Source organism: Nicotiana attenuata, chromosome 9 (assembly GCF_001879085.1).
Source record: "Nicotiana attenuata strain UT chromosome 9, NIATTr2, whole genome shotgun sequence".
Classification (NCBI taxonomy): domain Eukaryota; kingdom Viridiplantae; phylum Streptophyta; class Magnoliopsida; order Solanales; family Solanaceae; genus Nicotiana; species Nicotiana attenuata.
This window is the reverse complement of record NC_031997.1, coordinates 24,963,202-25,035,290: the sequence shown is the minus strand read 5'-3', so window position 1 is coordinate 25,035,290 and position 72,089 is coordinate 24,963,202. Positions and strand designations below refer to the sequence as shown.

The 72,089-nt window shown below is 41.1% G+C and overlaps 4 protein-coding genes across 4 annotated transcripts in view; 3 read left to right on the top strand and 1 right to left on the bottom strand.

The window, feature by feature from the left end:
* LOC109232595 overlaps positions 1 to 776 on the top strand; it is a 17,638-nt gene extending 16,862 nt beyond the window's left edge. Inside the window, exons 10-11 of the mRNA XM_019398357.1 lie at positions 30 to 83; positions 178 to 776. Of these exons, the coding sequence (XP_019253902.1) occupies positions 30 to 83; positions 178 to 776 (653 nt within the window). The remainder of the gene's footprint in view (positions 1 to 29; positions 84 to 177) is intronic.
* On the top strand, positions 18,549 to 19,932 carry LOC109232594. Its single transcript, XM_019398355.1, has 4 exons — positions 18,549 to 18,668; positions 18,741 to 18,839; positions 19,165 to 19,239; positions 19,483 to 19,932. The coding sequence occupies exons 1-4, from the start codon at positions 18,549 to 18,551 to the stop codon at positions 19,930 to 19,932; spliced, it is 744 nt and encodes a 247-aa protein (XP_019253900.1).
* Positions 45,107 to 46,206, top strand: LOC109232593 (coiled-coil domain-containing protein 93-like). Its single transcript, XM_019398354.1, has 2 exons — positions 45,107 to 45,630; positions 46,189 to 46,206. Exons 1-2 carry the CDS (start codon positions 45,166 to 45,168, stop codon positions 46,204 to 46,206), a joined length of 483 nt encoding a protein of 160 aa, XP_019253899.1. The 5' UTR covers positions 45,107 to 45,165.
* On the bottom strand, positions 46,905 to 53,773 carry LOC109232592. The gene is made up of 3 exons (XM_019398353.1): positions 53,429 to 53,773; positions 53,121 to 53,204; positions 46,905 to 46,946 (listed from the first exon to the last, which is right to left on the bottom strand). Exons 1-3 carry the CDS (start codon positions 53,771 to 53,773, stop codon positions 46,905 to 46,907), a joined length of 471 nt encoding a protein of 156 aa, XP_019253898.1.

Below are 72,089 nucleotides of genomic sequence, written 5' to 3'. Positions count from 1 at the left end.
GGATTGATGACTTGTTCGACCAGTTACAGGGTGCCAAATGCTTTTCGAAGATCGACTTGCGATCCGGTTATCATCAGCTACGAGTCAGGGATATTGATATCCCAAAAATAGCATTTAGGATGAGGTATGGCCATTTTGAATTCCTTGTCATGTCTTTCGGGCTTACAAATGCCCCAGCAGCCTTTATGCATCTTATGAACCGGGTATTCAAACCATTCTTGGATGAATTTGTGATTGTGTTCATTGACGACATCCTGATATATTCACGATCGGAAGCCGAGCATGCGGACCACTTGCGAGCTGTATTGCAGACTCTCCAGGACTACAGGTTATATGATAAATTCTCTAAATGTGAATTTTGGCTAACTTCTGTAGCTTTTCTTGGTCATGTTATTACCGGCGATGGTATCAATGTTGATGGACAAAAGATTGAAGCTGTGATGACTTGGCCGAGGCCCTTGAATCCGACAGAGGTTCATAGCTTTTTAGGCTTGGGAGGGTATTACCGAAGGTTTGTGGAGAGATTTTCCTCTATCTCTGCACCATTGACGAAACTGACACATAAGGGAGCTAAGTTTCAGTGGACTGAGGCATGTGAACAAAGTTTTCAGGAGCTAAAGAAAAGGCTTACGACGGCACCTGTCTTGACTCTTCCGGATGGCACCGAGGGTTATGTTGTATATTGTGTTGCCTCGAGAATTGGCCTAGGTTGTGTTCTTATGCAGCATGGTAAGGTTATCGTGTACGCCTCCAGACAGTTGCGGAAACATGAATAGAATTATCCTACGCACGATCTTGAGTTAGCCGCAGTTGTCTTCGCCCTAAAGATTTGGCGGCATTATCTATATGGGGTTCATATTGATGTTTTCACCGACCACCAGAGCCTTCAGTATTTATTTAAAAAGAGGGAGCTGAACCTACGACAAAGAAGATGGCTAGAATTACTAAAGGACTATGATGTTGATATTTTATACGATCCCGACAAAGCTAATATTGTTGCTGCCCTTAGCCGAAAGTCCATGGGCAGTCTAAGCCATGTTGAAGTTGATAAGGTCAAGATGACCAAATATCTATGCCAGCTAGCTAGTTTGCAGGTGCGTTTGGTAGACGCATAGGGTGGACGCATTCTCGTTCAGAATACGGCAAAATCTTCTTTTGTTACTGAAGTAAAAGAGTGACAACACGAGGATCCTGAGATTATAAAAACTGAGGGTAAGTATTCCACACCAGCGACAACCTTTATTTGAGCTAACTGGAGATGGAGTCCTTAGATACCAGGACCGCTTATGTGTATCAACTGTCGGAGAGCTCCACACAAGATTCTTTTTGAGGCCCATTATTCTAGATATGCATTTCACCCCGGAGTGACAAAGATGTATCGGGACCTTCGACAGATCTATTGGTGGAATGGAATGAAAAAAGATATCGCGGAGATGGTAGCCCAATGTCCCAACTCTCAGCAAGTTAAAGCCGAACATTAGAGGCCTGGAGGCCTAACTCAGTATATTGAACTTCCATTATGGAAATGGGACATGATAAATATGGACTTCATCACTGGTTTTCCTCACACTCCACGGAGGTATGATTCTATTTGGGCAATTATTGATAGGCTTACAAAATCTGCTCATTTCCTGCCAGTCAAGACGACATATTCAGCCGAGGATTATGCCAAGCTTTACATTCGAGAGATTGTTCGCCTTCACGGAGTGCCATTATCTATTATCTCTGATCGAGGGGCTCAATTTACAACACATTTTTGGAAATCTTTTTAGAAGGGTCTAGGCACGCAGGTAAATCTTAGCACCGCTTTTCATCCGCAAACTGATGGACAGGCAGAGCGTACTATTCAGACAGTTGAGGATATGTTACGTGCCTGCGTGCTAGATTTTAAAGGAAGTTGGGATGATCATCTACCTCTTATTGAGTTCTCTTATAATAACAGCTTCCAAGTTAGTATTCAGATGGCTCCTTACGAAGCACTATACGGGCGGAAGTGTAGGTCGCCGATCGGTTGGTTCGAGGTCGGGGAAGCAGAGTTGCTAGGTCCTAATTTAGTCCAGCAAGCAATGGAAAAGGTAAAACTTATTAGATACCTGCTGCGTACAGCACAAAGTCGGCAGAAGTCTTATGCAGATGTTTGACGACGAGACTTAGAGTTTGATGTAGAAGATTGGGTTTTCCTGAAAGTATCGCCTATGAAGGGCGTAATGCGATTTGGAAAGAAGGGGAAGCTCAGCCCCAGGTATGCTGGAACGTATAAAATTATTCGGAGGATTGGTAGGGTGGCATACGAGCTTGATTTGCCTTTAGAATTGGAAGTAGTCCATCCTGTGTTTCATGTATCTATGTTGCGGAAGTGCATTGGAGATCCTTCACGTATTACGCCCATGGAGGATATTCACATTGCTGAAGACTTATCTTATGCAGAGGTACCAGTAGCTATTTTAGATCGGCAGGTAAGAAAGCTTCGAACTAAAGAAGTGGCTTTCGTGAAAGTGTTATGGCGAAATAACAACATCGAGGAAATGACCTGGGAAGCTGAGGAGGAAATGAGGAAGAAGTACCCCCACCTATTTACGACTTAAGGTGAGTCGCATTTAAATAATTGGCAATTATTTCTTTACAGCAACTTAATTGGATTTTAAATGACTTGAAAGTGTAATTTAAATTTCTTATTGCGAGATAGCTATACGAAGCCTAGTAGTTGGAATCTTCAGAATTTGATTTATGCTTTGCAATATAACAAATATAGCCTTTCAAATAACGTATTAGCGGAAAAGAAATGAAACCAAGGAATTGACTTGACCCATTCGCGGACGAATGTTCTTAAGGGGGGGAGACTGTGAGACCCCATGTTTTGTTCTTTTTCTCTTACGTAATATACGCAACGTGGCGTGGTTATATTAGGTATATATGATTGGGTGTAGCACATTGGGAGAATAAGAATGAAAATGTGTGGTAATATCAAGGAACTAAACTAAAGCTGTAGGTCAAAGGAATCCCTTAGACAAAGGTTCGTGGTTAAAGAAATGGCTCGGGTGGCACCCGCGTGTTCGGAAGGTTAAGTTAATTTACACATGTGGGATAAGACCAAGAGTGTCTAATATGCTAAGAATAATGTGTTATAAGGTATTATAATATCACACTGGTCACATGTTAAGTTTTGGAATCAAGCAAGTTACGAAATAAAGGTCGGCAAAAGTTATCGTAAATTTCTCTAATAAATTTTCTAAACTTTGGGTCAAATGTATCAGATCATTTCTCCCAATATATAAAGATTTATGGGACCCACAACCTACCGAATCGAAGGTCTACGAGTCTAGTTCGTAACCAAAAAAACCTCACATCAATCCGACATCGGAGTAAAAAGTTATGACTGTTTTACTGTGGACTGTCCAGGCTAAAACCGGGTCGCGAACTAGGTCGGGTCAAACAAGTAGTATAAGTCGGCAAATTCGACTTTTCAGACCTAAAAACATTTCATTTTCGTCCTAAAATAGTAAGAAAGCTGAAGAGAAGGTTCCATGGTGTCGTTGAGTGATTAAGGTGCGTTTTTAACGATTTCTACCGTTAAAGTTTGCCCCCGTGCCTAGAAACGCAATCGCTACGCTTTGCAATCATTTCCCCCTTCTATTAGCTGTGTTTGGAGCTATTATTGGAATATAGGAATTTGTTGTTCTTGCTGGTTCTTCAGGATTTATACTTGGTTTTCCAAGGTAATCATCTTGGGACTCTTTTATGATCGTTTTTACAAAGTTCTACGGACGTTTCGTCAAGTTAGGGTCATATGGCAAATTTGCCGATTTAAACTCAATTATGAACTGTTTATAGGTGCGTATAAGCTGCATATATATAGTGTTTTCGAAGCTTAGGACGTAAGGAACAATTTTCGTGAAGGAACTACAGGCATTCAGACGTTCGTTGGAGAGGTATGTTAAGGCTAAACTCTGTCTTCCTTTTAGCACGAATTCTGGGAAATTCCTAAGACGTCAAATGTGATATTTTACTATTCTATTGCTAGAAAGACCTTCTGTGAAAGGCATTGGGATCTTAGCTGAAGTATTTTTCATGATGCTATTAGGTTGATATTCCACTCTTTCGGTTAAATAGGGTATTCGACATCTATATATGTCATTTGTTCGGCTTTCTTAACTATATGTCTATATATATGAATTCTTATTCGTCTTTGGGTTGTGTGACTAGAAAATAAAGGCATTTAGTATTTGCGATCAGTCCTTCTCCCTTGTTAAAGTGTATCTTAAAATCTCTATAGTGATACGTCGATTTCCAAAAATCTCAAATATAATTTTTTATGTTTAAACTACTAAAACACTTGATTTTTGAAATACTTTCTTTTACTAAATATCAAGAAATCAGGTATATGGACTAAGTGAAGCACCTTAAGCTTTTTATGAACATCTTCAGAGTTAAGTTATCTTTCTAAAAGTCGAGTGATGTTTTCAAGCTTATTCAAAAGAAAAAGAAAACATATGAGGTTCCGCGAGACAATTGTATGCGATACGAAGATGATTATGAGATTATGAGAATAAGAGTACCTATGAGCCAAGATTGGCTAAGTTCTTGTTATAGCCTATTATGTGCATTCAAAGTTCATATCATACATGGAATATTATGCATGGACTTCGAGCTATAATCGGAGGTAAGGGGCCTATTTGCCCGAAAAACTATATATATTGTACAGATGGCCACAGGTTGGCAATATGATATCGGTTAGCTACCGGAAGATACCGCCATTGCTAGCATTTGGTTGGGTATGTCATGCATTTGCATCAATATATATGTACTCACGACATACGATTACACGAGCATACCATGCATATTTGATTACTATGAGGTCGGATGTCGGCCATGGACGCTATCGGAGTTTCAGTGCCAGGTGGTATCTCTATTACCGTTTTTTTCATAAGCTATGTATGATTCTATTTTCTGCCTTACATACCAGTACATTTTTATTCGTACTGATGTCCCGTTGCCTGGGGACACTGCAACTTTGTTTCGTGCGTGCAGGTCCAGGTAGGGACTCTGATCGACCCCTCCGCTAGGATTTCGGGGTTCAACTGTGAGTTGGTAAGCTCCACCTCTTCCTGGAGCTATCATAGGATGGTTACTTTTGTTGTACAGTTTGGGTATAGTCGGGGCCTTATCCCGACAGTGCTTATGACACTCTTAAAGGCTATTGTGGACACAGTATTCTAGGTTTTTTTTGCAATTTTCAGTCTCCAGCCCATAGGCTTGGTATGTATATATATGTGTGTAGGCATGTATGTCTCCAATCGTGGCCTCGTCGGCTAGCTAGTACTTTATTATTTTGGCTCATCTACTTTTGTTTATATGGCTTATTGTTATTCAGGTCATGACCTTAATGGTCCAGGCTTAGTATTTCAGATGTTGTGCTGCCCGATCTGTTGGGGCCCCCAGTTTAGTTAGCTAGTATGTCTAATGGCTAACTCGATCGAATATAGTATCGAGTGCCAGTCGTGCCTCCCCTAGTTTGGGGTGTGACATACTGTAACCCAAATCGGATCCTGATATCCCGTCCTTCTCTTAAACTATATCTGTTAGCCCCCACAGGGCATGATAAAGGAAAGAATCTTTCTTTCTCTCTTTTCTTCTTTCTATATTATATAGATATGTACAACTTTTATCATTAATTTCCTTTATTTCTTTATCTAAAGTAAAGGAAGGGCTCTGAAGAGCCAAGAATATCAAGAAAAATAAAGAAGACCTCTTTTCTTTGTCTTGATTTTGTTTCAAAGGACCCTCTTATTCTCATGGCCTGGTCTGGTCAGTACCCAGCCGGGATGGGTGTGGCCAGTTGTACATACCTCTATTACAGTTGAAGGTAACTCAAAATGCTAATATCTTTCTTCCTGAATTGTAGATAATGATCATCTTCACTATCTGGGTACCTCGTACCCTTCTTCACCTTGCTTCTTTCCCTTGTTGAAACTTGTACCTTTTGATTCTCACGTTGCTTTTTCCATATGGATAGATAGATATTCATGCCTTAGGGCTTCTTATCAAAAAGCTACATGTCTTAGTTTACACATGTTCTACTGAAGACCTCACATTTACTCATCATAAGCATCATGAAAAATTGAGTTCCTCTTACTCAACTCTTATAAGTGTGGTGCACAACACACCCATAAACAAGACTCTACTAGACACGGCTTGTAGACTCCCTAGGACAAAAGTGCTCTGATACCACTTTTGTCATGACCCAAACCAAAGGGTCACGACGGGCACCCGATACCTTACTCAACCGAATACCAACGTAACATATCTTTCTTATCGTACTATCCTTGGTAACTGGGCCAACATGGCCATAACACGTAATGTATAACTATAAGTGGGAAAGCACTGTATCAATGAACCATCTTTCCTAAAACATTAATATATATGGGCCATCACGGCCTCTGACATACTATACAAAATGAACCTCTGTCTATAAAGCCTCTAAGAGTATTTGACATCAAATGGGATAGGGTACCGACCTACCCATAAGTCTGTAGCAAAATTCTGACACGACGATTCATAGACTCGGTTGCACTCCGAATGAGGTGGAGTCTTATCGATCCTTCGCTGAATGCTAACCTCATCTACTTTGAGGGCTCGTCAAACTGATTTTCTTTACCTGCAGGCATGAATGCAGCGTCCCCAATAAAATGTTGTCAGTACGAATAATGTACCGAGTATGTAAGGCACATAAATAAGTATATAAAGGACATGGAAGAAACATGGAGTAAATGACTCAACCTGTAAGTCCGTATAACTCTGTAAATCATTGAATACTTATATTGTCATGCATATGTGTATGAATGTCACGTCGTGCATCGGTAGATGCGTTAATAACATCATCAAGCTCTGAGGGCATCACATCATATCATCTCGGCAACTGTGGGCAAAATCATCAGCGTATACCAGGTGATCAGGTGGTGGTGCGTATATAATGCTGTAACCTTTTTCCATATCCCATGTGTGTATGTGTGTGTGTATATATATATATATATAACACCATATGGCCATGGGTCAGTGTACATGTATAAATGAATGCAATGCATGAGAAGTACGTCAATAAAATCTTTCGGAATGTCATAAGACTATTATGCCTTTGAGTTATATCATGAAGTAAACTTTTTTAAACTTACGTATTTTTCTGAGACCCATGAACAGAAGATATAATAATAAGACACATGGGAATTCAAGAACATAGGCACCTCTAATACTTCTATGAATAGAGTCATTTATGAAAGCTGTGCGTTTGCTCGTTTCGTTTGTATCAGTTAGATCATGCCAAAAAGAAAGAAGGGATAGCCTTAACATACCTGAACCGATTCTCTTGACAATCCTTCTAACACACGCCAATCGCGATGAAACACGTAATGGCGAGATCGAAATAGGGAACGATCCGTATGATATGCCTGAGAAAGATTGCACCGTACTCCCTTTGAATCACAAATTCCACGTTGCTATAGTATTAAATAGTATTTGTATGAAATTATTGAAGCAACAGCATCGCCATTGCAATATTTATCCTTGCTGAAGCTTTTTCTCAAGAGATGAACAATTGATAATGTTGCTATTGCAATGTTTATCCTTGCCGAAGCTTATTCTTAAGAGATGAGCAATTCAATTGTGAATTAGAAAGGTTATTTAACCTTTAGGTGGGCTCCACTTGATAAGATAACTAATCCACATAATTCTCTAAAGGTGCCACATTATTTTATGACTAGAGAGTAATATTTAACAAAGGTTCTTTGCTGCCACGTTGGGGCCCTTAAACTTTATCCAAAGACTTCAATTTCTTAGTTAATCATCCCATCAAAATAATTAAGTAATCCAATTATTCATAATTAAAAATTATCTCAAATTAGTTAAAATACTATTCATTTTTAGCAGACCTTATACACCTCGCTATAATGGTCGTATGTTACCTTGTATGGCACTAATTTATAATTACCCGTTATTGTAGCTTGGACCATATTTTATCCCAAATTGCCAAACTTCGACGAAACTCATTTTCTTCGATTCGCTTACCCTATCACCTTCACGAATTTACTTATCACTTGTTTGAAATAGAGTAATACTTATAATCTCAAAATAATCTCGTTCCCGAGCTTACGTCATTTAACTTACGATGAAACTTTAACGTACAAAAATGCGGGATGCAATATTTCATTTCCAAGCTTATATCAATTTACTTACGGCGTACTTCAACGTATGAAAATTTGGGGTGTAACAATCCACGCCACCGAGAGCTTGCTTTGAGTGTGGTGATACCTGCCATATGGTAAGGGACTGCCCCAGACTCGAGAGCGGTGCACCTCCACGGACTACTCTGGCTCCACGTATTCCACAGGGTCCATATACTTCTCAGGCCGTGGTTGATGTTCTAGTTGCCGATCCACCAGATGCTATGCTTTTCTAGGTAGGACAGAAGTGGTTGCATCAGACGCAGTTATCACGGGTATTGTTCTGGTTTGTCATAGAGATGCCTCAAGCCTATTTTGATCCAGGCTCCACTTTGCTCCATATTTGGGTATATCTCGTAATTATTTGAGTTCTATTGTATTTGGGTCCACACTTGTATCACGACCCCAAACCGGACCCGGTCGTGATAGCGCCTCTCATGAAACAAGGCCGGCCGATACAAACCCTCAAACCAATTAACAGTTATAATAATGCATAATTAAGTCATTTATAAGTGATAAATTCCAAAATAGAGTGAAATATAACAAATGCGGAAACAAACACAGCCCGATATCGGGGTGTCACCAGTCATGAGCATCTAAACTCCGTCTAAGAGTATGAAAAGACAACATAGTCTAATACAAAGCTAGAACAAGCGAATTAGAGGTAGGAAGGAGAAGCACTAGGCTACGAACGCCGAGCAGCTACCTAATCAACTCCGAACAAGCCTGCTAGAAAGTAAATCAGCCCTCGCTAGCGTGACCCGAGACTCCTGAAACACTGGGTGCAGGGACTAATGTGAGTACGCCAAATAGATGAGGATATCTGCTCCGCATCTCCCGCTCGGTCTCCCAGGTAGCCTGCTCCACGGACCGACCACACCACTGCACCTTCACTGAAGCTATCCTTCGACCTCAGCTTTCGAACCTGACGCTCCAGATGGCTGCTGGCTACACATCATAAGTCAAATCTCCCTCTAACTGAACCGTGCTGAAATCTGGAACATGCGACGGGTCCCCAATATACTTCCGGAGCATAGAAACATGAAACTCCGGATGCACACTCGACAAGCTGGGTGGCAAGGCAAGCTCAAAATCCACCTCCCAATCCTCCGAAGCACCTCAAAAGGCCCAATGAACCGAGGACTCAATTTACCTTTCTTCCCAAATCTCATAACACCCTTCATGGGTGAAACCTTCAACAGAACCTTCTCACCAACCATGTAGGACATATCCCGAACCTTCCTGTCAGCATAACTCTTTTGTCTCGACTGCGCTGTACGAAGCCTCTCTTGAATTACCTTCACCTTATCTAAAGCATCCTGCACTAAGTCTGTACCCAATAGCCTAGCCTCACCCGACTCAAACCAACCAACCGGAGATCTATACGGCCTCCCATATAAAGCCTCATATGGAGCCATCTGAATACTCGACTGGTAACTGTTGTTATAAGCAAACTCTGCGAGCGGTAGAAATTGATCCCATGACCCTCCAAAATCAATGGCACAAGCGCGCAACATGTCCTCCAATATCTGAATAGTGCGCTCGGACTGCCCGTCCATCTGAGGGTGAAAAGTTATGCTCAACTTAACCTGAGTACCCAGCTCTCGCTGTACCGACCTCCAAAACTATGAAGTAAACTGAGTACCTCTATCTGAAATGATGGAAACTGGGACACCATGGAAACGAACAATCTCCCGGATAGCATCAAACTTCTTCAAAGTCCGTGGGAGCCTAACTACGAAGTCCATGGTGATCCGCTCCCACTTCCACTCTGGAATGTCCATCCGCTGAAGCAAGCCACCAGGTCTCTGATGCTCGTATTTGACCTGCTGACAATTGAGACACCGAGCTACAAATCCTACTATGTCCTTCTTCATTCTCCTCCACCAATAATGCTGTCTCAGATCCTGATACATCTTCGCGGCACCCGGATGAATGGAATACCGCGAACTATGGGCCTCCTCCAGAATCAACTCCCGAATCCCATCCATATTGGGCACACAAATCCGGCCCTGCATCCCCAACACCCCATCTTCACCAATGGTCACATCCCTGGCATCACCGTGCTGAACTCTGTCCTTAAGGACTAGCAAATGAGGATCATCATACTAGCGCTCTCTGATGCGATCAAATAAGGGAGACTGAGAAACCACACAAGCCAATACCCGACTGAGCTTCGAAATATCCAACCTCACGAACTGATTGGCCAAGGCCTGAACATGAATTGCAAGAGGTCTCTCCCCAACAAGAATATATGCCAAACTGCCCATACTCACCGCCTTCAAGCTCAAAGCATCGGCCACCACATTGGCCTTCCCCGGATGGTACAAGATAGTAATATCATAATCCTTTAGCAGCTCCAACCATCTCCGCTGCCTCAAATTGAGATCCTTCTGCTTTAATAAGTGCTGGAGGCTACGATGATCAGTAAATACCTCACAAGACACACCACACAAATAATGCCTCCAAATCTTCAATGCGTGAACTATGGTAGCCAACTCCAAATCATGAACACGGTATTTCCTCTCATGGGGCTTCAACTGAAGAGAAGCATAAGCAATAACTCTACCCTCCTGCATCAACACACACCCAGTACCAATTCTCGAAGCATCACAATACACGGTATATGAACCTGAAGCTGATGGAAAAACTAACACTGGAGCTGTGGTCAAGGCAGTCTTGAGCTTCTCGATGCTCGCCCCATACTAATCCGACCACTAAAACGGAGCACCCTTCTGAGTCAATTTAGTCAAGGGTGATGCAATAGATGAAAACCCCTGAACGAAACGACGATAATAACCCGCCAAACCAAGAAAACTGCGGATCTCTGTGGCTAAGGACGGCCTGATCCAACTCTGAACTGCCTCTATCTTCTTCGGATCAACCTGAATACCCTCACTGGACACCACGTGCCCCAAGAAAGCCACTGAACTGAGCCAAAACTCACATTTGGATAACTTTGCATATAGCTTCTCCTCCCTCAATCTCTACAACACCACTCTCAAATGCTCTACGTGCTGCTCCTAACTACGCGAGTATACCATAATATCATTAATGAAAACAATAATGAACGAGTCGAGATAAGGCCGGAACACGCAGTTCATCAAATGCATGAAAGCTGCTGGGGCATTGGTCAGCCCAAAAGACATCACAAGGAACTCATAATGACCATATCGGGTCCTGAAGGCTGTCTTACGAATATCCGAGTCCCTGATCTTCAGCTGGTGATACCCTGAACGGAGATCAATCTTGGAGAACACCCTCGCTCCCTGAAGCTGGTCGAACAAATCGTCAATGCGAGGCAGGGGATATTTGTTCTTAATTGTGACCTTGTTCAACTGCCTGTAATCAATGCACATCCTCACGGTGCCATCCTTTTTCTTCACGAACAGAATAGGTGCACCCCACGGCGAAACACTAGGACGAATGAACCCCTTATCGAGGAGCTCCTGAAGCTGCTCTTTCAACTCCGCTAGTGCCATACAATATGGTGGAATAGAAATAGGCTGAGTGCCCGGCACCAGATCAATACCAAAATCAATATCCCTGTCTGGTGGAATTCTCGGCAGGTCTGCAGCAAACACATCGGGAAAATCCCTCACAACTGGAACAGAATCAATGCTGGGAGTCTCTGCACTAACATCTCTCACAAATGCTAAGTATGAAAGACAACCTTTCACAACCATACGCCGGGCCTTCAAGAATGATATTACCCTGCTGGGAACATAATCAGACAAACCTCGCCACTCAATTTGTGGCACACCCGGCATAGCTAACGTCACTGTCTTGGCATGACAGTCCAAAATAGCCCGGCATGGAGATAACCAATCCATGCCCAATATCTCATCGAAATCCACCATGCAAAGTAACAGAAGATCCACCTGTGTCTCAAGACCCCCAATAGACACAACGCACGGCCGGTATACACGGTCTACCACAACAGTATCGCCCACCGGAGTAGAGACATGAACAGAAGAAATGAGGGACTTGCAAGGCGTATCCAAATAATGGGAAAAATATGATGACACATAAGAGAAAGTAGAACCAGGGTCAAATAACATGGAGGCATCTCTATGGCAGACTAAGACAATACCTGTAATCACCGGATCTGAAGCAACAGCATCAGGTCTAACTGGAAGTGCATAGAAACGGGCCTGACCACCATCGGATCGACCTCCCCCTCTTCGGCGACCCCTAGATGACTGTCCTCCACCCCTAGCTAGCTGGGTGGATGGTGAAATAACTTGAGCCGAAGTTGATGGCTGACTCCTCTGCTGAGATAAACCCCCAAGGCGACGAGGACATTGCCTCCACATATGTCCCAACTCTCCATGCTCATAACAACTCCCTGGTGCTGGAGACGGGGACTGAAGGGGACCCCTAGCACCAGAATGACTTGCAGACGCCCCTGGCGTAGAAGAGTCCTGAACTGATGGAGCACGGTACGAACCCTGGGCTAGAAGGGCACTGAGTGAGGAATGCCCTTGCTGAGAACCGTGAGACCCATGGCCCGATGATGCCTCACGATAACCTGGGCGAGCTGACTGAGCATGCCTTAATAGGCAGCCTCTACCGTGCTGAAACTGACCTCTCGAAGGAGCACCCCTAAAACTACATGATCCTCGAGGCCTCTTGGCCTCCCTCTCCTCTCGCTCCTGGCGACAAACTGACTCAATCTCACGAGCGATATCAACAACCCCCTCAAACATAGCACCTGACACCCTCTCCTTGATCATGAGAATCTGAAGCTGATATGTGAGGCCATCAACGAAACTCCTGATCCTCTCTCTATCCGTAGCAACCAACCAAATAGCTTGACGAGCTAACTCGGAGAACCTCATCTCGTACTGTGTCACAGTCATATCTCCCTATCGCAACTGCTCGAACTGCCTACGCAGCTCTTCCCTACGGGACTATGGCACATACTTCTCCAAAAAGAGAGCGGAGAACTGCTGCCAGGTAAGGGACGCCGCACCAACAGGCCTGCGCCTCTCATATGCCTCCCACCAAGTGAAGGCAGCTCCAGTAAACTAAAAAGTCGTGAATGCAACTCCACTGGTCTCCAGAATACACACGGTGCAAAGAATCCTCTGACATCTGTCCAAGAAGCCCTGGGCATCCTCGCCCTCTGCACCACTCGAAGTCGGAGGCTATAGTCTGCCAAACCTCTCCAATCTGCGCTGCTCGTCCTCTGGCATAACCGGGGCTACATAACCCTGAGCAGCTGCCACCGGCTGGGCTAGTAGCGCCTTCGGTGTCTGCAATTCCTGAACAACCTGATCGGGTGTGCGATCGGCGGGACTCTGAGTGCCTCCTCCGGCCTGAGAAGTGGTTGCGGCAGTAGAAACTGCGACCGCCTGAGCAAGACTCGTGCACACGGTCAAGATCTGGGCCATGGTCTCCTGAAGACCTCGAATCACAATGGGCACAGCTGGTGCCTGAGCTGGTGCCTGAGCTGGTGCTGCTGGAGTGTCCACAACTGGGACCTGATCCTGGACTGGGGCGGCTGGTGGATCTGCAGGTGCTGTCCTAGCTGCTGTGCGGTCCAAACCTCTGCCCCTACCACGGCCTCGATCGCGTCCTCGGCCTCTACTGGCCACAACTAGTGGTATTGGTGGTCGTCCATCCTGACCGATCGCTCGTGTCCTCACCATCTGTGAGAGAATAGAATAACAGAAGTTTAGTACTTGGATCAACAGATCGCACGACAAGAATTTCAAGAATATGAAGTTTTCCTAAAGGTTTTGCAGCCTCCAGAGGATAAATACAGACGTCTCCGTACCGATCTGCGAGACTCTACTAAACCTGCCCATGACTCGTGAGACCTATGTAACCTAGGCTCTGATACCAACTTGTCACAAACCCAAACCGGACCCGGTCGTGATGGCGCCTCTCGTGAAACAAGGCCAGCCGACACAAACCCCTAAACCAATTAAAAGTTATTATAATGCATAATTAAGTCATTTATAAGTGATAAACTCCAAAATAGAGTGAAATAGAACAAATGCGGAAACAAACACAGCCCGATATCGGGGTGTCACCAGTCATGAGCATCTAAAATTTGTCTAAGAGTATGAAAAGACAACATAGTCTAATATAAAGCTAGAACAAGCGAACTAAAGGTAGGAAGGAGAAGCACTGGGCTGCGAACGTCGAGCAGCTACCTAGTCAACTCCGAACAAGCTTGTTGGGTGTAGGGAGTAATGTGAGTACGCCAACTCAGTAAGTAATAAAAGTAAAGGCAGCTGAGCGATAAGAAAACACGTAAATACACAGCAAAATGGTACAACGAGGCAGTGTAAAACCAGGACAATACAATAAAACAGTAAAAGCTCATAAAAACTTCTTTGTTCAGAAAAAGATCTTTAAAACATGTTGTAGAAGTTCAAATGAGTGAATGAAAATAGAGATAAAAGATAGAAACACAAATCAGCCCCTCGGGTAAAATACCAACAGAACCAGCCCCTCGGGCTATCTCACAATCACTCGTAATAGCCCCTCAGGCAATAAACTGGTACAAAATCAGCCCCTCGGGCTATATCAGATCACAAACTGGGTACTCGCGCTCACTGGGGGATGTATAGACTCCAGGAGGGGCCCCTTACGGCCCAAGCGCAATAACAAGCCATCTCGTGGCATAATCAAACAGGCTCTCAGCCTCATATCAAGCCACCTTGTGGCGTAACAACTCAGGCCCTCGGCCTCATAATCATGAATCAGTATAATACTGCCGCGGCGCGCAGCCCGATCCCATAGTATCCTCACAACACAGGCCCTCGGCCTTACTCAGTCAGAACCTCACAAGCCACAAGGGCAACAGTAAAACATGATGCTCGACCCAAAATATCATTTAAAATATCAAAAACGAGTAAAGATGGCTGGGTTGTGAAAACAGTAGAATATAGCATGACTGAGTACAAATACGAAGCCAAAACAGTGAGGAATAGTAGTAAAATCCCCTAAGGGTCTAAACAGTTGGCACAAGGCCCAAATGTGGCATTCAGCCCAAAACATGATGATAGCAAACAGTTTTCAATCAAATACACAGTTAGACAGTCATACGGGACGGACTAAGTCACAATCCCCAACGGTGGACGACCCTACGTTTGTCATCTAGCGTGTGCGTCACCTCAACATAGCACAACGATGTGACATCCGGGGTTTCATAACCTCAGGATAGCATTTACAATCATTACTTATCTCTATCCGGTCCAAGCTCTAGCCCGCGATGCCTTTGCCTCTCGAATCTGCCTCAACACGTGTCGAATCTATCCAAAATCAGTTCATAACCATCAATATATGCTAAAGGGGTGAAACCTATACGAAATTAATCAAATTACAACACAAATCCCAAAATTAACCAAACCCGACCCACGGGCCCATGCCTCGGAATCCGACAAAATTAACATCAATGAAAATCCTTATCTTCCCACGAGTTCATGCATATCAAATTTACCAAAATCCAACCACAAATGACCCCTCAAATCCCAAATTCTAGGTCTCCAATTTCAAGCCCTAGTTTCTTCAATATTTACCCAAAATTTCCATAAATTTCAAGCCTAATCAATGACATAACACCATAGTAAAGAGTTATGATAAAAAATCTTACCTCAACGAAGTTCCCTTGAATTCCCTCTGGAAAATCGCCCAAAAAGCTCCAAAATCGATTTAAAAATGGTGAAGAAAGGCTGAAAATCGCGAAGGATGAAATATATACTTTGTGACCCAGAGATTCCGCACCTGCGGTCCTTTTTCCGTTTCTACAGTCCCACTTATACGTCTAACCCACCGCACCTGTGGTTTTCACTTAAAGGCCCAATTCCGCATATGCGACAAAACACCCGAACCTGTGCCATCGCAGGTGCGCTCCAGTAGCTGCTTCTGCGGTTCCAGCTGACATCACTCTTGGCCGCATCTGCGGCTTGCCTTCCGCTTCTGCGGGCATCGCACATGCGGCCTCCCAACCGCAGATGCGGTTATGACAGCAACAATAACTTCAGCTGCCAAACTCAACTCCAAAATCTCCCATCAACCATCCGAAATCACCCTGAGGCCGCCGGGACCTCAACCAAAAGCACGAACAAGTCATATAACACTACCCAAACTTATAACGATCTTCAAAACACCTCAAACAATATCAAATCAACCATATCACATCGGATTCAAGCCTAAGGTTCCAAAAATCTTCTGAATTACGCTTTTGATAAAAAAGTCTATCAAACCACGTCCGAATAACCTGAAATTTTGCACACACATCCCAAATGACACAACAGACCTACTGCAACTCCCGAATTTCATTCCGACCCCTACATCAAAATCTCACCTATCAACCGGAAAACGCCAAAATCTATTTTCGCCAATTCAAGCCTAAAGCTACTCCAGACCTCCAAAACACATTCTGATCACACTCCTAATCCCCAAATCACCTCCCAAAGCTATCCGAATCATCGGACTTCACATCCGAGCCTTTTTTCACATATGTCAACATCCGATTGACTTTTCCAACTTAAGCTTACTCAAAATAGACTAAGTGTCTCAAACCTTACCAAAACCTCTCCGAACCTAAGCCAACCAACCCGATAGCACATAATACATCTAAACAAGACAATAAGAAGCAAGAATTGGGGAAACAGAGCGGTAACACATAAAACGACCGGTCGGGTCGTTACAACTTGTGGGAGATTCTATTATTGTGGACCGTGTGTATCGGTTGTGTTTTGTTGTTATTGGTGTTTTTGAGACCAAAGTTAATATATTGTTGCTCAGCGTGGTAGATTTTGATGTTATCTTAGGCATGGATTGGTTGTCGCCCTATCATGTTATTATGGATTTTCACACCAACACTGTGACACTGGCTATGCCAGGTTTGCCGTGGTTAAAGTGGTAGGGTACATTGGATTATATTCCTAGCGGGGTTGTATCCTTTGTTAAGGCACACCGGATGATTGAGAAGGGGTGTGATGCATATCTAGCCTTTGTGAGAGATTTCAGTGTTGACACTTTACCGTTGAGTCAGTTCCGGTAGTGAGAGACTTCCTAGATGTATTTCTAGCAAATCGATTCTGGTATTAACTTGTTGCTGGTAACTCAACCCATTTCTATTCCACGATATATGGCCCCAGCATAGTTGAAAGAGTTAAATGAGCAGTTGGAAGAGTTGCTCGATAAGGGTTTCATTCAGCTTAGTATGTCACCTTGGGGTGCTCATGTTATGTTTGTGAAGAAAAAGGATGGTTCTATGCGCATATGTATTGATTAATGGCAGTTGAACAAGGTTACAGTGAAGAACAGGTTCCTATTGCCGCGCATTGATGTTTTAAATGATCAACTACAGGGTGCCAGAGTGTTCTCAAAGATTGCTTTGCGGTCAGGGTATCATCAGCTGAAGATTTGGGATTAGGATATCTCGAAGACTGCTTTCAGGACTCGGTATTATAACTGCGAGATCCGTGTAATGTCATTTGGGCTGACAAATGCCCCAACATCATTTATGTACCTGATGAATAATGTATTCCAGCCATATCTTGATTCATTCATCATTGTGTTTATTCACGACATCTTGGTATATTCCCGCGGCCGGGAAGATCATGAGCAGCATTTAAGGATTGTGCTCGAGACCTTGAGAGAAAAGAAGTTGTATGCAAAATTCTCAAAGTGTGAATTTTAGCTTGATTCAACGGTGTTTTTGGGCCATGTGGTCTCGAGTGAGGGGATCAAGGTAGATCTGAAGAAGATTGAGGCAGTGTCAAGTTTTCCCAGACCGTCTTCAACTACTGAGATTCTGAGTTTCATTGGTTTGGCTGGGGTACAATTACTATTTCGTAGAGGGTTTCTCATCCATTACTGCACCAATAACCAGATTGACCCAGAAGGGTTCTCTGTTTAGATGGTCCGAGGAGTGTAAGGAGAGCTTTCAAAAGCTCAAGACTGCATTGACTACAGCCTGAGGGTCGGTGTTGCCTACGGGTTCAGCATCTTACACTATGTATTGTGACGTGTCACGTGTTGGCCTTGGCGTAGTGTTAATGCAAGATGGTAGGGTGTTTGCCTATGGGTCTTGGCAATTGAAGGTTCATGAGAAAAATTATCCTGTCCAAGACTTGGAATTGGAAGTTATTGTTCATGCCTTGAAGATTTGTCGGCACTATTTGTACGATGTTCTAAATGAGGTCTATACCATTCAGCAGAGTCTCTAGCAACTGTTAAAGTAGAAAGACCTTAATTTTTGGCAGCGGGAGGTGGTTAGAGGTTCTTAAAAACTATGATATCACTATTCTATATCATCCCGGGAAGGCCAATGTGGTGGCTGATAACTTGAGTTGAAAAGCAGAGAGTATGGGTAGTTTGGCATATGTACCGGCAGCTGAGATACCAGTAGCTATTGATGTTCAGGCCTTGGCTAATCAGTTTGTTAGATTGGCTGTTTTGGAGTCTAGTCGAGTTCTTGCTGGTGTGGTTTCTTGGTCTTCTTTATATGAGCGCATTAGAGAGCGTCAGTATGAGAACCCCTATTTGATTTTCCTTAAGGTCACTGTACAACACAGTGATGCTGAGGAAGTTTCTATTGGAGTGAGGGTGTTCTGCAGATGTAGGGCCGGCTATGTGTACCCAATGTGGATGGGTTACGTGAGTTGATCTTTTAGAAGGCCCAAAGTTCGCGGTACTCCATTCATCCGGGTGTCGTTAAGATGTATCAAGATTTGAGGCAGCACTATTGGTTGAGGAGAATGAAGAGAGACATAGTGGAGTATGTAGTTTGGTGCCTAAATTGTCAGCAAGTGAAGTATGAGCATCATAGGCCAGGTGGGTTGCTTCAGAGACTTGAGATTGCCGAGTGGAAATGGGAGCGTGTTACCGTGGACTTCAATAATGGGCTCCCACGGACTCAGAAGAAATTTGGCGTTGTATGAATTATTGTGGATAGTTTAACAAGTCGGTTCATCTCATTCAGGTGGTGACTACCTATTCTTCGGAACAGCTGGCTCAGTTCTATATCTGCGAGATTGTCAGACTTAATGACGTGCCAGTATTTATCATCTCTGATCGGGGTACGCAGTTTACATCCTAGAGAGTCGTACAACGTGAGTTAGGCACACAGGTTGAGTTGAGTACAACATTCCACCCCTAGATGGATGGACAACCTGAGCGCACCATTCAGATCTTAGAGGATATGCTTCGTTCCTGTGTTATGGATTTTGAGGGTTCTTGGGATATATTCTTGTCGCTTGCGGAGTTTGCCTACATCAACAACCAAAAGTCAATTATTTAGATAGCTCATTATGAGGCCATATATGGGAGGCGATACCGTTATCTAGTTTGTTGGTTTGAGACGGGCAAGGCTAGATTATTGGGCAGAAATTTGGTTCGAGATGCCTTGGAGAAGGTCAAGTTAATCCAGGATCGGCTTCGTATAGCACAATCTAGGCAGAATATTTATGCGAATCAGAATGTTCGTGATGTAGAATTTATTGTTGGAGAGAGGGTTTTGCTCCACGTTTTACTCATGAAGGGTGTGATGAGGTTCGGGAAAAGGGGAAAGTTGATCCCTTGGTATATCGGTTCTTTTGAGATCCTTGAGAGAGTAGGGGAGGTATCCCACAAGCTTGCATTGCTACCTAGCTTATCTGTAGTCCACCCGATGTTCCATGTTTCCATGCTCCGGAAGTATCAAGGTGATCCATCCCATGTTTTAGATTTAAGCTCAATCCAAGGACAATGATTTGACTTATATTGAGGAGCCGATGGCCATCTTAGACAGGCGGGTCCGAAAGTCGAGGCCAAAGAAAGTTGCTTCAGTGGAGGGGTGAACCAGTCGAGGAGGTGACTTGGGAGACCAAGCATGATATGCGTAGCTGTTCTCCTTATCTTTTTACCGCTTTAGGTACGTTTCCATACTCGTTCGAGGATGGACGTCTGTTTTAAGAGGGGAAGGATGTAATGATCCGGCCAGTCGCTATGGATATTTTATCCCTCTCCCTATTTATTTCCTGTATGTTATATTTGTGGTTATGTGACTTGCCGGGGTAGCTGGTTTGGTTTCGGGTGAGGTTCGGAGTGAACTGCGACACTTAGACCCACATTTGGAAACTTAAGTTGAAAGAGCTTATCGGAGCTTGACTTTTGTGTAGACGACTCCGGAATGGAGTTTTGATGGTTCTGATAGCTTCGTATGGTGATTTTGGGCTTAGAAATATGTCCAAATATTTATTTTGAGTCCGTTTGTCGTTTTGGCTTGAATTAGCGAAAGTTGAAAAGTTGAAGGTTTGGAAGATTGAGAAGTCTGACCGAGAGTTGTCTTTATTGATATCGGGTTCATCTTTTGGTTCCGGAAGTTGGAATATGTTCATTTTTTCATTTATGACTTTTGTGCAAAATATGAGGTCATTCAGAGTTGGTTTGGTATGTTTCGGCATTAGTTTTAGAAGTTTGGAGTTCATTAGTTCATTAAGCTTGAATCGATGTGTGATTCATGGTTTCGGTGTTGTTTGATGTGATTTAAGGCTTCGAGCGTGGTTGTATCTTATTTTAGGACTTGTTGGAATATTTGGACATGGGTCTGGGGTCCCCGTGTGTGTTTCGGATTGAGTTCGGACCATTTGTTCATATATTGATATTGCTGGTTTTCTATGCTTCCGGTTTTCCTTCACTAGATTCACGAATGTTAGCCGCGATCGCGTAGGGTCCTTGTTGGCAGATGTGTAGTTGCTCTTCGCGATTCCATAAATGAGGACACGTTCGCGGAAGGTTGTAATGTTGTGCACTGCGAACGCGGGCAATATATTACCATTGCATAGAAGGAATGGGAGATTGTGCTAAGACACGCGTTGATCATCACGTTCTGCCATTGTGTTCGTGACAGTGGTCACACGATCGCGTTATTGAGCTCACGGAGTTTGTTGTCCACGATCGTGAGGGATTTTCCGCCTTGACGTAGAGTAATCACTAGGCAACAGATACTAAATTTCCAAATCGAGGGTTAGAGTTATTTTTCATATTTTGAGTTAGAGAGCTTATTTTTGTGCGAACTTTGAAAGGATATTCAAGGAGTTGATTGGGGTAAGTATTTTTTTACTCGGATTTGATTATTTTACATGAAATTTTAACATTTGATTAATGTTTTGAGTTGGAAAAAATAGGAAATTTTATGAAAGCTTCCTAAGCTGTAATTTGAGGATTTGAAGGTCGATTTGAGGTCGGAATTTAATAATTTTAGTATGGTTGGATTGGTTATTGAATGGGAGTTCGGATTTTGTAAGTTTGGTCTGGTTCAGAGATGTGGACCAGGGGTTTACTTTTTGAGTTGACCTTTTGATTTTCCTTAAAGATTGCAACTCTATTATCCGAAATAGTTTCTTATACGTTGTATTTTTGGTATAAAGTTATATTGTCTATGTTTGAGCCGTTCGTAGTTATATATTCGCGGAAAAGGTTTACTAGTGGATTAAGTTAGTTTGTTTGAGATAAGTATCTTGCCTAACTTTTTGTGGGCAGACCACCCCTTAGGATTTGGGTTGATTGTGCTATTTGTGATATGTAAAAGGCGTGTACGCAAGGTGATGAGTGGGTACACGGGCTATATGTGGTATTTGACCGATTTAGGCTATCTGGACTCTTTTCATGCCTTTAATTGAATTAGCATAGCATGTTATATCTTTCATTTTTGGTCTACCCTTAAATGTATTAATCTACCCTCACATGCCTTGTTTGACATTTTTAACACTTTTTCCACATTTTATTTGTTAGTTGCTCTTATATGCTCTAGTAGAAGTTATTGTCTTCCTTATTGTCTATTACTTCTTTAATTATTGAATTGTTTACTCGAAGTTGTTGTTTTCATGGAATAGCTTCTCGTTGAGTTATTGGTGTTGAAGTTGTAAAAGTCGTGATCACATTAAGGCAAAGTTGTTAATTGTTGAAATATCATTCTTGTTGATCTATTCATTTTCATTTCGTTATTGCTGAGACTCTTGTACATATTGTGGTTGAGCCATGGGCTATTTGTTGTGGAAACCTTGGTATTGTTGATTCTTTTGGCAATTTGTTGCATATGGAACTTGTGGTGCGAGTAGTGATTATGTTGGCATGCGGCGGTATAACGATAGGGGTTAATGTGCATGTGGTGGCATAAGGTGGTATTTATGTGCATGTTGCTAGTAAGGGAATTACTTGAAGACGAGGCTTTATAAGATGGGCTAAAGTGCATGTAGCTATTTCAGGAAAAATGTTTTCAAACTATATGATTGTAAGGCTCACGCGGCGATATAAGAAAAAATAGTGATTGTGATTGTGAAATGGGATTACGAGGTGGTACCTCGATTGTGATTCGTGTTATTATCTCTCATTTTGCTCCCTTGTGTTTGTATGCATTATTTTCTTGATGTATTTATTATGTGTTTCTTCCTTACTTCATTTATTCCTTTAAATTTAGTTGTAGCCTATCTTGTTTTATTCCTTTATTACCTCATTTTCCTCGTTTCACTACTCTACCGAGGTTAGGCTTGATACTTACAGGGTACTGTTGTGATGTACTCAATCTACGCGTCTGCATATCTTTTTGTGTAGATCCAGGTACCTCAATATCAGGCTAGGCATTAGTGATTTGGCTATTCATCTCGGAGATTCCAAGGTATACTTGCCTGGCATTTGCAGGCCTCTGATTCACCCTTCGTCCTTGTTGTATTTTTTCTATTGCATACACTTTATTTGGACAGTGATGTATTAGGGATGTTTCAGTATATTCGTGTAGATCTTATGACTCAGTCTCACCAGGTTTTGGGAGTTATTGTCCGTGGTGTTGTTGAGTTTCATTATGGTAGCTAGATGTATTAATTTGAATTTCTATTGTTATTTCCGCTATTTCTTCATGCATGATAGGCTTACCTAGTCTTCGAGACTAGGTGCCATCACGAACTCCTACGGTGGGAGATTGGGATCGTGATAGCAAGCATTCAATAAACTTCTTCAGATCATCCCGATGTTCTGCACTCTACCGATATTTGATAATGACATCATCCACATATACCTCGATCTCTTTGTGGATCATGTTATTAAAGAGGGTTGTCACGGCCCTCATGTATGTAGCACAAGCGTTCTTGAGGCCGAATGGCATGACTCTATAGTAGTAAACTCCCCAAGGCATAGTGAACGATGTCTTCTCTGCATCTTCTTCATCGTTAGAATCTGATGGTACATGGCGAAACAATCCACGAACGACTGCAGCTTATCCTTCGCGCAATTGTTGATGAGGATATGAATGTTTGGTAAAAGGAAATCATCTTTCGGACTTGCCTTGTTAAGGTCTCGATAATCTACACATATTAAGATCTATCTATCCTCTTTGGTATCGGTACGATATTTGCTAACCATGTGGGATAATTGGTGACTCTTACCGTGATTGCCTCTATCTGCTTGGTTACTTCTTCTTTTTTCCTCAAACTCAAGCCTAGTTTGAAATTTCTGGGCTTTTGTTTGATTGGCGGCCTGGCAGGATCAGTAGGCAATTGATGCGACACGATTTCGGTGATCAATCCAGGCATGTCGTGATACGACCATGTGAATACGTCGATGTATTGTCGGAGGAGCTCGACCAGTTCTTCTTTCGGCTCTGCTTCCATATGGGTGTTGATTCGAGTTTCTTTCACATCTTCTTCGCTTCCTAGGTTGACTACTTTAGTCTCCTCCAGGTTAGGCTTTTTCTAGCTTTCCCACTGTTCGATCTCTTGTGGGAGATTATCTGGCATCATGCTATCGTCGTATTCTTCGCAATATGGATCGCTTTGCTCGAGGGTTTTGTTACATGTCATAATCGTGGTATGCGAGTTTTTATCATTTTGATTACTGAAAAGAATAACTAAGTACAAATGAAGAGATAAATAAGTTTGCAATAATTTTAAGAAAGCATTTTAATTTTTATTTCATCAAAAGAGGAATGTCTAAGTGTTCAAGGAGGCAATTGACTAAAGAGTACAAGCACGGTTCAAGCTTCAATTGACCGTGCATTTTTTTTCAAAAGGTTTTACAATTCCACACTACCAAGACTCCCGGTGAACCAAATACAGGCTGGCGGTCCAATTTTGAAATTCCTCTCATGGTTCGGCATTCCGAATGGTTGGTGTCTTGATATCAATTCTGTCACAGCATTCCTCGATCATGGTCATGAACAACCTTCCTATTCCATTCACGATGTTGTCCTCTGGTGTTGAGCTCTGACCTGCACCCAAAACACGCTCTGGTACAAAAGCTTTCTTCCCAAAGCCACCGGTATAAGTCTTTCCAGTTGGAGGCTGATACCCTATGTCGGCTCTACCTTTTTAGCCTCTTGGTTCAATTGGATCTGTTATGCCATCTTATCGGGCTCCCAGCCCGGTCCCTGGTTTGTACCCGTACTTCATCATTGCTTTCATAGCCATTTTTGATCTATATGGTGACTGCATACCCAGATTTTACTCGATCTCCTCTATCACCGTGGTCTATGTGATCTCGACTGCATGAAAAGTGACCCCATCTAATCCTTCTATGAATGGAATTGCATGTTCCAGATAAGCCGAGTGGCTCCATTCGCCATGAACTACGATCTCTTAACAACCCCACTCAAACTTCATGCAGTGATGGGCGGGTAGACGAAACTACCTAACTTCTCTCAGATCAGTACTTAACTCTCATAGGGTAGAGAGCGAGCAGATATTGACTCCTGATCCTCAATCAACAAGTACTCGGGGCACCACCTTATCTCCATATTTGACGGTGATGTGTAATGCTCTATTTTGACCCACACCTTCTATAGGAAGTTCATCTCTTCGGAAGGATATCATATACACTTCGACCATCTTTCCGATGGTTGCTGCTCGTGCCTCGCTGGTAGTGTTTCTTGGCACACTCACTCCACTTAGCACTTTCATCAGGGTGTCTTTGTGACTGTCATAACTCATCAGTAGATCCATGATTGATATTTGCGCATGGGTTTTCTTCATTTGTTCCTCTACAGAGTATTCTTCAATTGACATTTTCTTCCAAAATTTTCCGGCCTCTGCATCTGTTGTATTCCTTCTCTGAATCTGTTCCCTTCCTAGATTCCCTCGATTTACTTCCTCTAGAGCATAACACCTCCCCGACCCAGTAGTTCCATGAGCCGTTGTGGAATCCTTCATCTTGCCTTTCTCTTTTTGTTGATATGTCCACGGGACTGTCTTGTATTTATGATCCTCTTCATCCCTAATAGCGGCAGTGGACTATTCCTGGTATGTCTGGACCGTCACTATAGGTTTTAACTACACGGTGATCATCAGAGTCATTTAAGATGGAACCCTTGCAGCCTCAGTATTTCCTATGGTGATGATGCTTCCTTTCAAGTCATACTATTCATCGAGGGTGTTTATATTACCTCCTTTGTTTTGGTGGTTTGGCAGCGAGTTACGGTTCACATTGGGTGGAGCCGGGGTGCACTGGATGGCTCCACTTTTGATCAGCGACTCAATTTCATTGTTCAGTCTGAAGCAAACCTGGGTATCATGCCCCGGTATGCCTGAATGGAGACGCACTATTTGGTTGCATAAAAGTATTTTGAAGGTTGCTATGGAATCCTCTCTTTGATCGGATGTATCAAGCCACCTCTCCTCAGTCTTTCAGATAGTTGAGCCATAGGCTTAGCATCTGGGTGTAGTTTCAAGGACCTCTTTCTTCAAAATTCGGGTGAGGTCGAGGTGCATAGGTGGGTCAATTTTACTGACTGGTAGTTTGAACTAGAAGGTATGGTCGTGGTGGATTTGGAGTTCTATGGGAGCAAGGTGGGTTATATTGAGGTTGTGGATTGTAGTATGGTTGTGTGTTGTATACTAGAGCATAAGTAAGTAGATGTGGGGAATGGGTTTGGAGAGTAAGAGTTGTTTCCATGGTGTGGGTTGGACTGGTAATAGGGAGTGATTGCTGATACCTCTTCCTTTTTCTTCTTTCCGCTGCCTACTGAACCGGATTGGATTGCTTGGCTAGCTACTTACAATGCGGCCGTAGATTGTACCTTGGCGGACTTTATGCCGTCCTCTAAAAAATCTCTCATCTTAACAAGTTAAGGGAACTTTTGCCCCACCATGCCAATCGTTTTCTCAAAGTAGATTCCTTCCCCAGCCTTGAGTACTTAGTCAACTCACTATCATGCGCCCTTCGACCTCCATCGATGCGCGTACTCTTGAAATGATTCTGACGGCTTTTTCTGCAAGTTTACCAAGGGGGTAATTTCTCTGTTGAACTGTAAACAATTAGTGAAATCTTCAGTTTCTGGGATTGATGTCGCCCAAACTCAAACCACTAATTGTGATTGTGAGGCGGTGGATACAATTATAAATACCCAATGCAAGTTGGGGTCGATTCCATATAGAGCTTTACGTGGGATTAGGTATATACCTAGTCTAGTCTACGACGTTCCCACATGATTGGTTGTTTCTTTCTACTTCTTGTGATTATGCTAATGCTTTTAATTGAAAAGATAAGACACAATGTCTCAATACCTCTCGGTAGTTAGAGTGATTTTTCCTAATTTGGCTTTCTCATGTCCAAATGGGTATTGCACAAAACAAATGATAAATGCTCAAGTCAGGTCTACTGTCTCTAGATTCAACCCTTTAATTGGGGCTATCAATTTCTTGAGTTCACCCCAATTCCTTGTTAGCCATGTTTTCCTAGACTTAGTCACTCTTTCTCAAGTAGAGACTCAGTCAATTAGGCATGAATCAATGTTTGCAACCATTAATTCTTAAATTTAAGCAAGAATTAGGCTAAATATCAATAACCCAATCACAAACAAGCCCTAAATCAAACACCCATTAAGTACCACACTAGGGTTGGGTCACAACCCTAGCTAGAAATTCAGCTACTCATGGAAAATAAAGAAATTAAAGAAGAGACTAAGATAAAATCAATAATAGGTAATAAAGGGAAGAAAATCTAATGTTAAAATGTTAAACTATTACAAATTTACTCAATACAGTAAAGAAAAACGGCTATCTATTCTCAGGTGCACCAAACTTAACCTAAAAATTACAAAATGATCTATTTATACCCAGCTAAAATTGTCGAACAAAATTTCCCTTGCGGAGGTTCTGCGGCCGCCGAATTATGTCCGCGGTATGCACATTGAGACTTGGCTTGACAGGATGGACTTTGCGGCCGCACAATTCTGAGTGCGGCCGCACTCTTGGTTTTGGGGCCGTACGATAATGGTGCGGTCTGCATTTCATAACCTTGGGTTTTGGCATGGGGACTTCTGCGGACCGCACATTTCCTAGTGCGGCCGTGCTTTTGATTCTGCGGCAGCACAATAATGGTGTGGTCCGCACTTCTTCATGGCCCCAAAATCCTTCTCTCTGAACTTCATCTTCTACGGCCGCACAAGAATTGTGCGGTCTGCATTTTTCTTGAGAATTCTGTCAGAGGCTTCCTCATGTTTTACAGCCGCACTCAATATTGTGCGGTCCGCATTTTGCCCTTTTAGCCTGGTTTTGGTCTCTGTCCAAAATTACTCCTTCTTCAGTTGATTTTCATTTCTTTGGCTTATATTCCAACACTCGTGCAAGAAATCACATTTCATTAATTTTCGAGAATACCTTTAAGAAATTTTGAGCTAAAATGAAAGAAAAAGAGTGCAAATAAGTAGTCGAAATCTCTACTTATCAACTCCCACAAACTTAAGCTTTTGCATGTTCTCAAGCAAATAAGGTAATTCCCACCTCACAAGACAAGAACTATTTCAGTTGACCTAAGGTGAATCAATCACACATCAATTAGGAAGTACAATTACCCACAATACGTATGAATTATCAACAATGCAATGATTTCACTTTTTGAGTATAATAGTTCTAATGTGACACTAGAGCATCAAGAGTTGACTTAATTCATCAAAGAAGCTAGTTCTAACATGTAGGTCATTGTGGATCCCAAACTCCTCCTCCTCTACTCGGCATTAGCATATCTCACTTTAGAATGTAACATTCAACTCAAAGATTTGTGAAAAGTTCGCCCATCTCTCTCAAGAATGATTTTAAATCATGTAGGGCTTTTTTGGGATGTAATGAAGGCTTTTGGACCAAGGTAGGACTTTTTTGGAATAGAATGGGTTCATCTTTCCATAAGCACTCCATTTTCTCTTATTGGCTCATACTTTTTCGACTCTTTGAGTCATTTTCTTTTTCCTCGAGGGAACTAGATAGATGTAATGTCATTCTTCCTTGGTCATGATATTCATTTTTCTCCTTCTCCATTTACTCTATGCCTTTAATCTTTGTTTTGTTCTTTAAATCCCTTCAACTTTTTATTTTATTCACTTTCTTTTTGTTCTTTATTTCTTTTCTTTGCCTTCCCTTTTCTTCATTTATTTCCTCTTCTTTGTACCTTTATATCACTTTCAAACTCCTCTTCTCTCCCCCAAACTTATGCTTTAGCCAATTGTTTCTCAAGAATACTAAGGAAAGATCGGGTGCCAAGAGAGGGTCATTACAGACGGATAAAGGCTTGTAACGTGGTTATTGAACGAAAAAAGGTCTTAGTCTCAAAAGGGTTGACTAGGGATATCACATTGGTAGGCTATGGAAGATTTCAAAGTGGATCAAGAGAGCCTACAATCATTTCTCAAGCCCAGCTACACTTAGAATTTCGCCTAGAAAAATATTCGGGGCAAGTTCTAGACTATTAGCAAGGGTACTTGGACTTCCAACTTAATATCTCACCTCTCACGCCGCTGGATTGCTAAAGATAACGGAGTCGAAGGCCCACAAAAACCATAGTTATGATTGAGAATCACAAATGGCTCGACTGAACCACTCGATGACAGCTTAAGTTAACACAAGAGTCAAAAGGTCACAACTAGAACTTTATTCTGCCAGCAACTTGTTTTTAACCATAAGGCCGTAGGTAAATGTGTTGGTACCAAGTGAAGCATCCTTGAGACCATTTTTATTCATTGCTATTTTTTTACCTAAACATAAAAGAACAAACAGACTCAATCCCTTAAGAAGTTTGTTGCGCCATCCATCGTTGGAAAGAGCCACCCAGTTCAAACAAAACCCACCTTTGAAATGAATCGTGGCTTTAAGAAAACCAAAGGCTTATTGCTCACTTAATCATAACAAGAAGCTACCAAATCAAAAAGAAGCTACTGAAGTAAACAAGAAGTTATACTACTAATAAAAACAAACTAAAGAAGCTATGAAATAAACTACAGAAAGTAAGACAAATGAATATACAAACTGAGGGAAATGAATATATAAATCAAGTGAAAGGGAGGAATATACACATAACCAAAGAGAAAATAAAGATAAAAGAAAAAGAGTATTAGAGTTATTACATGCCAAATGTCAATGTAATAATGAATCATCCAAAATAGACCACCCCCACTGAATAAAAATAAGCATTGTCCTTAATGCTCAATAAAGATAAGAATAAGGAAGGGTAGAGAGTTAAGAGAACTCCCTATGTGGTCTCAGTGTGCATGGCATCCTCAGTACCTTGGTCTACTCCAACATTATGTCATCATCACCTGGCAAAGGGACGACAAGGTTGGTGAGCATATGGAGTATCTCCTCAGCGGTGTGGGCAGCAAGGTCCGACTCCTCAGACTGGCTAGCTGCTATCTGTGATGCCTCGGGTACTACTGGTGCTACTGGGGCTGCTGGTGTTGTCTCCAAAAGAAGGTCAAGTGGTAGATCTCCTGCATATGCTATCTTGGCAGCTTCTTTTTGTAATCTATCCACTGACTCCTTCGAAGCCTGAGATCTCCGAATCTTTTTAACATGTTTCCCAACTCCTCAATTACTTCCCCATGTGCCACCAGAGACTTCATAATGGTCTTTTGATTTTCTAGGACCTTTGGCAATGTTTGCTCCGTTGATGGAGGTATCTGTGATGCTGCTGGGGCAGAAGACTATGGTGCAACAGCACAGGATATGTAAGACAACTTTGATGTAGCTGTCTGCGTCCACTTGTTGAGACTCAGCAATGTCTAGGAGACTCACAGCGCAATATGTGCATAAGTGGATGAGGCTGGCACTGGCAATGAAGCTGATTGTCTAGAAAATGATGGTGGTGGCATGTCAGTTGTCCCGGTGGAAGGACCGGCTGCTGTAGAAGACATGGCAGTTGTAGAAGGCTCAGCAGCTGAATTTGTAACCACTAACATTGGCTCCTCAGACTGGCCAGCGGAGGTAGTTGCCTTACCCTTAACTTTGGGTTTTCAGCAACCTGCAGGTGGTACCATGAGAAGGGCTTCTTGGCCTTTACTTTTGTATCAAATGTCCTCGGCTCCACCTTTGCATCGTTGAAATACTCTATGAGGGTGTTTGGGTAAGGGTAGGATCTTTCATCTTTTTGGAAAGCTAAGGTGATGTTGGTTGAAATTATGGCACCCATATTGATTGGGTACCCAGCCATAATAAAAGCCACCAGAACTGCTCGTGGAAGTGGGAGATTATTCTCATTCAAACACGGATCAATACGGATGCACACGAAGGTCTGCCACCCTTTAGCTTCAAAATTTAGAGTGGCCCGGAGGATAGGAACCCCTGTTGTGATCCACTCTGGTGCTGGTCCTCGAGTAGCAAAAATCTCAGCCAGCCACGGGCGAGCTGCATCACCCATAGCAAGTTTTTCCAAATACTGGGCTACCTCTACTTTTTCAAAGCCCACATAAGTGTTCAAAGAGCAGGAGTCGAATCGGACTTTCAGATTTCTCACCTTTGTTATCTTGGTCCCCTTCTTTACGTGAGCCACATTGGCATAAAATTCTTTAACAAAATTCTCATTTGCATCGATGACACTGTGGGTGAACCACTTCCATCCATTTCGCTCCCGGAACTGTCTAAGGACATTTTGACTGTGAATATCCAAATCCCTAATTAAAAAATATCGCTCAAGTGTGAGCGATCTTTGGGGCCACCACTCTCTGAACCGTGTGAAGGCCGTCAAACTCACAAACCGATCCTCCCATATTTCCTTCTTCTTCGACCTCTCAAGGCCGCCCACTCTAGTGTCACCTCCTCTACCATCATCCGGGACATCATCATCATCATCTAAATCAGTGGGTGCAGAAGGAGTCTGTGTAGATAAGGGCTCCGAACCCTGGCTACCAGCATTTGAACCCTTAAAGGATTTTGCTGAGGTGGAGTATTCATCACGGAGTTGGTATCTCCCTTGAACTTGCTGTGATTGGGCTTCCGGTTGTGCTTGCATAGAGTTGCCCTTTGAAGCCTCCCTAGACGAGGCATATTCACTGGTGTCTGAAGATTCTGGGACTCAATTGTCAGTAGCCTTCTTGTTTATTGCTCTCTGTATGGCGAGTGGTAGGTTACTCTTGCCTCGGCCTCGGCCTCGAGAGGGTTAAGCCCTCTCTTTAGATGTATCAACTCTTCCACATGATCTAACCATTGTCTGCAATACATAGCAATTAGGAATCAGTTAGAGTTGAAGGTCAATTGTTTACGCAGATGCATGCATGACAGTTTCAGGAAAACAGACTCAGAAGAGGCAGTGCAGACCGCACAAAAGTAAGTGCGGCCCAAGACTAGCAAGTGCAGACCGCACAATTTCAAAGTGCGGCCGCACATCCAAAAGTGAGGACCGGACAATTTTGAGTGCGGCCGCACAACCCCAGGTTCAGACTACTGGGTCTCTGAACTTCCAACACTGCAGTCGCATACATTTTTCTGCGGACCGCATAACTTTCTGCGGATCGTAAAATTTTTAGTGTGGTCTGCATTTTTCATGCACACTTTTGCCCTAAATTAAGATTTACGGACCGTACAAAAGTGTGTGCGGCCGCATAATTTGAAATTACGCAGCAATACCTCTGTGTTGTGCAATTTCTATACAATTGAGGCATGGTATTTGCAATTAAACATGAGTAACGATCTACCCAAGCCCCACTGAACATATATGATAATACCCAACTCATTTTAAGCACACATGACTAATCAATTAACAGTTTAGACCTAAAAATAACCCTAACACAAAAGAAACAAACTAAGATAAATTGAAAAATCTAAAGATGTGATGAACATACCAGTAATGAAGGATGCAAGGAAGGATCTAGATTGATGAAACGAGTGTGAAGTGTGAAACAATTGGATGTGCATTGTTCTTGCTTAGGACTCAAGAGTTCAGAGTGTGTAAAGTTGTGAATAGTACACTAAAGTTAATTTATAGGCTGACCCAGTCGTTCAAGAGTTAAGCTGAGTGAGGCCGCACAATTTTGAGTGCGGTCCGCACTCTTTACCTTGACCTTTGAAGAAACTCTGTGGTCCGCACAAAAGTGAGTGCGGCCGCAGAATTTGTGCGTACCGCACAATTTTGTGTGCAGCCGCAGATTGGCAATGAGATTTGACAGGCCAATCTTCAGAGAGCTTGCACGTTTGGTCTTCCAGTTGTGCGACCACACGCAGAATTGTGTGGCCACCGAGTGATTATGCGATCCGCATAATTAGTGTGTAGTCCACTCTTTTTCAACACTAAGCCAATTATTCTTGCACAGTCCCTGCTATGCACACACATTCCTGCATACACTTCAAAACTAGTTAGCACAAAACAAAGCCTATCTAATGAAGAAGAAAATGAAAAAGGAAAAGACACATGGGTTGCCATCCAAGAAGCGCCGGATTTAACATCACAGCACGACGCAGATTACCAATCATTTGAAATGAAGAACCACCACGATGTGGCCATCATCAACCTTGCGAAAATAGTGTTTTACCCGGTGCCCATTGACTCTAAACACCTCATCATTCTTATTTTTCAAGTCCAACGCATCGAATGGTGTCACACCAACTACGTCAAACGGGACACTCCATTTTGACTTTAACTTGCCCGAAAACATCCGAAATCGGGAATTGAACAATAGCACAAGATCGCCTTATTTAAACTCCTTGTTATGGATCTACTTGTCATGGAGGTACTTCATCTTCTCCTTGTATAGGGACGAGCTTGTGTAGGAATGATACTGGATTTCATATAGCTCATTCAATTGTGCCACCCTTAAGTTTGCGGTGACATCCCACTCAAGGTTCAATTTCTTCAAAGCCTGCAAGGCCTTAGGATGAAGTTCCACCGGAAGATCACACACCTTCCCGAACACCAACCTATATAGAGACATCGCGATTGGTGTTTGGTAGTCCGTCATATAAGCCCATAGAGCATCATCAAGTTTTCTTGACCAATCCGTCTGATTGGCATTCACAGCCTTTGACAAAATGCTCTTGATCTCCCGGTTAGAGACTTCAACTTGTCCGCTTGCTTAATGGTGATAAGGGGTTGATACTTTGTGACTGACACCATACTTTGTGAGTAAGGTATCAAAAGCTTTGTTGCAAAAATGCGAAGCCCCATCACTTATTATGGCCTTTTGAGTACCAAATCTTGTAAAGATGCTCTTCTTCAAGAATTCCACCACACTCCTCGCTTCATTGTTGGGAAAAGCAACGGCCTTGACCCATTTTGACACATAGTCCACAGCTACCAAAATGTAAGTGTTCCCACAAGAGCTCACTAACGGTCCCTTGAAATCACTTCCCCACACATCAAAGATGTCAATTTCCAAGATGGTGGTGAAGGGCACCTCATTCTTCTTAGAAATCCCACCAGCACTTTGACATTCATCACAACGCTTGACTAGATCACTTGCAACCTTGTAAAGAGTAGGCCAATTGAATACACAACTCAACACTTTTGTTGCCGTTCTAGATCCACCATGGTAACCACCATACGGTGAAGAGTGGCAAGCCTCCAAAATTCCCATTTGTTCCTCCTCCGGCACACATCTTCGAATCACACCTTCGGTACAAATCCGGAAGAGGTATGGCTCATCCCAACAATAGTCAAGCCAATCCCGTTTGAACTTCTTCCCTTAGTTTGAAGAGAACTCATTCGGTACAAGGCCACCCACAAGATAATTTGCTAAGTCGGCAAACCACGGCATCCCGTTCATTGAAATAGCTAGAAGAGTCTCATCGGGGAAGGAATCATTGATCTCTAGACCATTATGTGGCCTCACCTCCTCCTCCAATCGAAACAAGTGGTCCGCCACTTGATTTTCACTACCTTTGCGGACTTGGATCTCTAGATCAAACTCTTGCAATAGAAGCACCCACCGCATTAACCTTGCCTTAGAATCTTTCTTGCTCATCAAGTATTGATGCGTCGCAATGTCAGTGCGAACAATCACCTTTGTGTCTATCAATACGGGCGGAATTTCTCCATAGCAAAGACAATAGCAGGTAGACTTGGGCACCATTCATGGTCTTGCTAGCATAGTAGATCGGATTGAAGATTTTGTTGATTCTTTGCCCCAAAAATTGCTCCAACTGCCACATCATTAGCGTCACACATGAGCTCGAAAGGAAAGCTCTAATTCGGTGCGGTGATAATAGGAGTAGTAGTAAACTTGAACTTGAGCGATTTCAATGCCTTCATACAATCTTCGTTGAAATGGAACCTTGCATCCTTCTCCAAAAGTTTACACAAAAGGTTTACCACATTGGAAAAATCCTTGATGAATCTGCGATAGAACCCCGCATGACCCAAGAAGCTCCTCACTCCCTTCACGGATATAGGGGGAGGGAGTTTGGAGATCACCTCAATTTTTTCCTTGTCGACCTCATTACCATGCTTTCAATTTTTTTGCCGAGGACAATGCCTTGCTCGACCATGAAGTGACATTTCTCCAATTCAATACCAAATTCGTTTCCTCATATCTAGCCAAGACCTTATCCAAATTGTTCAAGCAATCATCAAAAGAATTCCCAACCACGGAAAAATCATCCATGAAGACCTAGATATCTGCCACAATGTCGGTGAAAATAGCCATCATACACCATTGAAAAGTCGCATGTGCATTACACAAACCAAATGGCATCTGCGAGAATGCAAAAGTAGTCTTTTCTTGATCCTCCGGAGCAATGAGGATTTGATTGTAGCCGGAATACCCATCGAGAAAACAATAGAAAGCACGACCGGCCAACCTATCAAGCATTTGATCAAGGAAGGGAAGTGGAAAATTATCTTTTCTTGTAACTTTGTTGAGCTTGCAATAATCCATACACACCCTCCAGTCGGTCACCGTTCTTGTAGGAATCAACTCGTTCTTGTCATTGGTAACTACAGTCATGCCCCCTTTTTTGGGACACATTGCATCGGAGAAGTCCATGAACTATCGGAAATGGGGTAAACAACCCCGGCATCCAACCACTGTATGATCTCCTTCTTGACCACCTCTTGCATTGCTTCATTTAGCCTCTTTTGATGTTCAATAGAGGGTTTGACACCCTCCTCCAAAATAATATTGTGCATGCAAAAGGCGGGGCTTATGCCCCGGATATCCACCAATGTCCATCTGATTGCTCTCTTCCTCCTTTGTAGCACCTCCAATGTGGGCTCTACCTGCATGTTAGTCAAACAAGAGGAAAGAATAACCGGTAAAGTAGAAGAAGGTCCAAGGAATTCATACCCGAGATGTGGAGGCAATGGCTTTAACTCCAAAGTGGGAGGCTCCTCGATTGAGGGCTTTGTTGGAGGAGTCTTCCGATTTTCAATATCCAAGGATAGCTTGCGGCGCTCAGAAGTGTATGACCCTATTCCTTGCAATGTATACACACACTCTACATAGACTTCTTTCTCCTCCTCATCATCAAGGTTAGGCAAAACGGCTTCCAAATTATCCTCAACATTCATTGTGGCACTAGCATCATCAACAATCACATCGGTCACCAAATCCACGAACGAACAAACTTCATCGTTATATGGTTGCCTCAGAGATTTGCACACATGGAAGACCACCTTTTCATCACCCACTCGAAAAGTGAACTCACCGGCTTGAACCTCAACAAGAGCCTTCCCCGTAGCAAAGAAAGGTCTACCCAAAATAATAGACACCTCATAGTCCACTTCACAATCAAGAATCACAAAGTCCGTCGGGAGGATGAACTTGTCAACATGAACCAACACATCATCAATAATACACAATGGTCTCTTCATAGTACGATCCGCCATTTGTAACCTCATGGATGTGGGTCTTGGTTCTCCAATCCCCAAATTTTTGAACACCGAATAGGGCATCAAGTTGATACTCGCCCCAAGATCGCATAAAGCTTTGGCAAAATCGGCGCTCCCAATAGTGCAAGGGATTGTGAAAGCGCCGGGATCTTCCAATTTTAGGGCCATTAGGTGCATGATAACACTCACTTGATGTGTCATCTTGATAGTCTCATAATTCATTAATCTTTACTTTGTCACCAAATCCTTCATGTACTTTGCATAACCCGGCATTTGCTCTAAAGCCTCAACCAATGGTACATTAATAGACAAACTTTTCATCATGTCAATAAACTTTTTGAATTGCTTCTCGCTATTTTGCTTGGCAAGCCTTGAGGGTATGGAGGAGGAGGCCTTGGCATTGGTGCCTTAGCCTTTGGCACTACCGGTTCCGGCATGTCAATTACATGTTCCCTAGATGGATTCACTTCTTCTTGTGTCTCCTCCATAATTGCATCAATATCAATTCTCACTTCTTCATTAGCTTGAACCACATTGCTTGGAATTTGATCTTCTTGAATCACTACATCATCATCCACAATTATTGTTTGATTTGAGGTGGTTGCATCTCCACCTTTTCCACTTCTCGTATTCACGGCCATAGCATGTCCCTTATTATTCCCACCCTTTGGGTTTACCATCATATCACTTGGTAGTGCCCCGTTAGGTCGAGTGTTCAAAGCTTGCAAGATTTGGCCCAATTGAACTTCCAAATTGCGAATAGAAGTGTTGTGAGATGCTAGTTGAGCATCGGAGTCGGCATTCTTATGCATCATTTGTTTAAACATGTCCTCAATTCTACCCATCTCATTGTTGGAAGAGCTCGAACCTTGAGAAGGATAAGGGGCGGGGTTGCTTGGTTGTTGAAACATCAGGGGCCTTTGAAAACCCGACCCCCACTTGTTGTTGTTGTTCCACCCTCCTTGGCTATTACCTCCCTAATAGCCTTGATCGTTGCTGCTCCAATTGCCTTGGTTATTTTGACAATTCCAATTTCCTTGATTGCCTTGATTGTTCCAATTCTCTTGGTTGTTTTGATTGTTCCAACCACCTTGACTGTTTGAATGCCAATTTACTTGATTTCCTTGTGGTCGCCATTGTTGTTGACTTAGGCCTTGATTATTGTTTCTTTGCCCTTGAGAGCTGTTACTATATTGTACTTCCTCCTCTTGCTCATTGTATTGTCCATCTTGATCAAATCCACTATCATCTTGCTCATAATGTTCAACCCGATTTTGCACTTGAGAAACCTTTTGTCTTCTCTTGTTTACCATCATAATAACTCATTCTATTGCATTTACTTGCTTGGGAGCTTGTACTTTTTGAAGTTGAGCTTTGGCTAGTTGATTCATTATGGCGGTCAACTCGGCAATTGCTTGCCCATGATCATGTATTTCCTTGTGGCAGTGAATCACATTTGGATCGCCTTGAGCAACGTTTGCCTACTTTTCCATGCCGATGATGTATCCGCCATCTCATCAAGAATCTCACAAGCTTCCGCATACGGAATTTTCATGAAATTTCCATCGGCAAATTGGTTGACCACACATTGATTGGTAGTATTGATCCCCATACAAAAAGACCGTTGAATCATAGCCTCCGACATGTCATTGTTCGGACAATCCTTCACCATATTATGATACCTTTATCATATCTCATGCAAAGTCTCATTGGGTTCTTGTTTGAAAGCTAAAATCTCATCCCTAAGAGTTGCCATATGCCCGGGCGAAAAGAACTTGGAAATGAATTTCTCGGCTAATTCATCCCATGTATGGATAGAATGATTTGGCAACCTCTCCAACCAATCCAAGGCCTTCCCCCGAAGAGAGAAAGGGAATAACCTCAACCGAAAAGCATCCTCAGAGACATTGATTTGTTTACTCCCGCAGCAAGTGTCAACAAACCCTTTCAAATTCTTGTATGCATTTTTATTCGGAGCCCCGGTGAAAAATCCCCGTTGTTCCAACAATGTAGACATGACATTTGGGATTTGAAAGTTGCCCGCCCTAATGCGGGTGGGACTATGGCACTTGCGTAACCTTCATTCGGCAACACCTAGTGTGCCGCCGCTCTTGGAGGAGGTGGGGGAGGAGCGGTAACATTGTCTTGAGGCGGGAGGCCTCGTCTATTCCCTTGAGGTTCAAGAGGAACCTCCTCAACTTGGTCATCATCCCCGTCATCCCCAATGGTACTTTTCCAAGAGGATCATTTTTGTTGAGAGCCATTGTATCACTTACAATTGTTTCACAAAAAGATTAGTAACTCGGAAGGAAAAGAAGACAAATCACACACAAAACCAAATACATAGCTAAATCCGTTTTTAGCTCCCCGGCAGCGACGCCAAAAATTTTATGTCGCCCAAACTCACACCACTAATTAGGATTGTGAGGCGGTCGATGCAATTATAAAAACCCAATACGAGTCGGGGTCGATTCCACATAGAGCTTTACGTGGGATTAGGTATATATCTAGTCTAGTGTATGACGTGCCCAAGATTGCACTTCCACATGATTGGTTGTTTGTTTCTACCTCTAGTGATTATGATAATGCTTGTAATTCAAAAGCTAAGAGACAATGTTTTTGGTGTTGTTATTTTTCAAGTTGATAAAACATCTAGGGTCATGACTTCAACCTAGGTGGTTACCTAACGGATTGTAGGCTCTAGGGCAAGTTTGTCTGGTCGGGGTCGTAATATAGCTATCACACGCAATTGCCCACTCAATAACTCTCGGTAGTTAGAGTGATTTTTCCCAATTTAGCTTTCTCAAGTGCATATGGTTATTGCACAAACAAGTGATAAATGCTCAAGTCGGGTCTTACTATCTCTAGATTCAACCCTTTAATTGGGGCTATCAATTTCTTGAGTTCACCCTAATTCCTTGTTAGCCAAGTTTTCCTAGACTTAGTCTCTCTTTCTCAAGTGGAGACTAAGTCAATTAGGCATGAATCAATATTTGCAACCATTAATTATTAAATTCAAGTAAGAACTAGGATAAATAACACTAACGCAATAACAAACAAGCACTAAATCCAACACCCAATAATTACCCACACTAGGGTTTGGTCACAACCTTAGCTAGAAATTTACCTACTCATACAAATGAAGAAATTAAATAAGAAACTAAGATAAAATCCATAATAGATGATTAAGGAAAGAAAATCTAATGCTAAAATGTTAAACTATTACAAAGATACTCAATACAGTAAAGAAAAATGGCTATCTATTCTCAGGTGCACCAAACTTAACCTAAAAATGACAAAAAGATCTATATATACCCAGCTAAAATTGTCAGAGAAAATTTCCTCTGCAGAGGTTGTGCGGCCGCGCAATTATGTGTACGGTCCGCACATTGAGACTTGGCTTGACAAGTTGGACTTCTGCGGCCGCACAATTCTGGATTGCGGCCGCACTCCTTCAACTTCTGTGGACTGCATAATTCTGAGTGTGGCCGAACTCTTGATTCTGCGACCGCAGAATAATTTTGCGGTCCGCATTTCTTTACCTTGGGCTTTTGCATGGGGGATTTCTGCGAACCGAACATTTCTGAGTGCGGCCGCGCTCATGATTTTGCGGCTGCACAATAATGGTATGGTCCATGCTTCTTCATGGCCCAAAAATCCATCTATCTAAACTTTATCTTCTACGGCGGCACAAGAATTGTGCGGTCCGCATTTTGCATGAGAATTCTGTCAGAGGCTTCTCATGTTCTACGGCCGCACTCGATATTGTGAGTTCCGCATTTTGCCCTTTTAGCCTGGTTTTTGTCTTTGTCAAAAATTACTCCTTCTTGAGTTGATTTTCATTTCTTTGGCTCATATTCCAACACTCCTGGAAGAAAGCACATTTCGTTAGTTTTCGGAAATACCTTTAAGCAATTTTGAGCTAAAACGAAAGAAAAAGAGTGCAAATAAATAGTCAAAATCTCTACTTATCAGGGATCTTGGCAAGTGTACCAAGTAAGTGCCTCCCCTGTCCAATTCCTTATGAATAGCTTCATTATCAACTTCTTGTTTCCTCCTACTCCAACTAGCTTATCATAGTAGGCTCTCAATTGTGTATGGGAATCTCCTGTCCCATCATAGCTATCAAGCTTGGAGGCTTGTACCCTATCGGTATGTCCACATCACAGTGTATATGCAGATCCTCATAATATAGACTTGCGGTCCCTCGAGCAACTTCAAGGTTCTTCATTTGTTTCCTCAATAGCCGCAACATTTGGGATAACGACTCTTCCTTCTTATACTAAGTTTCCCTTTCTATTTCAGCATATTGATCAACTTCATAAGGCAGCCTGACCATAACGAGACTGTGTAGGTGGGTTCTGGAATGGCATATACGGTAGAACATATTGCTTGTGTGTAGAAGTATTTGCTGAGGGTATGTGCTGGTTTTGATTGGTGGTGAAGGTGACACCATCACAATGAGGGGTATAAACTGCGTTGGTAGCAACTGGTGGGCTTTGCGATGATTGAATATAGTTTGGTACATAAGGGGTGAGTATAGGAGGGTTTGGTGGGTTCATAGAGATTACTGGGGGTATAATCTGGGCTGTAGGGATTGAAGTCGGGGTATTTTTATTTGGCGAGTAGTTGAAGGAAAGTGGTCGGGGATCGAATCAAGAGAAGAAAATGGGGTGGTTGAGAGAGCGTCGTCATAGCCAGATGTGCTAATTCCCGAATGTGTTGTACTTCCTCCCTTAAAGATTCCATCTCTTGGGCTATCCAAGTAACATGTTCGCCATTCTTAGTATCATCCTTTTCTTCCGATCCCCCCGGCTATCAACTATTATCGGAGCATGTTTGGTCGGGTTATTTGTCGAAAACATCTTTCCTTTAAATCTCAAGTTGTACGGTGGTTCCGCCGCTTTTCGGGTCATTAAAAACAAACTTCTTCTTCGGGGATTAATAATAAAGTAATACAAGAAAATAAAAGAAAAATAAAAAGGACAAAAGTCAGTTTTAATGTTTGCTCAAATATAGGCACACGAAGCAGCTAGTTCACGTATTATAGAAATCCCGTTTCCTAAAGTTCGAGGGACCTCTCTTTTTCGGAGGTAGGCCTAAGTTGTGTATTTTGACAAACAATTAGATTTGACACATTAAGATCCAAAGCAAATTTGGTTTCCACTAATAATATTTGGATTGTAACAGGCGGGAGCAAAGGTTACAATATTGTTTTCAGCATTCATAAGATTACATGAGCTTAACAAACTTGACATTAGGGAAATGGAAGGGTTCGAGATAAAATATGCAAAACGGGAAAAGAGGTGAAATCAACCAGCTTCTAACAACCATCCCCAAAATCATTCCACAGATTTTCTTCTTATTCTGGGTCTTTTTCAAATTCGTGTTCATCATCATCCAATTCGGGCTCTTCCTCTAGTTCTGTCTTAGACTCAATTTGTATACACTCAACTACTCGGTCGTCATCCTCGGGAGGTGGCAGCATATGATCAATTGACCCTGGGACCACTTGACAATGCATGGAGGTTGTCACGAGGTAGTGCGGCAAAATCCCATGATAGATTTGCAAAGCCGACACTGCATCTTCTAGCCAATCTATTCCTTCCCTGCTTGGTCGGGCTAGCTCATCTTCTTCATTGATCCAGACATAGTATTACGAAGTGCACTACGAATTCTGACCCATTGGCATCGTGATTAGATCATTCCACTCCTCCTACAGCCTCATTATCCTTGGTATTGGGATCTACCCATTGTACTCGTCTTCGTACACTATCGTCCTCGTCCAGAGAGGTAAATATTTAATCAAACCAAACTAGTTGAGAACTCATAGGGGTGCATATGGCTGGATTCCCTCGAGTCCAATCAGCTCGATGAAATACTTCTGGAGCGTCCTTAGAATTGACCTGCCGCTCAGCCATGGCAGCTTCAATTTTATCCATTCTCCACTCAAGTTGATCAGTATCTCTCTCCCTTCCGCCTGTCCATACAGGGAAACCCAATGTCTCATTCTCTCACTATGACTTCGAATCATGTTGTTAACGCCCACAAAGTAATCAAATGTGGCCTCTCATTGAAAGAAGTGCTTCGTGGCCCATATTTGAAGCAACAAGTGGTAGACCTTGAACAAATCGTACCCTCGGGAACATGCAGACAACCTCTGATAATTTTTACTAACATCATAGGTACGAAGGTGGCTTGGTGGTTGCCCTGGAATGTTGCCAAAACCACATAAAGAGAATTGATATTAATCTGTCCTATTCTTTGTGGGAAGGCCAGCAATCCTAGCAGCGCCAAAGAGAAAGTTATGGGTCGGAGGCTTTCCCAGGTTGCATGATCACACTGAAACTCCCCTATGTACCATTCATAGCTCTCACGATATCCAAACCCGTCGAACAATTGGTCCAAGCTTACCCATCCATCTTCATTGTTCCTTGAGCTCCGACTACCCGCCAAACCTAAAGCATTAAGAAACCTGTAGCCGAACATGGTGACCAATAGTAACGGCTTCCTCCCTATAAATGGAAGTTCTGTTAAGCTGGTAACTTTTTCCAATAGTGGAACCAACTCACAGTCAGCGAACTTGAAAACCACTTTGTTCAGATCCAAGAACTCTATCAGCAAGCGGGTAAGCACCATGTTGGCCCGAATGTTTAGCAAGGCAGTCAATGCTCCTAGGTGCATCCTGATTTCGTCCCCATGCTCTTGGTGGATACTCTTCCACCATTGCCTTATCTTGTGCAGTGATCCCACTGCCATATTGATTTCAGGGATGTTTCGGTTGACTTCCATTTCTAAAGATGTTAGAGAAAAAGATTTGATAAGTGTTTGCTTCGGATCTTTAGTTCCCGTCATGATTAGGTTGTCTTTCCACAAAAGTCATGTCGTAGGGTGCATGACCCATTGATGTTAGGGTGGCTTTCCTGATTTTTGTTTCATTGCCAAGGATCGACTCACCTAAGGTTTTGTCACTCCCCGAACCTAGGGAGGTGTGGCTAGCATCCGGTGCCATGATTGGCCCGGACGTACCACTATATAACTGTAAACTCTAGAGGGATGACCATCAACTTAGGCCGACGAGTCCTACTTGTGAGGTGACAATACCATTCAACGCTAACGAGGCCACCACGAATGTCTACAACCAGCAATACGAAACTAACACGTACACAGGGCTGTCAAGGCCACAATACTGATATACAAAATATACAGGACTTGTCTACAAGCCTCTAGAGATAACTGAAGCGTATTATGTTCGGGATAGGGCCTCGAGCTACCCATCAAACCTGTATATATAAAATGGACTCCAATGTCTAGTCCTGGTAACTCCGAGGAAGTGGAGTTTACCAACAAAGCTGATTTTGACTCTGTCTACTAGGAAGATCTACCAGCTGTCTATCCGGAACCGCGGGCATAAAATACAGCGTCCCCAGCAATAGGGTCGTCAGTACGAAATAATGTACCGAGTATGTAAGGCAACAGATTAACTGAAAGCTGAAACGGAATTGATAATATAATAACTGAAAGTAACTGGGTTTCAAAGATAGTCTGAAGATATGATTACCTGCTGATACTGACTCAATTCTTTCAATATAGTAAGTAAAATAGTTGTCCGACCATAGTAGGCTCGGTATATAACTTACCAACTTTTCAGAGGTTGCTTAATAGGGGCCTACCTGTGTTACACCCCGTAAGTTTAACAACCTTGATATCGTTATATATATACATATATATATGTATATACATACATATATATATATATATATATATATATATATTTGATATGGTATTTTGAGTGGAACTTTTTTTGTAAAAGAAAAAAATAGTTTGAAAATATAATTTTATATAGTTATTAATATTACTACTTTCGAATATGTTTTAAATTATACACATAATATGAGAAAGTTTATGAGATTTTCTTTATTGTAAAGATAAAAATTATTTTCTCACAAGAAAATAAGGTTATCTTTTTACGATTTTAAGAATTAAGCGTACGAGAATTTTACTCTTTATACGAGATTAGCAAAATTAAACGTTAAGAAAATATATGTATTTTTTTTTACATGGATGTTTTAACGAAATAATAATATATGTATTGATTTTACATGGTACCACGATTTATTATTTTAATATTGTAATAGTAGTACTTTAAGATGAGGACAAGATTATTTTTTTGAGGTTATAATTATTTATAATATTTTGTGATAAGTAAAGTCGTGAAGATGAGAGGGTAAACGACTTGAAGAAAATAAGTTCCGTTGAAGGTTGCCGATTTAGGATAAAATACGGTCCGAGTCGTAATACCCGGTATATATGGACTAGTACCATAAAAGGTACCATATGAACGTGATAGTATGATGTATAAAATATATTAAAAATGAGTAGAATTTTAAGTAATTTAAGATAATTCTTAATTGTGCGGGTAATTGGTTAATTACCGGGTAAAGGGACATTACCTAATTACCTAATAAGCGGATAAAGATTTAAATTTCCCACCCTACCCCACGTGCCAGCTTGTGCCATTCAACCAAATGACTCATTAGCCATTTATATTATGTGTCACATTAAGAAAAAAGGTGGCTAGAGTTAATTTGACAAAGCAGTTGCACGAATGACGTGGTTGGTCAAATCTACATTTCATTGGAGTAGTAATATGATTTCTTCAGTAGTTGATGTGGAAATTGGTCATGGTGGTGCTTGCTTGTCTCTACAGTAATTTAATTTGGAAGGTTTTAATTTAATTTGAAAGGTTTTGTGGATGTGAAGTTGGATCATGAAATAGAGATGGTAGTTGACGAGTTCAACTGGATGTTTGCAGTTTGCCAAATCTCCTTTAGAAGTGATGTGATGAAATGGACTTTGAGAAATGATTAGCAAAAGAGAGAGAGAGGGGAGGTACCATTGGAATATTTTTAGGAAGAGTAACAATAATATAATGGAAGAAATGAAAAAGGATGATAATCTAAAGCTTGTACAAGAAAGAATTGAGCGTGATCCCACTGCTCACAGGATCCTATTGTCGAAGGCACAAGAATCTGAACTCCAATGTGAACATGCTACATTGCAAACTAAGGTTGATGAGTTTGACCAACTACTGCAAAGAGGCAAAGAGGGAAACCTTTTGGACCATACTTTTAGGGATTCCACTGAGAAGCTTCATTCTGCAAAGAGGGAACTTGCAGCTAAGCTGCGGTCAACTCTGTCACTAAAACGGCTACTCGAGTATGTGCCATCACAAGCTGAACTCATTCAGTATGAACTCCGTTTTTCAGAACTTTATACTCATATCAAAGCCAAGCATCGTCAAACCCACAAAGACTATGCTACTTACAACATATTGTTGGAGATAAAAGAATTGATGCTAAAGGAAACATCGCTACTGAATTCCATAAGCTCACAGGTATGTTAAGCCTATCCCTTCTTTTTTTTTTGGCATGATCTATACGACACGAACGAAACGAGCAAATGCACAAATTCCATAAATGACTCTATTCATAGAAGTATTAGAGATGTGTATGTTCCTGATTCCCCATATGTCCTACTACCATATTGTCTATTCATGGGTCTCATAACATTCCAAGAGATCATACTGTCATACTTCATTATGCATTGCATTCATTTATACATGTGCATTTACCCACGACTCAGACGGCGTTATATACGCGTGTATATGTATATATGGGAAAAGGTTACGGCGTTATATACGCATCACCACCTGATCAGCTGGTATACGATGATGATTTTGACCATAGTGGCTGAGATGATATGATAGGATGCCCTCAGAGGCTTTATGATGTTATGTATGTATAGGCCTATGGATTACATGACATTTATACGCATATGCATGATACTATAAATATTTCATGATTTAAAGAGCTATCCAAACTTACAGGTTGAGTCCTTTACTCCATGTTTCTTCCATGTCCTTAATTAATGTTGATTTACTGTTATGTTTCAGTTCTTCCTTACATACTAAGTACATTATTCGTAGTGACGTCTTTTTATTGGGGACGCTGCATTCATGCCTGCAGGTATAGATAATCTGTTTGACGAGCCCTCATAGTAGACGAGATTGGCATTCAGCGAAGGATCGGTAAGACTCCACCTCATTCGGAGTGCATCCGAGTCTATGAGTCATCGTGTCAGAGTTTTGCTACGGACTTATGGGTAGGCCGGTACCCTGTCTTATTTGATGTCAAATAATCTTAGAGGCTTTGTAGATGGAGGTTCATCTTGTACAGTATGTCAGAGGCCTTGACGTCCCATATGTATTCATGTTTTAAGAAAAATGGTTCAGTGATACTATGTTTCCCACTTACAGTTGTACATTACGAGTTGTGGCCGTGTTGGCCCATGATAGTAACAAAGAAAAAAAAAGAGTTGAAGAGTGGTTCGCTCGAGCCAGTGCGGCACCGGGTGCCAGCCACACCTCTCCAAGTTTGGGGCGTGACAACCTGCCGATTATAGCTCGATGGTAGTGAAAATACTAAATGTATATATCGACACACACACACACACACACACACACACACATATATATATATATATACACAAACACACACACGTGTGTGTATATATTCGAACTTCTCTTTATGTCTCGTTATAAAACACATGCATTTACATGATCATGCCAAAATGAAGGAAAGGTTTACGCTTAACATACCTTATTACAATCTATCCAATAATGATGTTGAACTCATCTCTTTGCACCTTAATCTGCAACAACGATAATAATACTATCATTAAGTTACGAAAGCTACAACCATAGTACAACCAATGACAAGCTTATTTTATATTAAAACGGGCGGCATCACCCCTATTTTCCTTGCTTTCCCAAGTCCATGAACCAAAAAGAACCCATTAAACCTTCACCTATATAATTTCAGCACCACAACACAAATCAAGCTACACAATAAGTGCATAAACATTACCAAGAAAACTGCTATTTAACACGACAAACGTCAAGATCGGATTGCATCCCTTTTGAACCCTTTTGACCCCAAATTCATTAATTTATTAACTTAACAACATATTCATCATGATATTAAGTACAATGGGAGGATTTCTAACCTCCTATTTATCTCCTAATTCACCCTCAAACAGGCCAACAGTCCAACTACAACATTGTTATGTTGTCCTTTCTCTTCATATTCATCGTACCAATAGTAAGTCCGACATGTAGAAATATATTTATAGTAAAAATATCATAAAAAATTCATTTTCAAGGTTTCCAACCATTTAAAGTTCACGGATATGATATTTCCAAAACAGAGCATCAAAAACGATAACATCTCAAACTGTTTCGAGCATCCTCTTGTAGGATTTTGCTCGAATAAGGCAACCAATACATAAACAACTTCAAGAACATGTAGTAGGCGGTTAAACTCACCTTAACCCGTAGAAACAACACAATATTTCATCCAAACACAACCCACAACTATCCTCAACGACACCACAACACTATAGGTATTGTTTTCTCTTCTTGAATCAACTTTTGGTGTTCAAGTTGGTATGTAAGAACCATCAGTTCGCCTTGCAACTCCAATATATATTAAGGAGGGACTGATTCTTACCTTAATCAACAAGAACAATATGAAACCATAGTTTACTTCCCTTTGAAGAATCCTTCAAAATAGCCACAAGATGAAGAACTACGATCTAGCAAGAACCAAGGGATTTCTAGCATTGGATTCATGTTTTTATCATTGTTTTTAACTCTAGTATCATAGATGAACTCTTGGAGATCATATAGGAGCGTTTAGGAACTGTTTTCGTCAAGCAACATTAGTTGAAATGAATTAAAATTGACTTAAATAGGAGCTGGACTTTTCCACCGACTTTATGCTTCCCAATGGAGCTGCTTGTGCAGTCTCACGAAAATGCGAATATATCTTTATTCCAATGTCATATTGACGAACGGTTTATTGGGTTAGAAACTAGACTTGTATATATTCAATTTGATAGGTGGATCATCCCGTAACTACGAGTACTTCGGGAGAAAAGATCAGCTAAATTTGATCTAATGTTCAGCACATTTATGAATGTAACTTGTGATGACCTTTGCCAACCTTTGTTCCACAACTCACTTGAATTCTAAACATAACACGAGAATATCATACGACTAAAATAATTATAACATAAACTACATATCATGTTGAGCACCCTATTCTCACCCAAAAAGTATAGGTTATAACATTCCCAAACTGTCGGCTTCTGACGAAACTTATTTTCTTCAACTCATTTAGCTTCTAAGCCTTACAACCCTCTTGGTACTTGCAGTTCATGATCTTAAGTATTTGTAACCTCTAAGTTAAATTGACTAAATTAATTTTTGTACGTTCAAAGATGTTATCATATCTGAGCATACATCAATGGACTTACGACGTACTTTTACGTACAAAGACAAGGGGTGTAACATCATACCCTCCTCCCCCCTCCCTTGGAACATTCATCCTCAAATGTTGATTGGTGCGCTTATCAGTATCATAACCTATAGCTCTTACGAATACTTTAGTACTGTCCTTGCATTCAAGGCAACTGTTTTGTGAATAAATACAAAGGCCAGGGCATTTCCCCCTTTAGGCCTCTTTGTCACACACAACTTGTGGTCGGAATTTTTCCAATCTTGTAACTTTTGCTACCTACTATCATGCAGCCTATATGTCCTTGTATGCGTGCCCATGCCACTATTCTCTCCTTTTTCCTCCAGCTTTTAGCCAATCTCTAGGCCTTCACTTTGTGAACATATACAATACTATGACAAGCCATCCCTCTAGTTATCTGTGGGTGCATTGAAGTTCTCCGCTCGGTACTTTGTCGAAATTATGACTATTGCTTTATTTTGTTTCATAGCCTTGATTATATATCCTTACGATTTTACTTCATCTAGGTAGATTATACTTTGTCATAACACTTACTTCGATTTATTATTATCGAGGTCTGATACCCAACTCCAAGTTACTCTCTCGATGCTTATCCTATAGGTATAAATCTAAGTCCTTTAATGTGTTATTATTACTGTTCATCTAAAGAATGACATCATGATCTCCCCTCATACTTTGGAAACATTATCCATCTATTGTTGATTTACCTTAATATTGATCTATAATATACCACTGATAACTTAAAACCTCTTACGTAACTTATTGTCACTAGGGATCACGTCTCATCGGGGAACAACTGATGCAATTTGTCACTAGGGCTCACGTCTCACTAGTTAATGGCATCCCAATGTGTTTCATCTTATGGGGGGTATTCTAATCTCGTGCAATTCATAAAATCCCTTTTTCTTAAATCATTACTCAATCAGAGGCCTAAACGTTATTTTCTTATCATTTATCACAATTACACTCTCATTCTACTACCAGTGTAGCATGCAATCTTTCCGAAATGCTCCTAGTCTTAGACATCTCTGAGTTCATTCAACCTCTAATGAGCTTTCTATAAGTTACGGAAACCATCAACTCTCTTGTTTTGATAGGCTCAATCCCGAGGCCTTACTTACTCTTGTCTCCTTCTCACCCACCTTTTCTTATCCTTACTCCTATCTACCTAAAACCCCGTCGTTCTAACATACTTTAGATTGCGGCCAACATATATCGATTTATACTACTCGCAAGCTTCCTTTTACTTGCTAGCACCATAGATTTCCTTTCGTGCCTTCTCAGTAGTCTTTAAATGTGAGCAATAACTTTTCCTGGTCGTTCTGCCATTTATTTCATGAATACTTGGCTTATCTTATTGCCCACCAATACCGGAATTTCCTGTAACTCATATGATCTCAAATATAACTTTTGATATTTTTTATTTTTACTTCGCGTTCAATAGCCACGATAGGTGCCACTTTCTTATGGAGTGCTGACCAGCACAAAACACCACTTAAAATTATGCTCGCTAATCAAATATAGTACAGTATAATATCGTGTCCATTGGGATTGGAGTTAAATTTTTTGTAGTTTATAGCTTGATTGCTATCCAAGATGATCAACAATTGAGATTTATGTGATAAAAACTAAGATTAACTAAGAGTCTAAACTATTGACTAATGACAATCGCAAAAACGATTAAGTAAAGAAGGTTATCAAGGGGACAAAACAACATTTTGATGGGATAGGTGCAGGATAATTGTTTGGGATCTAGTTCTAGATAATTCACTTCTAATGTTCAAGTGAGTCTCTCAAATTCACTTGATTATTATCTCAAACGCTTAGAAGAAACTCCTCTCTCGATTAAGTCTCAACCTCACAAGATGAACGAAATTAAGCTTTATAAAGATATGCAAGAATTCGTAGTGGATTGGTCTTTAGGAGAACCTCTCTCGATTATCCTCCTAACTAGGTTTAATCAACAATTCAACTAGCCTATTCCAATTACTAAGAAGAATTAATGAAGTCAACAAACAAAATATAATGCAATGATATCACAAGTTGTGCCTCTCTCGATTACATGAACTCGTGAATATAGATGCAACAATTGAAACATAAAAAACGATTCAATGCATAAAACTAGAGTTATAATCCTCAAACAAATATCAATACACCAAAACCATCAAACCCTAAAGATAACTACTCCATATATATGGAGCAATTCATCACAATTATGTTTAAAGTAAAGAAAAACATAAAACGTTCCAAACTCGTGTCTTGAGTGAAGACTGAATGATGAATTCGTTGTGCTTTTGCTTTTCCAACTCCTCCTTAGAGCTTAGATGTGTCAAAAGTCCAGAAATAACGTTTTTCTATGAATATATACCAAGTAGGGTTTGGCCCAAACGAAAACACCTTTTCCTACGCAAAATAGGGTATTCACTCTGTAAATTTGTACAGGCGCGCAATGCGGGGCGTTAGTGGGGAAATCCAGAGAGCTTGCTATTTGTCAGACAACAGCAAATGGGCAGCCTTGGCGCGCCACACGCCGCCCCACTTGCCGTGGGGTGTGTTTTTTTCTCAAAGTATGGATTTTTCTTGACTTTTTGATATCGAGACGTGGTTCTCGACCCCTGAACGCGATCCCAGCTTAATCCCTTGGGCTTTTACTTAGACTTCAAAGCTCTAAATAGCTCGAATTCATTCCATTACATCTACATCACCTGAAATCACTCCTACAATGCATCAACACACAACTAGTGCAAAACACTATCAACTAAAGCTCAAACACAAATAAAGTGCAGTAAATTAGAGTGCAATAATCGACTAAAATACGAGATTATAGCCTACCATCAACACCCCACACTTAAACCATTTCTCGTCCTCAAGCAATCAAACCATGCTTTATATATACACGACCTTTTTAACCGACTCTCCTCCTAACTCATCACACCAAGAATATTTAAAATAGACTAAGCAGAATAGTGTAACATCCTCGCCTCAAGATTTGACTCAAAAGTACCATGTACTATTTCTAACCCACTTACTTACTCTAACACGGAGGTCAACGACATTACCTTTCCTTTGTGAATCAAGTGCCCTCACACAACAATATAGAGTAGTTCCACACATAATAAATTTACGAACAATTAGGAACTTAAGATTGTAAGAATTCGCTCACTCTCAAAAACAACATTCATATGCCACAAAAGATGTACCATAAGCTTGCATGTAGTGTACTACTCTACTAATTGAGATCATTCAATTAAGGATCAAGAAGGACTTTAATTGGTTGTAATGTTAGCTGCTGGACGGGTAGTATACATTCAGATATAAGAGTGACTACACCTCCATAAGCACTTTCAATACATACAATTTTATTGCTCACAACCCCACACTTATGTCAAACCGTAACTCCACCTTCACATCAATATACATTAACTCCCTACTTCTTTAAGCACAAATACGTCAAGAGTTACCACTATCAATGAATATTTTTCTTCACAAAAATAAAATAATATATCTCTTTCAATTGAAGTGGCTCTTACTTTTGGACAAACAATGCTCCTTTCTCCTTATTTCAATAATTCCACTCAAAAGACAAACCAACCACCCCACACTTCAACTTTTACAAAGTTCATAACAATTTTAAGAGCTCATGAGAGGTGAAAGTTTAAATTAGATGGTCAATTTAAACAAATGGGTAAGGCTTATAATGTGTCTGCCAAATAAATAGGATTACAGGCTCAAAGGGTTTAACTAAGATACATAACAATTAGATGGGTAGGACATAGAACTGGCTCAACAAAGAAATGCCGATATCACTTCCAAGACTAAATAAAACTACTATTTTGCTTTGACAAACAAATGTGGCAAGTTCTAGACATCAAATGTAATGCACAGAATAACACAAAACCTCACTCACATGGCACATAACTCACTCAAGATTGGATTATCAAGACACTCTAGTCAAAGCAGTTAAGCAAAGTTAAGATCATACAATTCAAGTTACTTATAAAAGAGTCAAAAACTGAGTCTAAGCGTCACAACTAAAGCACTCAATATTCTCAAGGTATAACAAAGTCAAGAGGTATTTCCTTCAATTCAAATCATAGCACAAGGTTCTCTACTCCTAACAAAAATAAAATTACCTACACCCGATTCAAACAAAACCCTTGAAAAAGAACCGCGACACAAAGAAAAACCAAGGGAGAATTATTACACTAACTACAAAAGAAACTCGTTTTTATTCTTTTTATTTCGACTTAAATCCCTCAAGAAACCCGTTTTTATGGTTTTTTTCAAAAACAATTTCTATCTCTAACTACTACAAATAACAAAAAGAAACTAATATACATGCATATAACATACAATTGTCCCCCACCCCACACATTAAATTATGGCAATTCCCCATAACACAATTAAAAAGCATAAGGTAGAGGAAACTTCCCTGAATCTCTAGTCGGGGTCTGAAATCAAAGTCGGGATCCATCCTTCTCGCTTGAACTAGTGCACACATCCACACAGACAGCTTCTTCTCAGCCTTCTTGGGGTACACCCCACACTTATCTTTCTCAGTCAGTGCAGCCTTCTCTTTCAATTTCTTCACCTTCCATTCCACACATGCAACTGGTTTATCTTTTTCACCCTCCTTTCTACATTCATCTCGAAAGTTACGGTCTCCTCACCCACTCTAAGCATGAGTCTTCTTTCATGTATATCTAATATAGCTCTACCTGTTGTTAAGAATGGTCTTCCTAGGATAAGGGGAACCTCCTTATTCTTTTCCATCTTCACCACTATAAAATCTACAGGAAATACGAACTTATTTACCCGAACTAAGACATCTTCCACTATCCCCTCGGGTATTATAGTTGTTTGGTCTACCAGCTGTAAAGATATTGGTGCAGACCTTATCTTTCCATATTTATTCTTCGTGTTCCTATAATAAGACAAAGGCATTAGATTAATTGAGGCACCAGAATCACATAAAGATTTATCAAAATTAATGGAGCCTAAAGAGCAAGGTGTAGCAAAACTCCCTGGATCTCCACACTTTTGTGGGAGTTTGTTTTGCAAGATAGCACTGCAATGCTCTGTGATCTTGACCATTGAGGTCTCTTCTATCTTCATCTTCTTTGTAAGGATCTCCTTCAAGAATTTGGCATAAGCTGGCATTTGTGAGTGCACTTCAGTGAATGGTAAATTTAAAATAACCTATTTCAACATATCCAACAATCTCTCAAACTGCTTGTCCAACTTTTCTCTATATAGCTTTTTGGAAAAAGGTAAAGAAGGCATGTGCTTTATCTTTTCAGGTTCCTTCCTTCTTGAAGTTTCCCCCTTCTTTTTCTTAGCTTCCCTCTTGCCTTTCTTCTTCTAATCAACTTCATTTTTCAATTGCTCCCCACTTTTTTTCTCAGGTACCACCTCCTTTTGGATTGGAGTGGGATCCTTCAACACATGCCCTCTTCTCAAGGTTTTAGCATTCACCATTTCTTTGGGATTTCTCTCAGTATAACCTGGGAGATTTCCTAGAATTCTCTCAGACAATATAGTTACAATTTGTCCCACTTGCTTCTCTAGATTTCGAATTGCTGCCCCATGAGCATCTATCCTCTCATCTGTTGTGACAATGAAGGCTTTCATCATATCTTCTAGACCAGGCTGATTGGATTATTGAGGCTGAAACTGTTGCCTCTACTAATTTTAGAAGTCTGGAGCTCCATGTCCCTGAAACCTGGGGTTGTTTTGTTGCCATGCATTTGCAGTACTCCCAGGTGAACTCCATGAAAAACCGAGGTGCTTCTGAACCATTGCATTGAAGTTATAATTTCCCACAGCATTCACTTCCTCAATTGAGGCTTGACACTCATGAGTAGGGTGTCCTCTTCCACATATACCACATGCTGCATGATGCTCACTTTGTATCGAAGTTAAAGTCAGCTTCCTTATTTCTTTGGCTATGGCATCAAGTTGTACCTGCACAGATGTATTAGCATCAACTTGGTGAACACCAGTTGATCTTCTTCTTTTAGCACTCTCAGAGGGCCACTGGTTTGCATCTTCAGACAACTCATCTAGAATTGTGACTATCTCCTTTGGAATCGTTTTCATCAACGGGCCTCCCGCTACATTGCTCAATGTTCTACGTAAGGCTGGTGTCAATCCATCCCAAAAATACTGGAGTTGCATCAAGAGTTCAATTCCGCTATGTTGACACTTTCGAACTAATTCCTTAAACCTCTCCCAAGCTTCAAACACAGTTTCAGTATCTTTCTGGTAGAAGTTATGGATTTCTCTACTAAATTTGCCAGTTTTAGCTGAGGAGAAATATTTATCAAGAAATTTTCTGTTCATCTCCTCCCATGTTCTAATTGATCCCTAGGACATTCTATGTCATTGCTTTGCATAATCTTTAAGTGTGAAGGGAAATGCCCTTAAGTAAGTTGCATCTTGTGGCACACAATTGTATTGAAAGGTGTTCATAATCTCCTCGATGTCCATTAGATGGTTGTTTTGATCTCTGTTCATCTGTCTTCTGAAGACACGATAGTTTTGAATGGTTTGGAGCAACCCTTACTTCAACTCGAAATTGTTAGCTGCAACTGGAGGTGGTCTAATACTTGATAATCCTTGGTTGTAGACTGGTCTATCATAATCACCTAGTGGTCTCCCAGCACCGGGAGCTATATTTCCGAACTGATCTGTAGCCAAGGGTTGATTTTGAGCAATTCTCCAACCTCTCTCTCCTACATAGACAAGTTGTGCATTTCGGAGAGCTGCTTCCTCAGCATCTCGCGCAGCTTTTTCCCATTTTTGGCCTGCCTCTCTTGCAGCCATGTCCACATTATTATCATCTCCAGCCAGAGTTTCTTTTGTTGAGGATTGCCCAACCTTCTCTATATTCTCGGGGAAATTTCTTTCCTTCCTCAGATTTCATAGTTGTTTTTCTATCTCAGGTTCATATGGTAGTACATCTTTCCCAGAAGATCGAGTCGTTCACCAATTTAACTTGTAGCCTGTACACAATTATAGAACACCAAATGTAAAAATGGAATAATAAAATTAAAGAAAAAAGAAAAATTCTTGAATTAGCATTACGGAATATTTCAAACACTATTGATTACCAATCATATGCAATGGCACAAAAATTTGACGAGCGCAAAAATCCACATAAAATTGTGCTCGCTAATAAAATATAATATAGTATAATATCGTATCCACATTGATTGGAGTTAAATAGTATTTTCGTAGTTTATACCTTGATTGCTATCCAAGATGATCAGCAATTGAGATTTATGTGATTAAAACTAAAATTAACTTAGATTATAAACTATTGACTAATGACAATCGCAAGAATGATTAAGCAAAGAAAGTTATCATCAATGGGAGAAAAAAGGGTTTTTGTGGGATATATGCAGGATAATTGTTTGGGACCTAACTCTAGATAATTCACTTCTAATGTTCAAGTGAGTCTCTCTAATTTACTTGATTATTAGCTCAAACTTTTAGAAGAAAGTCCTCTCTCGATTAAGCCACAACATCACAAGATAAACTAAATTAAGCTCAGTGAAGATATGCACCAAGTCATAGTGGATTGGTCTTTTTGAGAACCTCTCTCGATTATCCTCCTAACTAAGTTTAATCAACAATTCAACTAGCCTCTTTCGATTACTAAGCAGAATCAATGAAGTCAACCAACAAAATATAATGCAAAGATATCACAAGTTATGCCTCTCTCGATTACATGAACCAGTGAATACAGATGCAACAATTAAAACATCCAAAACAATTCAATACATAAAACTAGAGTTATAATCCACAATCAAATATCAATACACCAAATCCATCAGACCCTCAGAAAACTACTCCATAGTTATGGAGCAATTCATCACAATTATGTTTAAAGTAAAGAAAAACATAACACGATCTAAACTCGTGTCTTGAGTGAGGACTGAATGATGAATTCCTTGTGCTTTTGGTTCTCCAACTCCTCCTTAGCCTCCTTAGGTCTAAGATGTGTCAAAAGTCCAGAAAATAACATTTTTCCATGTATATATACCAAGTAGGGTCGAGCCAAAATGAAAACACCTTTACCAACACGAAATAGGACAATCACTCTGTAAAATTTGTATAGGCGCACCACATGGGGGCGACGCGCCACATGGGGCATTAGTGGGGATATCCAGAGAGCTTGCAATTTTTCGGACACTGCAAATGGGCAGCCACAGTGTGCCACGCGCCACCCCACGCGTCGCGTGTGTGTTATTTTCTTAGAGTACGGATTTTTCTTGACTTTTTGATTTCCAGACGTGGTTCTCACCCCCCCGAATGCGATCCCAGCTTAATCCCTTGGGCTTTTACTCAAACTTCAAAGCTCCAAATAGCTCTAATTTATTCCATGACATCTACATCACCCGAAATCACTTCTACAAGGCATAAATGCACAATTAGTGCAAAACACTATCAGTTAAAGCTCAAACACAATTAAAGTGCAATAATCAACTAAAATGCGAGATTATAGCCTACCATCAAGTTCATAAAATTAGTGAGAATGTTTTTACAAGACCATTCCTTCTTCAAGTTACTATGGTTAGGTTGAAGCCACCTTCGTTATTTCCTCGGCTAGTCTTTCATTGTAGTACTTAGGGAAGGCCCTCTGACTCTTGTAAAGCTACAAGGTTATTGCATGGTATACGCGATAGAATTTTTGATGTTCTTACTCACCTATAATTATCCTTAGTTACTTACCTCGGCGCCTTTGTGCTCCTAGGGTTGCTTTTGAACTGAAATTTTGATTGTCTCCCCACTGGCACTCTCTTTTATTTCTGTAACACTTATACGGTACCTTGAACTACCCAACTCCTTTCTGATTATCTGTTGATTTATATGTATCCTGTTGTCAAGCCATAACTAGGCTATTCCAGAATCAACTATTAGCTACTCGTTTGTCCATTCTCATATCTGTATTCCGCGTAATCTCTCTTGAGTTATGTCCTTTGTCTTAACTTACCCCTCGCACTGGTTCCTTATATTTAAGTGTCCATTCACACTTATTTATCAATAACACCCTGTCCGGAACCCTTACTACCTCTCCCTAGCATCATGCTTTCTTAATGTTCTTGAGTCGTAACATATCTATAGGATCTGAATAAATTCAATCTCATCCATTTTGCCATTTTACCACATTCTACGTTTACCATTCCATAGTTACCTCTGCATCTTTAGCATCTTTTCATATCTTCACTGACTTTTACTCACCTTGCAGTAACGCTTCTGTACCAAGGATAACTTAATTTCTTATGCACAAGAGTGACACCTACTGTAACGGGCACACTTAGTCCCTTACGATTAACTCTACTCATAGTGCTTACTTTAGGGAAGCGTCTTCCTGAATGACCTTTACAAGTTATTCTTCTGTTGTCCATTCTATTATTTCTGGAACATGATCTCTAAAATTCTGACGATGTTGACTATTATCAAATGTTCCGATCCCTTATTCATGAGAATATGAATTTATGTCTTTTATACTCTTTTATTGTCTCAAGGTCCGTCTCCTCTTATAGTTTCCTTCACTTGATTATAGACTTTGTCATCCTGTCTTATTTGATTTATCGTTATCACCAATTTCTCACATCTTACTCACAATTGTTCGAGTACTCTCTTGTTATTCTCCTGCTAATATTTTTGTCTATTATCATATTTTTAAAACTTCAACAAAATATTCTTTCAATTTTAGATCCCCTTGCTCCATCTCACTGGCTCAGGTCGCCTAACATTCTCTTTTTGCTAGGGGCGGGATTCATACTAAGGCACATTTTCATCCCTTTTAGGATTCCAGTACCTATCTTTTGAACATTCTGAACATTCTAGTTTTCATATCTAACTGTACTATTCTAGAGTGCACCATTTGGGTGTCTCGTAAGGAGAACTATTACCACATTTGCAATATCCTTCAGAAATGTCAGCTAACTCTAACAATCCATCCACCATTTTTTGTTACTCTAATCCCAGCTGGATCTTGACATCCCATCCTTCTCTTAAACTATATCTGTTAGCTCCCATAGGGCATAACTTAGATGGGCGTGGTTAATTGTATATATCTTTGTTAATATTGAAGGTAACTCAGAATGCTTATATTTCTCTACCTGAATTGTAAATTCTAATAATCTTCACTAACTGGGTACCTCGTATCCTTCTTCACCCTTTGTTACCTGTTGAAACTTATACTTTTACCTTCTGATACTCCCATGAACTACTATGTGCGGGGTATGTTCAATACTCCTGTTTTAGGGTCTTAAGTAAGAAAGTCGCATATCTGGTATGCACGATCTGATAGGGCCTCAAACTTGGCCATAACAACAACAAAAACAAACCCAGTATGATCCCAACAGGTGGGATCTGGGGAGGGTAGTTTGTACGCAGACCTTACCCCTACCTAATGCAGGTAGAGAGGCCATGTTGTCAAGAATTCTGTCTCTACTATTTCCCTTACCTGTTGCTATATTAGCCCTCTTGTTAGCTGTAATTTTACTAATTGCAAGCATCTCTATATCATTAGCAAACATAAATCCTGACTCGAACTATTATGAGTCGGCTCTATTGCACGATTTGGATTTGAAAGAAGGGTAACAGACTCCTAAATGCCTTGAAGCTTCCTATTTATATAATGTGGTGCACAATGATGAGTGGTGATTTTACAATATATATTAGTATCTTTTCTTTAGTTTTTGTATCCATTAATTATAATATGAGATTGTTTTTGGTGTATATTGCTAGATTTTTAGGTATATGATGTCATGAAGAGAGTTGAAGTCAACTGAAGTGGAATTGAGCAAAAAAGAGTTAAAGAAATACAAAATCCTTCAGTGATTTTGCATCTGCGAAATACAGTTCGCTTATGCGAGATCGCCTCTGTGAGTAGAGGGCTACGTCTACGGAAAATAGCAACCTTCCACTAGGATCGCATCTTCGATCGATAATCTGTATCTACGGAGTCACTTCTGCGGCGACATGTTCCGCATCTGCGGAGAAGGCAATTCCCACCGGTTTTGCATTTGCAAATGAAAGTCCACTTTTGCGGAGTCGCACCTAAGATGATCTACTCCGCATGTGCAGCCAATGGGCATCAGACCTGGGAAACTTGGGCATTTCGTATTTTCTCCATTCCAAACCCACAAATACACGACCTAGTTTATTGGAAAGATATCTTTGGCACATCTTTGCTGATCTTGGAATTATTTTTGAGTTTCTTGACTAGAGAAGACAAGTTTGGGAGCTAGGGTTCTTGCACATACACTTGGGTCTTGAAGATTTGAAGCTTTTGGTTGAGAATTTCTTACTCATTTATGCCCATTTCTTCATTTCTTTGCTTTGTATTGAATATCTAAGTGTGTAGTATTTTTTCAAACACTTGAATCTTGTTTATGGAAATATTTATTTTTAAAGTGTGGATTAAATATCTTGTTGTGCTTATGTATTGAACGATTTTCGTTTATATTGATATGAGTTAATGTTTCTTTAATTATTCTTGTTCTTTAATATTTTCAAAGGGATTAGCTAACCCTAATACTCGCCCATTTACTTCGAATTAATTTTGGAAAAAATAATTTGGGGTTGGGAGAGATTAATTAACAAGAACTTGAGGCGTTAACCCTCGCTTTATAGATTCTACCTGGGGACAAGATTGAACTACTTGTAGCCATTTTTGTGTGTGCTGAATATCTTAATTATTTTACGGATAATTCAATTAGAAAGTCTTGTTAGTCTTTGAAAGAAGCAAATATAGAATTATTACCTGAGGCTAATTAACTTAACTCGCTCATATTTGTAAAATCGTGAAATACATTGGATCGTTCCTTGAGTGTAATTCCAGTTGCACCCATGCTTGTACTCATTGATCATTTTACTTGCTTACTAGGTTAGTTTACATCTTCGCATTTAGACATAAATATTCTCAAAAGCTCTTTCTAAGTGTTTGGCTTAGCATCACAAGTGATAATTCTCTTATACGTCTAATCGCCTACATATTTTTCTCTGTGGGATTTGATCCGGACTCATAGTTGGGTATATTATAATGCATGCGACCGTGTCTATTAATTTCTTAGTAGTGGATTTGGACGTCATCAAAATTGGCGTCGTTATCGGGGAACAATTTGGCATATTTAGGTTGTTTGAGAAGTAAGCATATGTGCTTTGGTCCAAACTTGTGAATATTTGTGTAATTATTTTCTTATCTTTGTTTATCTTCTTAATTTTTTTCTTGTTTATTTTCTTATTTTTTGAAAAATGGCATCATATAATGAAAATTGGTCGGATGGTAGTTGTTCATACTTTGATGACCCATGTCCTTATTGTGCAAGACCACACTCATGGCAAAATTATTTAAATTTTCCTAGGGAGGATTGTGTACACAATCTCAAACCCATAAGTGGAGTATTTGTGGTAAGTGTGGTGGTTAAAATGGTCATTGGACTAATTGTTCTTATTTGTCCTTCCCTTCCCAGAACCCTCTCTACAATAATTCTACTTCTTGTGATGACAAGTATAGGGATATGGAAGTGGAAGAAATTGAGCATGTCAAAATAGAGAGTTTAAGCTCATGATGGAATGCCTACTTGAGGGAGGAAACAAAGAGCAAAATGCCTTAGAGGAGCTTTTAGAAAATACTCTCCACAACGATTTGGCGCTTGAAAGGTTGAACTTACAAATGGGGGAAATGCTTGAAGCTCTAGAGGTCCAAAAAACCTCGGATGTGAATGATAGCCAAAAACCTTCCTTAGAGGTGAAGCCGAAAATCCTTCCTTGGCACTTGATCAATACCAAGAAGAACTCTCAAATGCTCATAATGAGAGGATAATGCTCATGTTGGAGGCCATTCTTGAAATTGAGGAGAAGCACAACATGGCATTCGAGTACTTGAAACAAGTACTAACTCAAAATGATGATAATATCTGCACCTTGGAAGATCAAATAAAAATATTGGTTGAGGCTCATTATGCCCACCAACTTGAGAGTGTGGAAAGAGGTCAAGAAGAGTCTAACTTCGAGGAAGAAAGCGAGCTTTATTTTGAGAAATCAAGAATTGAACTTCCGCCAACCGACTCCATGCTTGTTGATGATGCCAAGAAAAATATGGAATTAGAGTCAACCGATGTAGTTGAAAATATGGTTGAAAATTACTCTAGTTCGGGGGAAAAAGAGGATGTCAAAATCCGAAAAAAGTTGCCAGTTAAAAGTTTGATATCTCTTTCCAAGCACTTTTTAACTTTGGACTTGTATGGTGATATGGGAATTGAACCATGTAAATCCATGTGGGAGTGTAAAGAAGACAGACAAGAGTCATACATCTTGCAATTTGAATACTCAAGAACTCAAAATGACATGCCTCAAAAGAAAGCTAATAAATGCAAAACAAAGAAATTGATGTTTGGCTTGATCATCAACTTACCACCCCGCGTCACTCGTGATCACAAGCTTGATTCCAGGTTGGGTGCCCGGTTCATATCCTCCAAGTGGAGAGAAAAGTGATAAAGTTGATTCGCGTCGTGCCATGACGTTAAATGTGGCGCTTTGTGTGAGGCAACCCATCGTTTTCAAATATTGTTGGCAGATTTTTATTTTTGTAGTTTAGTTATTTTTGTTGAACATTTTTGTGTGTGTGTGTCTTAGAGTGCAGGGAAATTGAACAAAAAGTGGCTAAGCTTGCTTTTCTGCGGCAAAAATAAAGCGATCGCATAGTGGTTATGCGGACCCCATAGTAGTCGCGAAATGAGTCAGAAGTTCGTGTGCTATGGTCACTCAAAAATATGGTGGAATGCCAATTCTGCGAACCGCATAACAGTTATGCGACTGAAAATGCGACCGCACATTGGCCAAGCACACACCCATCATTTTCAAAAAAATTTAGTCATTTTTAAAATTTTATTTGTTAGAATAGTTTGTTATATTGTTTTTGACTATTCTACATATATTCAGACTTTTTGGAATTGAATGAAGGAGTTTGAGGTGTTGGAACAAGCCAAAACAGTCGCTGCCCAATTCTGCCCAGCAGAACTCTGGTTCAACCACACCTGCAAATATATTTGCACTGATACGGCTTCGTAGAAGCGCCCAGGACATCGCAGAAGCGAGATAATTGTAGAAGCGATCTCTTCTTCGTAGGAGCACTCATGCAGAAGCGCTAAATCTTTCACAAAAGCGTCCCATCGGATAAATTTTAAAGCCCCATTGTGTCTTTCATCAGGTGAGACTCTAATTTTTTCCCGCAAACACAAAATTGCCTCTTATCTCTCACACAAGGCAACTAGTGCTCGTGCATTGTATTGGTATCACACAAGATAACTCAGGTAAATCTTTATCTCCACTATACTTCTCTCCTCATCTTCTTCTTCATTTCTAAGTTTCCATGGCCGTATCCCCTAATTACCCATTTCGTTCTAATTATTGTTCATGTTATGGGTGAGGAAATTGGTTGAGAGTTTGCTTGTGTGCTGGTGTTGTTGAAAAACATTTGGGGACATTTGAGTACCTAATGTGTTCAAAAAGGCATAACATTCTCCGTGCTTGCTAGATGTTCGACAAATTGTCCTAAGGAATTATGGTTGAAAAGAGTCGGCAGTTTTTGGGTTTTTGAACCCTCTGATGAACATCGCAGAAGCGGAAACAGGGCCGCACCTGCGGCCTTGCACCTATGATGGCTTTTCTACAGGTGCGATCTCTAGTCAGCTGGGAAAGTTTGCAGAAGCGATAGAAATTCTGCAGAAGCGGGCCCATACCTACGATGGTTGTTTCGCATGTGTGGTGATTGGGTAGTGTTTGCAAAAAAGTAGCTCTGCGTTTTTGGCATCCGATGCCCATTTGGCTCGGTTCTTTGGCCTAAATTATGCGCTTTTAATTGATTAACATAATTTTAATTCCCGACTAACTTTGTTTTGATTTTTCAAGGTACTTCGAGCATAAAATGGACCCTAACATTAATAGAAATGTGGTGGTTGATCAAGAAGTTGAAGAAGTGGCTGAGGATTTGAACTATGATACCAACAGATTCATATTTTCCGAGTGCCAAAACCGGTATCATGATAATCTCCTCACGAAGAAACTCAAACTTGAGAAAGGAATTGTTAATGACAAAGTGGCCGAGCTCCTTCTGAATTTCCACAGTCGGCTAGTTTAAAGTGGCTGGAATTGCTTCGTTCCTACTCCATGCATTACCAATGAGGAATGGGTACCGGAATTTTACTCTAATTTAAAGTGTACACATTTACAAAACGATGAACTTACAATTTGGAATTTTGAATTGAAGAGATAAGTGATGTCCATGGGCTTCAAAATCATCCGCTCGAGCCAATGCAAGAAAGAGATACATGCGAAAATGGTAATTGGCTAGTCTCAAAGCTTTGTCCTACAGGCCAAAAAGTGACTTGGGTTAAACGGAAAAAGGGCATCAAATGTGGTGATTTCACAGCAGAAGCAAAAATGTGGTGGTATATCATTGTGAGCAGAGTGTCTCCTTTTGGGAACATGTCTGATGTCACATATACAAGTGCCGTGATTATTGCTTGCATCTTTGAAGCCATTCCAATGAATGTCGGTTACTACATCGTTTAGGAGCTGAATGAGTATGTGCTTTAAGGTGGATCATCATTGATTATAGAGTTGTGCCAGCGTGCGCAGGTTGAGGAATGGGATGGAGATCATTGGATACTGGCGGACCAACCCTTACACCCATTGAGAGTGACAGGAGAAGGCAGTGTGCTAAAGAGCAATAAGAGGAAAATGGAGATTGATGTAGGTCGGGGTTGTCCTCACAAGCTACTCATGACGAGAGACCATTTGGGATGCTAAATTCCAAGCTTGCCTCCATTCATGACTTAATGTCACAGCTCCCTAGTGGGCCCTCACACTCCCAACCTATACCAGAGTATTTTATCAGGGAAGAAATGAAGACCTACCTGGAGTCCCAGAAAAAGCAGGAAGAGTCTCATGAGAAGTTGGCAACTTCTGTTAGCAGGCCCGAGGTGGCCTGTGGAAATATGGCCAAGGAACATGTAGATCTTTAGAGAGACTTCCAAAAGGAGAAAGATAGAAATAAGAAAAAGGGCAAGTTCATGATAGAGAAGTGGAGAGCAATCAAGGCCATCTTCAAATGGGGGCAACCGAATAGGAAGATAGTAGTCGAGGACAAAGATGATAGTGAAGAGTATTCATTTTTGTCAAATGTTGTTGATGCTGATATTGAGGATACTAATGATGATGAGGTCGAGATGTAACTACCCCGACTGTCGTTTCGAGAGTTGTAGCCTTGTTCCCCCATTTTCTGCTTCTTTTGTATTTTACAGCTATATTATGACTTATCGGGTTAGTTGGTTTGGGTACGGAGTGATTTCGGAGGGAATTTAGACACTTAGTCTCTCATTTGGAAGCTTAAGTTGGAAAAGTTAATCGGATGTCGTTCTCTCATTTGGAAGCTTAAGTTGGAAAAGTTAATCGGATGTCGACTTATGTGTAAACGACATCGGATTTGAATTATGATGGTTTTGTTAGCTTTGTTAGCTGATTTTGGACATAGGAGCGCATCCAGATTGTGTTTTGGAGATCTATAGTAGAATTAGGCTTGAATTGGCAAAAGTTAGAATTTTGGAAGGTTTGACCGAGAGTGGACTTTTAGATATCGGGGGTCAGATTGGATTTTCGGAAAATGGAGTAGTTTCGTGGGGTCATTTATGACTTGTGTGCAAAATTTGAGGTCAATCGGACGTGTTTTGATAGGTTTCAGCATCGTTTGTAGAATTTGGACATTTCAAAGTTCATTAGGCTTAAATCCGTGTGTAATTCGTGTTTTTGATATTGTTAAAGGTGATTCGAGGATTTGACTAAATTATAAGACTTGTTGATATGTTTGGTCGAGGTTGTTGAGCGGAGCTTCACAGCAGAGTTCTCGGCCAATGGCACCAGCACCGGCAGCTACACCACCCGCTCAGCCAGCTCGTGGTGGGGCCCAATTAGCTAGAGGTCGCCCAGAGGGAGAGGCTGATCAGGAGGTGGTCTGGCCCGATTCTATGCTCTTCCCGCCAGACCAGATGCCATTGCTTCAGATGCAGTGATCACGTGTATTGTCTCAGTTTGCCACAGGGATGCCTCTGTATTATTTGATCTTGGTTCCACTTATTCATATGTGTCATCGTATTTTGCTCATTATTTGGATACGCCTCATGAGTCTCTCATTTAGTCTATTCATGTATCTACACCGGTGGGCTATACTATTGTTGTGGAGCGTGTATTTCGGTCGTGTGTGGTGACTGTTGGCGGATTGGAGACTAGGTTTGATCTATTATTGCTTAGTATAGTTGATTTCAATGTGATCTTGGGTATGGATAGGTTGTCTGCATGTCATGTTGTTCTAGACAGTCACGCTAAGACCGTGACACTGGTGATGCTGGGGTTGCCACGGATTGAGTGGTGAGGTTCTTTACTCTATGTTCCCTGTAGAGGGATTTCATACTTGAAGGCCCAACGGATGGTTGGGAAGGGTTGTTTATCTTATTTGGCCTTTGTGAGGGATGTTAGTGCTGAGACCCCTACTATTGATTCTATTCCGGTGGTGCGAGATTTTTCGGATGTGTTTCCTGCTGACCAGTTGGGCATGCCGCCCGACAGAGATATTCACTTTGGTATTGACTTGGTGCCAGGCACTCAGCCCATGTCCAGGGAAATCCATCCCTCAATAATATCATCCGTGTCCACTGTGGGTGTGCAGACTCCAGAGGGGCTCCTACGGCCCAAGCGCTATCATAATCAATATAACTGTTACGACGTGCAGCCCGACCCATAATTGTCCCTCATAATCAGGCTTTCTGCCTCACTCAGTCATCACTCTCCAGTCTCACCCATGGGCTCACAATGTCATGGAAACTAGCCCGGAAACAATGATATGTTATGCCAATAATAACAACCGAGACTGAGATATGATATGAAATGCATGAATATGACTGAGTATAAAATAACAGTGAAATCAGTGAATTGTCAGCAAGAAACGACCACTAGGGGTCCCAATAGTATCGACGTGAGGCCTTAACATGGTATCTAGCATGTTTACAGCTCAATTACTTTATCACATAATGGAAACTCGGATATCAACAAGAAATAGTCATTAAACGGTGCCATGGAACGAACCAGGTCACGATTCTCACGGTGCACACCCGTACGCCCGTCACTTGGCATGTGTGTCACCTCAATACTAACCATATAGCACGTAGTTCAGGGTTTCGAACCCTCAGAACCAAGTTTGAAAGCATTACTTACCTCAAAGCAAGCAAAATCCTACTCCGCAATGCCCTTTCCTCTCGACTCGGCCTCCGAACGTCCCGAATCTAGCCACAAGCAATAAAATACGATAAATATAGGCTAAAGGAACCAATTCCACAAGAAAAATATCAAATATAGGCGAAATTCCGAAATTCACTCAAACCCGGCCCCCGGGCACACGACTCGAAATTCGACAAAAATAACAAAACTAGAAATCCCATTCACTCACGAGTCAACCCATACCAATTTTATAAAAATCCGACATCATTTGATCCCTCAAATCCCCAAATTACTCTCTCAAAAATCCCAAGCCCTAACCCCTTATTTCACTTCAAAAATCCTACTAATTAGGTGGGAAATCAATGGAAAAACACCATAGCTAATGATAATATATCTCAAGCAATTTACCTCTGTGAAATCATTGGAATCCCCTTCAAAAATCACCCCAAAAGCTCCAAGGTCCGACTTGAAAATGGTGGGAATGAGAAAAAATTCGCAAAGTCCCCTTTTTATACCTTCTGACCAGTGAAATCGCACTTCAGTCCACTTGTCTACTTCTGCAACTCAGTCTCACATCTGTGGGATCGCAGATGCGACCTCTCTTATGCACCTGCGATTCAAGACCAGGTCCTCTTTGTCCGCATCTGCGGCTCCCCAAGCGCACCTGCGGTTCCCACTCCACATGTGCGAAAACACCACCAACAGCAGCTTCAACTGCATTCTTCAAATTCCAAACTCCCCGTTAGCCATCCGGAGTCACCCCGAGACCCTCGGGACCTCAACCAAACATACCAACAACTCATATATCAACATACGAACCTAGTCGAAACTTTGAATCACTCAAACCAACATCAAAACACTAAATTACGCTTTGATTCAAGCCTAAGAACTTCTAAACTTCCGAATTCCACAACTGATGCCAAAACCCGTTAAACCACGTCCGAATGACCTCAAATTTTGCACACAAGTCAAAAATGACACCACCGACCTACTCCAACTTCCAGTAATCCAACCCGACCTCGATATCGAAATTTCCACTGCTGACCAAAATCGCCAAAATTCCAACTATCGCCAATTCAAGCCTACTTCTACTACGAACCCCCAAATCACATTTCGGACGGGCTCCTAAGTCCAAAATCACCTAACGAAGCTAATGGAATCATCAAAATTCAAATTCGAGGTCGTTTACATATAAGTGAACATCTGGTCAACTCTTCCAACTTAAACGTTCTCATAAGAGACTAAGTGTCTTAATTCGCTCCAAAACCACTCCGGACCCGAACCAACTAACCCGGTAAGTCAAAATACAGCTGAAGAACACACAAGGAGCAGAAAATGGGGGAACTGGGCCATTACTCTCGAAACGACCGGCCGAGTCGTTACATATTCCCATTCACAAAACTCCTTAATATGTTCTAACACACCTTAAACATATATTTTCATTTCAAAATGATGTGGTTCTATCCCATAGGTCCCCTTTAATACTTGAATACGTTATTCCCAAATAGCGGCGGTGCAATTTTAAATTTTAAATCGTTTGGAAATTTTAGCGGGGCCTTACATTCTCCCTCGCTTAGGATCATTGGTCCTCGAATGAGGGTCAAGATCCTCCATTAGCATCCAATGTAACCCAATTGTTACTTCACACAGCAGTTCCAAATTTTGACTAACTCCTTAAATTTCCAAAATTTTTGCCAGAGTCTCCCCTGTAATTGGGCTTATCCATCTGCCAGAGAATAATCCTAACAATACGTCTACAACTCAACAAGCGTCACAATATACATCAATAAAACCAATCTTAACATTACGGGCATTACATTACCAACAATAGTATTTGGACATGAACTGCACATTTTAAATCATAACACATGAAAAGTACCTTTGAACCACAACCATTTGGCTATACAAACAAGTGAGAATATTTCGAGGTGACCTCCTCGACCCACTAACTTGGCCATAGCACTTGACGGAGGCAATCCCAACTTCCGGACTTATTTAACAATGATGACAATTAGGTACCTTTCATATGCCAATTACCATTAACTTTACCTTCGATACCTTCCACCAGATCGATAGACAAAGGACTTCCAACTACCTTCTCGGACATAGACACATGAAACATCGGGTGCATAGAGGACAACGACGGGGAGACATTGTTGATACCCAATTTTTCCCTCATATTTTTAAATTGTATATATAAACTGTCAAAATAGCATGTTTTCACCATTATTTAGTTTACAAACCTATACAAGATTTTTCTATAATTTTCCATAATCTTTAAAGCCCAAAATTGATTTTTTTTAGATTTGTTTTATATAAATATCTAATAATTATCCCTCAAATTGTTTTGTGATGACTTAGATACCTAAAAAGTTATTTTTGCACCTATAATATATGTTTCAAACAGTTTATTTCATTACATATGATTACATTAATAGTTTTTAAGTTATTTGCACAATTTTGCAGTAATAGCCAATATTCATACACAAATGCTCTTTATTTATATTATTTGTGTAAAACTAGCATTTTATATTTTTATAGACTAAGTTATTATTTTAATCATTTTGGTGCATCAATAATATTTTTATTTATTTATTAAGAATTTTTATAAATTATCTTTGATAAATTTTGTGTATTTAAAAAGTAGCCCAGCTTTAAGCTAATTTTCGGACCAAAATTGGCCCAGAACCCTTGGCCCAATCCCCTGGACCAAGACCAAACGACTCCTTTAATTATAACCCGGTCGGGACCCTCCCCGCTTCTCCTCTAACCTGGTCGTTGATCTCAAATGATCAACGGCCTTGTTTACCTTGAAAATGATAATTACAATTAAATTCGATTTTGTGGTTCTAAAGATACGTGCTTTATTATTCTACTAGTTGTTAAGCGATGGATGCTAAGTGCGAGACTGGAAAATGAGATAAGAGCGTGAAGATAGTGTATAACGCAAACCGAATTACCGTGAATCGGAGCCTCGAGCTAGCATAAGCTGGGCCTCGAGGTCGAGCTGATGAGCTCGATCAGGGATGATCGATGGAGAACTAACAGTTCTGAGAGCCTTGATGGTGGCTCTTTATGATCAATGATGAGTAGTAAATAAAGAACAATTAATAGAACACAATAAATATAAGCAATAAGAATCAAAGGAGAGACAATGGAGAATGCTTTAGTTAGAGAGCAGAGAATGTTCTTTTTCTTGTATTAAATATCATGTGCCAAGAAATGACAAGGGTCCCCTTTATATAGGAGGGGGAATCCCAACACAGTACAGGTGCATTTATTACAAAGATAGGTGACTGGTACAGCCATTTATTACAAAGATATGCGGCTGGTACAGCCATTTAATGTCACGGTACGGACTTATACTATCCTTGTAGACCCGGTCAGCTCTAACCACGTGCCTTAGGAAATTCCCTCTTGCCCGACATAGCCACCGATTTGCACTGCCCCGAGGTCGAACATAGAGAACCCTCGGGGTCGAACCTTGAGTTGTTCCTCGAGCCTTCTGGAGACTAGCTATGGGGCGCTATAATGATCATAAATTGGACTCTCCAATTTTAGCCGTATACAGATTGTCCCCGCATTTCTTAGAGTAAAAATGATAAGAAACGGCCTTGAATTCTTGCCTCTTCGATATTTTCATCATGACGTCAGCCCGTCAGAGCATTAAATGACGTGACTAAAAGGCTGCGCAGAGGTCGCTATCAGCACGATCATCCAGAAGCCCATGAAGCGTTATTGGTTCGATTCTTCCGCTTCTCAAACGTTGCCCAAACGGCTTCCATAAATACCTCAATAGTTTGTCATTCACACTTTTACAATATCTCCAAGTTTTCAGAGCTAAGTTCACGTCTTTCTGCATTCATCTCTTCTCTGCGCTTGCTTCTTCATCTTCTTTCTCATAAATTCAGGAGTAGTTATGGCTAAAACCTCCAAAACGGTACCTCTAAAAGAGGGCACCACTTCTTCATCACGTCCGTCTAAGGGCAAACCAAAAATACCTCCAAGTATCGAGCAATGTATCCCTGGCCACTTCGATATTGTGTCTGATTTTAACTTTGAAAAACCCCCTTCTACACCGGGCCGATGCGAGCCCATGTCTCGGTATATCAGTGTGGTGACCGACACGAAGAGGGTAAAGATAGACTGCTGATGGGGGGAGTCAGTGCAAGTGGAGATCCCCAAACCTGAGGAAAGCATAGTAGAACACAAAGCTGACTTCCTCAGCGTATACACATACCCTTTCACTCTAAGACCCGTAGATTCTTCTTTACTGTCGATAGATCCAGTGATCCTCGACTTTTGTCGTGAGTATCGAGTGACACTCGGCCAGATCTATCCTTCTTTCTGGAGGATTGTTTACATGGTCAGATATTTTTCCAACCGGGCCGAGGGAATGACCTTCACCCTCGATCACTTGGTTAGATTGTACAGCCCCCATCTCTTCCGAGGTTTAATCAAGCTTCATCCTCGATCTGCTTAGACATTCTTTGCGAGCATCGATGAAGACAAAGATCGGGGATGGATGAGCTGATTTGTCAGAGTAAGAACCTCGGACATCATCCCTGCTGATAGGATGCCATTCCCGGAGGAATAGAACATAAAGCATAAGTGCCCCTACCTTGAATACATCTCGTCTCCCCTTCTTCCCCTTCTGAAATGATCTTCTTTTGATTATGTAGCCACCGTTTGGTACCCCAGCGTGGTGCAGGATCTTCCGGGATGGATCATACAATTAGTCTCTGCTTTTCCTTATGGTGAGCGTGTTTGGCGCGATTTGTCCAAAACACGATGGCAAGCCAAGAACCACGGTATGCTTTTCGTTGTTGTTATTACTGAGTTTCTTATAAATATTCTCCATGGTGGTAAGTTTAACACATCATGCCTGTGCAGGTCTCGGGGAGCACGTATCGATGAGACCGGCTCCTCCCGATAAAGAAGAAACATCAAAACCCGACAAGGGTAAGAAGAGGAAGAAGGAGGTGTCGACTGAGTGTCCAGAATCAAAGAAACCCAAGGTCCGCAAGCCTAAGATCGATGCCACGGTTTTGACTTCGACCGCTTCGGCAAGTCTTCGTGAAGATGATGATGACGGCGACCGCCCTTCGATACAAAGGGCAAGACGGAGTGTCGATGCTCCACAAGCTGTTGGTCGGAAGGGTGCCGAGTCAAGGGTGGTCGATGT

Bases quoted from the DNA above. Each gene is read 5' to 3' on its own strand.
- LOC109232594 (XM_019398355.1), top strand. From the start codon at position 18,549: ATGGGTAGTTTGGCATATGTACCGGCAGCTGAGATACCAGTAGCTATT. The intron at 18,840-19,164 runs GTGAGTTGATCT...CATCTCATTCAG, and splicing joins ACCCAATGTGGATGGGTTAC to GTGGTGACTACCTATTCTTC. The intron at 19,240-19,482 runs GTATTTATCATC...TCAATTATTTAG, and splicing joins TCAGACTTAATGACGTGCCA to ATAGCTCATTATGAGGCCAT.
- LOC109232593 (XM_019398354.1), top strand. From the start codon at position 45,166: ATGGAAGAAATGAAAAAGGATGATAATCTAAAGCTTGTACAAGAAAGA.
- LOC109232592 (XM_019398353.1), bottom strand. From the start codon at position 53,773: ATGCCAGCTTATGCCAAATTCTTGAAGGAGATCCTTACAAAGAAGATG. The intron at 53,205-53,428 runs GTAAATAAGTTC...GTGGAATGGAAG, and splicing joins TGGAAGATGTCTTAGTTCGG to GTGAAGAAATTGAAAGAGAA. The intron at 46,947-53,120 runs GTGTGGATGTGT...TCGTTGTTGCAG, and splicing joins AGGCTGAGAAGAAGCTGTCT to ATTAAGGTGCAAAGAGATGA.